At 42.5% G+C, this 72,089-nt stretch overlaps 1 protein-coding gene across 4 annotated transcripts; it reads right to left on the reverse strand.

The window, feature by feature from the left end:
• Nucleotides 1-19,795: 19,795 nt before the first annotated feature.
• On the reverse strand, nucleotides 19,796-49,344 carry LOC147447987 (pectin acetylesterase 8-like). 4 transcript variants are annotated; one of them, XM_086523882.1, is made up of 13 exons: nucleotides 48,867-49,344; nucleotides 48,706-48,762; nucleotides 48,144-48,226; nucleotides 47,726-47,828; nucleotides 47,463-47,566; nucleotides 47,304-47,390; nucleotides 22,322-22,446; nucleotides 21,036-21,096; nucleotides 20,899-20,949; nucleotides 20,730-20,807; nucleotides 20,538-20,643; nucleotides 20,312-20,453; nucleotides 19,796-20,165 (listed from the first exon to the last, which is right to left on the reverse strand). In XM_086523882.1, exons 1-13 carry the CDS (start codon nucleotides 48,940-48,942, stop codon nucleotides 19,997-19,999), a joined length of 1,242 nt encoding a protein of 413 aa, XP_086380008.1. In that variant the 5' UTR covers nucleotides 48,943-49,344; the 3' UTR covers nucleotides 19,796-19,996. The 4 variants fall into 4 exon arrangements, 3 of the variants coding, with proteins under 3 accessions (XP_086380008.1, XP_086380007.1, XP_086380009.1); XM_086523881.1 differs by having other exon boundaries at nucleotides 47,702-47,828; nucleotides 48,867-49,329; XM_086523883.1 differs by having other exon boundaries at nucleotides 20,317-20,453; nucleotides 47,702-47,828; nucleotides 48,867-49,327.
• Nucleotides 49,345-72,089: the final 22,745 nt, after the last annotated feature.

A 72,089-nucleotide genomic window follows, 5' to 3' on the forward strand; every position in this document is an offset into this window, starting at 1 on the left:
ACATTCCATTAACAGAAGTCCTTTTATGCTTTGTTCGACAAAGGGTGATTTTTTTTCCAATGCAATGAATGACAACAGTGATACTATTAACTTGTCCTTCACTTGTATGTGTAACAATTGACTGTGCATGATGCCCCATTTGCTACATCGATTGGCAGGTCGATGTTATATGTGATCATGCAACGGGCGCCTATGGAAATGGAGGAAATCTCGTTAAACCTGGGTTCATGGAGCCACTATTGGAGAACTTCAATAGCTCTTGCATTTGTCTTTAACTCGACCTGCGTGATTTGATTTTCACTATACAATTTGTTTAAGGCAATGTAATTTTGGACATCTGTCCTATGAGTGCAAATCACTGTAGTGGAACTGTTTATGTAGTCATGAACATCCTTCTCATGTAGTATGAATGCGCTTAGAGTGGTCTCAGTCTCTTGAACTGTGGGTTTCCTTTTGCAAATAATGGTCAGGATGTTAACCAACTCCGGATCGGTGGCATGCCTGACAGAGCATGACATACTGTAAAAAGTGGCATGCAACCAGTGCAGAGAGCTCGTGATGTGACACGCGTAACATAGTTCCGTTGCATGGCTACACACAAGGGGTTAGCTTGGCAAGGTCTCTAAGCAAAATAACACACTTTTCGCTGAAAGGATCGTCCAACCTCCCGCGTGTGACATTGACAATTTTCCTGACAACAAGATCAAAAGTTTTTTTTGTGAGAATGGATAGCTCATCGATGATTATCACGTCCGCCTCCTTTATATTGATATATCGGTCATCAATTTTGTGAATGGATAATGGATAGAGTTAATTTTTGGTTGGGGTATTTTAAACAGGTAATGAATTGTGGATGCCATGTTATTGAGCCTAGTTGATGCTGCTCCAGTCGATGCAGTAAGTACCACACTCTTATCTTGCTTAACATATTCGTACATCAAACATCTAGTCAAATGGGTTTTCCCACTGCCTGGGATTCCTGTGACAATGTGCAAACCTTTTGTGGCAATCACCAAGTGGTTGTATATATTTTGTTGTTCGTTTGTGAGTGTCAAACTAGCAACACTAGCAAATTTTATTAGTACAACCAATGACTTTAGGCGATGGTGTTTTGTGTCTAGGACATCGTCTAGTGAAGTTATCGTTGTTTCATTTCTTTGCACAACATAGTCTTTTTGGATGATCATTTGGACAAGCTGGTCTATGTGATCAGAGATTAGCATGTTTCATTGTATGTACTCTATAATGTACATCTTCAGGTCTTTGTTGCTCTGAATAAGATTCCTTATTTGGCACTCCGTGAAGTAGGACGATGATGTATTTTCAGGTGATATTAGTTTGGCCTCTGCACGAAAGGATGTACAACAAAGCAGTACATTATAAAAGAAAGCCTCTGTGTGGTTTCATGGGTGGTATTCTGTAAATCTGGTGAGCTTTTTCTGATGTGTGACGGTGTTCCCATAGTTGTCTAGTTGATTAACATGATTCTCGTGATATTCAAAGAATGTCAAATGTTCCAACATGACTGGTCTGGCACAGTACAAGTCAACGGGATGCATGACGACATTCTCTGATCTGGACAGAATATGCTGCTTGAGATCAGAAGGGGAGGAGTCTATGTAGTGAACAGCCTCACTTTTTGATATAATAGGAATTTGCAAGCAATTCAATGCAGCCTCTATCGCTGAAATTGGTTTGGTTAGTCATTGGCTAAGTCCGTCTAAATTGACGACAACGTTAGGTTCAACCACCCCCTAGCTTGACCTGAGGAGATGGTTGATATTACGGAGCTACAAAGCCAACCTATGGGTACGTCATGTTGTAACTACATAGCCCTTTAGAATCACTTTTGACAAGTCTATAGGGCAAAAGCTCCATCTTAAGGACACTGAAAATTCCGGGGAAAAATCTCAAGATATGATGCAAAATTTTGAGGTTGGAAGAATAGCGTGTAGCTCCAGAGGTCCCAAGCAGGGAAACAAATCTACAGGGGTTTTGTTCAACACGTAGTAATTGCGACAGCCTTTTGTGTCTCGCAATGTAAAAAATTCAGGTCCCATTTTAAGGACTCACCTTGCCCCAACAAAAGACCATGTCGGAGATGCCATTCGAACTCACTCCCTGCCCAACCGTTAGACGGCACATCAGCCGAGCTACTCCAAGAATACGCTCATGGGTGTACGCTTAATGAAGCATGAATGGCATGCTTTATTGGCAGCAGGACCGGCCGTCTCCAGGACCCATCCTTTTTTCGGGACACTTACCCTAGGGGAGCTTTGTTAAGGCTCAAGCTTTAATTCGAGAAAGCTTGAGGAGGCACCGAGGAAACTATCCACACCTTTAGTCATTGGCTAAGTCCATCTAAATTGACAAGAATGTTAGGTTTCTCCGTTAAATTTGAAACCCAACGTTAATTTTGAAATTTGAAAGTGACGATGACATTCGCTGCTATCCGCCTGAGCCCGCCATGCCACTTGCTGCTTTGCTGTGAGCTTGCCATGAACTAGGTGAAGGCAAGATCTTGAAGCCGTCCACTGCAACCACTAAACATCACATTAGCTGCCATGCCTCTCACTCGCTATCGTGCCATGTCAGCATGCCTCTCACTGCTCTGTTGTGACCTCGCCATGATCCTGAAGCACCATGAGCTCGTAGGCACCCTTGAGCCTGCCATCCACTGCTCGCATCATAGACCTCTCTGTCGCCCACCCAAGAAAACCTTTGTTGCAGCAATAGGATTAAGTGATCCGCGCAGGAGATAATCTGGTCACTTATGTCAGCACCATCCATAATCGAGCCATTGTTCATGACTCGCTCGCCATAGTACCTGCGTCAGCTGCTTTGCTTTCACGCCTTCCCCCTTCTTTAGTCCACCTCACATCAGCCGGCATGCCTCTCGCTCCGCTATTGTGCCATGTTAGCATGCCTCTCGCTGCTCTGTTGTGAGCTTGCCTTGAACTTGGCCAAGGCATGATCAGGAAGCACCATGAAGTGCCATGCCTTGGGCCCTCCATGAGCTATTGCATGAACTCAACATTGCATCAAGGAGGAGCCATCATGATTTGTTGCGTCTGCGCCATGAGAAAGATTTGCTTCATCTTGAGCTTGGTACCAAACCTGCAGTGCGTACTCAAAACTTCCGTTCTTGAGGGCCCTGTGTGTATATAAACAAGAAGATGAGTGTATATATCGAGTTCCAACCATGCACTATTTGCAATTGCTGCTCACCCTGCTCTTTCCCCTACTGCCACCCTCTACCTCTCACTCTGGCCCAAAAGGCCCTGATTGCCTGCAAGAAATTTCCATGGTCGCCTCAAAAAGCACCAATTGCCTCCATGCGCCTACTTCTGTAGCATGAAGCACGAGATGGCCAACACTTGCTCCCTATTCTACAACAATCGAGTTGCCGAACGTAGAAAGACTTGAGCTATAGATTAACTGGCTCGACGTAAAGACTTTCTTTTAATGTGTGTTGATGCAGTATAAGAAAATGCACGTGACATGCAGGTGCAGATATCATTGACTTGGGTGCACAGTCTACATGGCCATTTACCACCAAGTTTACGAGCGAGGAAGAGCTTGCTTGCCTGATACTTGTTGTGGAGGCAATCAAGAAGCTTCCATCCATGGGATCTGTATGGTATGCGCCTGAATGCAGGTACATCATATGGAAAAGAGGGCCTCCTGGGAAGTAGGTGGCGAGAATACTGCATGGAGAATAGGAGAAAAATATTGCACAAGAGCATGCATGAATTCCTGCAACTGTCATCCACACTTCAGTGACACTCGTGCCCTTAATTTGTTTGAGGCTATAAGTAGCTAAAGGTATGATATCTTCTCTCTCTCTCTCTCTCTCTCTCTCTCTCTCTCTCTCTCTCTCTCTCTCTCTCTCTCTCTCTCTCTCATGCGCAAGAGCATGCATGAATTCACATATTTAGGAATTTTGGGAAAAATGCGTATTTTTGGGACAAATGTTTATGAACCAAATTCTTGAGTGGTGGTTGCATTGTGTTAGGTTGTGGTATTGTCAACCATTATTGTCAAGTTCTAGAGTAGAGTTTGCATTATGCTAGGTTGCATCATGATCAACCATTGGTTTCAACTTTGCTAGGTTGCATCATCGTCAATTGCTGGGTGTCCAAATCTACTAACTCACAAAAGTTGCATTGTGCTAGGAATCATGAGTATATAGAGAACTTGGAGTTAATGTTTGAATGGGGATTAAGAGTATCCACAATGAAATGGAAAAGTTTTATTTTTGACTTGTAAAGTGAAGGTAGCTTTGCCTTGTTCTACAAGTAGAAGTCTAATTTGAAGAAACTTGGAGGGCCTTAGATGGTTAAGTGTGGGGGACGACCATATTCACTTCTTTGAAAGCATGGTCTAGTTGTCCTACAAAACTCAATCTTGGAATGTGTTAGTTTGTGATAGACAAAGAATTTCTATATTATGTTGCACAATGAAAGAATAGGGGCTTTTTCTTTATTTGTAGATCCCAATGAATAATTATTCTACAAGAGAAAATGCTAAACCTTGATTTGTAGTCAAGGTGAAACGTTGAAACTTGAGCTAGCTAGAACACTCACTACAAGAGCAACAACTTAAAACCCACAAGCAAGTTTCATTTACAAATTGGCAAGAGGTAGCAACAGACACTTGTAGGAAAGAAGGTATTTTTTGTCATGTTTTGCCATATGGTGCTCAACATTAGGAGATTCTTGAGAGAAACCATATGCTACATATGTGCATTGGAGGCCAAGGGGATACTGACCCCCCATCAGCTCCAAGGTTAATTGCCCCAATAGTACCTAGTTCGGTAAGTGGTTCCTCCCTCACAAAAGCTATAGCACTTCTCTTGTACACTCTATTGGCAAGGCTCAAGCTAGAGATTGAGGCTTCAAGTGCCACCCACAATTTAAAGATTCTAGCTGGTACTCAGAGTTTTAGCTAAAACATCCAAAATAGAAAACTATAAGAAAAATGAAATAAACTAGAAACAAGATGAAATTTGCGAGAGATTTTAAAGATTCTTAATGTAAGAAACTCAGACTCATGAGCTTCTGCTTGAGAGGCATTGCACATCATTTGAGGGAAAGGGACCACATGCCCTCCTATCAACATGGTGATCCTTTGCCTCAGAACACCTAGCTAGGTATGCCGCACACATTTCATAAAAGCTCATGCTATTTTTTTAAGGTCATAGTTTAGAATGTATGATGAGAAATTGTATAAACACACTTCTGATACATAACTAAGGTGCCGAGGCTAATATTATCGGAGTAGAATGGAGATTAAGCAATTTTTATATACAAAAGGTGTATTCCTATTTTGTCTAGTTTGTCTGCTTTGTGAATACTCCTTTGAGATGATCGTCATGAATGGAGTATTGCGTAGTAGTAATGCATAGACCACTCCACTAGTGTGTTGTTTGTAGGCCTGGAGAGTTGGTGCAATAATATATGTCTTTACTAACACTAGTAATGGGGGTCGTCACAATATTGGCCCCCTTACCTTAGGATTTGATACTTCTTTTACAATTGTTAGAACACCTCCCACAGAGCCAACTATGTGTAGGGCCTTCCTAGCTTTGGAAAGGCTTCTTAGCAGAGATATGCATGCCCATAATATCATTTTGTGTAGGATCTAAATGCTATAGTCCAACACAAAGCACCTAAATTACGAGCCTCGAGTTGGTTGAAGACTCCTTTTGAATAGCTATGATAAGTTTGGATGCGATGATCTATTGTGGAGGGTGGTTCAACCACCCCCTAGCTTGACTTGAGGAGATGGTTGATATTACGGAGCTACAAAGCCAACCTATGGGTACATCATGTTGTAACTACAGAGCCCTTTATAATCACTTTTGACGGGTCTATGGGGGAATTGTTAAGGCTCGAGCTTTAGTAGGGCCTTCCTAGCTTTGGAAAGGCCTCTTAGCCCATATATGCATGCCCATAATATCATTGTTGTGTATCATCTAAATGCTACAGTCCAACAACAAAGAGCACCTAAATTGGGAGCCTCAAGCCAGTTGAAGACTCCTTTTGACTAGTTGTGAGACAGGTTTGGATGCAATTATCTATTGTGGAGGGTGGTTCAACCACCCCCTAGCTTGACCTGAGGAGACGGGTTATTTCATTGAGCTACAAAGCCAACCTATGGGTACGTCATGATTAACTACATATCCCTTTAGAATCAAGGCTCAAGCTTTAGTTCGAGCAAGCTTGAGGAGGCACTAACAAAACTGTCATCCACACTTCAGTGACACTCGTGCCCTTAATTTGTTTGAGGCTATAAGTAGCTAAAGGTATGATCTCTCTCTCTCTCTCTCTCTCTCTCTCTCTCTCTCTCTCTCTCTCTCTCTCTCTCTCTCTCTCTCTCTCTCTCTCTCATGCTTCTTGACACAAAGACTCTTGCAAAACTCTTTCTAAGTAGTCGAGCAATTATTCTATAATTCCTCTTGGGCTCGAACTAAAGTTCGACCCTCATGACCTGGATAGTTTTCAAGCGTCTTGAGCACGATATACCTTATTTTAGTTGAGCATTTAGTCTCTAGCTTCAAGGCTCGAACTTAAGTTCGAGCCATATGACATGGATGCTTATTTTTCAAGCCTCTTGAGCACTCAAACATGACTTGTTTTAGTTGAACATTTAGTCTCTAGTTTCGGGGCTCGAACTTAAGTTCGAGCCTCATGACCCGGATGCTTAGTTTTCAAGCCTTATGAGTACTCAAATATAACTTGTTTTAGTTAAAAATCTAGTCTCAAGATTCAAGGCTCGAACTTAAGCTCGAGCCACATGACACGCAAACTCAATTTTCAAGCCTCATGAGCACTCTAGTAGAACTCATCAGGCTCAAACTTAAGTTCAAGCCTCATGACACGGACACTCACTTTTCAGGCCCCATGACCACTCTAGTAGAACAATTTCTATCTAGAAACTATCTTGGAAGGGTTTGTATCTCACAAGATTTGAATTGAGTCTTCATGCGGTCCAAACTTCCTATATCATGAGGTTTGACTCTCATGGGCTAGAGACACATGCAAAACTTTTTCAAGTTGAAATCCAGCTTTAAACATCTATGATGCATGAGGCCCTTGACCCTCATGCCCTTGAGACTCAATTATAAATCCTCATGATAACTCTAAGAGGAAGAGATTGCTTGCTTGATACCTGTTGCGGGCAATTCAGAAGCTTCTATCCATGCAATTTGTATGGTATGTGCCTGAATGCAGGTACATCATGGAAAGAGGGCCACCTTGGAAGTAGGTGGCGAGGATACTGCATGGACAACAGAAGATAAATATTGAGCAAGCGCATGCATGCATGCCTGCAAAACTGGCATCCATGCTTGCCACATCCTACAAAGGCAGTGACACTCATGCCCTTAATTTTTTTGAGGGCATAAGTAGCTCAAGGTATGATCTCTCTCTCTCTCTCTCTCTCTCTCTCTCTCTCTCTCTCATGCTTCTTGAAACAAAGACTCTTGCAAAACTCTTTCTAAGTAGTCAAGCATTTATTCTATTCCTCTTGGATTCGAACTAAAGTTTAACCCTCATGACCTGGATAGTTTTCAAGCATCTTGAGCATGATATACCTTATTTTAGCTGAGCATTTAGTCTCTAGCTTCGAGGCTCAAACTTAAGTTCGAGCCTCATGACATGGATGTTTATTTTTCAAGCCTCATGATCACTCAAAAATGACTTGTTTTAGTTGAGCATTTAGTCTCTAGTTTCAGGGCTTGAACTTAAGTTCGAGCCTCATGACGTGAATACTTTAGTTTTCAAGCCTCATGAGTACTCAAATATAGCTTGTTTTAGTTGAAAATATAGTCTCAAGATTCACGGCGGCTAGAATCTAAGTTCGAGCCTCATGACACAAAAACTCAATTTTCAAGCCTCATTAGCACTCTAGTAGAACTCATCACGCTCAAACTTAAGTTCAAGCCTCATGACATGGATACTCAATTTTCAAGCCCCATGACCACTCTAGTAGAACAATTTCTATTTAGAAACTATTCCAAAGGGTTTGTATCTCACTATATTTGAATTGAGTCTTCATGCAGTCCAAACTTGTTTTTCAGCCTCATCATCTAATTACTCAATTTGTCAGCATCATGAACACTCTAGTAGGACTCTTTCAAGCTAGAACCCATCTACAAGAGTCCTATCTCATGAGGTTTGAGTCTTATGGGCCACAAAGAAAAAACTTTTTCCATTTGAAATCCATCTTTAAACATCTCTGACTCATGAGGCTCTTGACCCTCACGCCCGTGAGACTCAATTATTAATTCTTATGATAACTCTAGGAGGAAGAGATTTCCTACTTGATACCTATTGTGGAGGCAATTTGGAAGCTTCCATCCATGGAATCTTTATGGTATGTGCATGAATGTAGGTACATCATATAGAAAAGAAGGCCACTTGGAAATTAAGTGGCAAGGATATTGTTGCATGGACAACAGAAGATAAATATTGAGCAAGCGCATACATGCATGCCTGCAACTGGCATCCATGCTTTCCACATCCTACAAATGCAGTGACACTGGTGCCCTTAATTTGTTTGAGGGCATAAGTAGCCCAAGGTATGATCTCTCGATCTCTCTCTCTCTCTCTCTCTCTCTCTCTCTCTCTCATGCTTCTTGAAACAAAGACTCTTGCAAAACTCTTTCTAAGTAGTCGAGCAATTATTCTATTCCTCTTGGGTTTGAACTAAAGTTTAACCCTCCTGACCTGGATAGTTTTCAAGCATCTTGAGCACGATATACCTTATTTTAGTTGAGCATTTAGTCTCTAGATTCGAGGCTCGAACTTAAGTTCAAGCCTCATGACATGGATGTTTATTTTTCAAGCCTCGTGATCACTTAAACATGACTTATTTTAGTTGAGCATGAATTATTTTAAGAAAAAGCTACCTATATTATACAAGAGGTAGCTTGAAGGAAAAACACCTTATTCAAAAGAATAAACTTTGGATTTAGAATCCATGTTTTGTCATCTTATCACTAAGTTATATGCCCAAGTATTCATGTCCTCAAGTACAAATGAAATTTGCACAACTAAGTTATGTGATCTTATCACTAAGGTATATGACCAAGGATTCATGACCTCAAGTATGAATGAAATTTGCACAATCATGTCTAGCACTAAAAAATGAGTCAAATATGAAAGGAGTATTAATGATGCTTTTAAAAGTTGCACTACTTGAATAAGTGCCAATATATCTATAGATATTATTTATGTATCTTCGAGTAAATTTTTTCATATTTTTATGAGTTTTCATCATAACAAAATCTGTTTTATTTTGATTTTTGAGTATATGTTGTGTTTGTAAAGACCACATTTGAAGTTTCATCAATTTCTCAAAAATTGCTCTTATGTTCTATTCAAGTGATCAATACAAACAAATAGAGGCCGGTCCATGCTCGGGGGATGTACTATGTAATCATGTTACCTTGTGAGTTCAATAGGAGGGATTTTTAAAGGCAAACACTTTAGGCAATTAAACAAAGATACATTAAAATAAGGAAGTTTTATATTCAAATTTGAAAAAAAAATCCTAAAATAAAGAGTCATTTTATTCATTCAAACATGTTAAAATATATAGGGGTTTTCTAAATTACCCCATGAATGCACACTATATGGGGGGTACTAAATAGTGCACCTCTTGAGGCTCCATGGAGCTATCTCATGAAATTAGATCCCATAGTACATACTACTCTCTCCCAAAAGAAAGCATGCTTATACTCATCATTAAGATACAAGTCCAGCATCCGTGCTCAAAGAGATGTCCTCCTCCAATCAAGCGTGTGATATAAGGTTGTGCATTTGAGTGGTGAACCACACTCCTCTCCTCTTTGATGCTAGTTGATAAGGATGCTTTTGGTTTGTTTAGCTACTCTTAACCTATTGAAGATAAGAAAAGGATACCATTCCCATGTAATTATCTCATGGACATATCCTTCATGTATGTGTTATTTAGTTGCAAAAGCAGGCATGCTTGTGCTCTTGATTAGAGAAAATTCCTCCCTTTGCTCTCAACGAGATGCCCTCCACAATCTAGCATGTGACAAGTAGTACTGGTTTATTTGGACTTGAGAACTCGGGGGGGTTTTTTTTATTATTACCTTAAGCATGTAAGTAAAGGGGTTTTTTTAATATCCTTTGAATGCACATTATATGAATAGTTTCTTAATTGTGCACCCCCCGAGCTCGGGAACTATACCCCTATCCTCTTTGATTTGCTAGATAGTGATGTGTTTATATTTATCTATTAATATTTAAGATATATAACGTAATGAAATGGTACCAAATCCATGAAAATAATCTCATGGAAGTAGCCTATATTTACATATTATCTAGTTGGAACAGTAAGCATGATCATGCTCTTCATAAGAGAGAGTCCCCACCTTTGTGATTAAAGAGACACCCTCCCCTCCTCATGTAAGTGGAATATGCACTAACATACTTCATTTTTGTAAAATTTTGGAGCCTATCAAGTGAAGAGATTTTTTTTTTTTAAGGGGAACAACAATTGCATGGCTACCTAGAATGATATATGCAAAGACAAGACGGGATATACTTGTAGCACTCTAGTAAATGACTTGGCTTGCAATAGAGAAACAATGTATGTACAAGAGGAAACAGAATTATTAAGGATATATATGTATTAGGTTAGCCGCTGTGCTTAGAAACTCATGTTTATCTTATTGTAAATATGATTTTTCTACATAGCTAAGAATACAAGTGTTAATATCTTTTTTTCCTTCATTTGTTATCTTGGTGTTTGTAAACACCATCCTCATTTGAGATCCCCTCAACATGAAAATTGTTTTAGTAAGGGCTTGTGAACAAGTCCAATTTTGTTGCTCATTTTTTATCCTAGTTTCTTAACATTGTGCTCTTGGATGATGCTTTTGATTTCATTGGCCTCCCTTTAAAGTGTCTTGAATTTGTATACAATATTTTTTTATTATTAGTGCATTTTGTTGCTCATTTTTTATCCTAGTTTCTTAACATTGTGCTCTTGGATGATGCTTTTGATTCCATTGGCCTCCCTTTAAAGTGTCTTGAATTTGTAGACAATATTTTTTTATTATTAGTGCAATGTTTGATGAAAGTGCTATTTATTAAAAAGTTACTCATCCTTTTTTTTGCCATAAAAGTTACCTTCCTTGTCAACAATGTTAAAATCATGCTTCCAAATGATTTGTCGCTGCATATACACAAACAAAAAAAATATATATGTGTGTTGAAGATATGGCTATGTGTTAAGGTTAAATTTATGATACCATCCTCTAGTCACATAGAGTTGTCTTGAACTAGGCTTGAACCTCATGTCCACTTGCTAGTTTAATTGAGGCATGTGATGCTCTAATGAGCTTCAAACCTCCTCTTAATATCCTATAGAGCAACAATAAGTGAGGATTGAGTTTAGGTTTGAGTCTCGCATCCATATGCTAGTGCCTTGAACGAAGTTTGAGTGTCTCCACCAGCTAGTTTAAGCGAGCTATATGAGGCTCGAACTCAAATTAAATACTCTTCTTAATATCCCACATAGTAGCAACAAGTGAGGCTTGAAATTTTTTAAACGTAAGTTTCAGCCCCGGTTCATGTGCTAGTGCTTCAATTTATATGGCCACAAAGGGTCCCCACAAACAACCATGAGGTCAAACTTAACAAAAAATACTACAATTTCAGATCTCATTTTAAACAATGGGACTGAATAATTCCCAAAATTCCTAAATATGTCTTATATGTTAAAATGTACCAATTGTCTCATTCTTCATTGTGTATTTGAGGAAATAATATGATATTGACGAGTTTGTGATGCGTTGGATATTCATATGAGCTCACAAAGGAGAAGTATGGTTGGGTGGTACGGCACAACATTTTGATGCTCGAAACTTGGTCGATAGTACATCCACTTCAAGTAATGAGGGTCTAGGACTGGGAGAGGGTTTTGTTGGATATCATATGGAAACCCATACTTGCACTTAACAGTGTTGTTATGTATACGACATGCATCACGACAGACATGCATTTGTTTCTGGAGGACAAGTTCGTGTAGTGTCCCTACATGTATATCACTGGCAGCTCCTATCGAGATATGAGCAGTAATCTCTGATGCAGTTTGATCAATGTCTTCATCGTCAATCCATAAGATAACATGGGCATGGACATATCCCTTGTTTTGAATCTCATATCATATAAGATGGTGGTGAACACACCCTAGAATTTGTTTTCCATGAAAGATATATCGTTGCATGAATTATCTCAATTGATTATGGAAGAGTAGTGCACATTCGACTAGGCAATCCTTCCAAGAAAATTTAGGGTTCATAGTTCGGGCTATATCTTCGATTGTGTGTATCTCCGTCCACTTGGTGGGGCACTTGGTGGAGGTGAATTCATCTATCATGAATGTAATGAAAATGTTTGGCAAACCCCATGCATCCATCATGCTGATCAAATCCATCGTCTATGCCATGATGGAGTGCCAGTAATTGTTGCAAGAAGGCTGAGGCGAAGTATGTTTTGGATAGCCTCCTCATCATTTGCATTGTTGTGTGCCCTTTTATATTTGTCAATATCTTGTTGTAAAACAGATGTTGTATTGTTTGCAATTAATATTGCCTGCTTCAACTGAAACATCAGGAGGACATATAGCTTGTGCAATGTAAACAATGAGAATAACGTATGATTCACATTCTGATATAATCATTGAATCAAATATGGCCATTGTAGTGGCCATGGCCAAATAAAAATAAAAAGGGAAAAACTACCGATTCTATTGTGATATCGTTGTAGACTGAGTCGGCAAGCCATTCTACATGAATGAAGCTGCACGGTTGACAAGCAAGTTATCATTGCAAAGTTGAATGGAGCTAAACTCGTGTGGGATTGTGTAGGATATTGAAATCAAGCATATATGAGATGTCCAAGTAGAAAGTTCTTGGGTCGTTGAGCATAGAGCGTGATTACTTGTCCAAAACAACAACAGATTATCAAGTAGCGACCTCTTCTCGAGTAATCTGCGTGCTATAGCATGAATAGTTTTCATCACATTGATGGAGATGTCCACAACACTGAGTAGTTTCACATGCATCTTCGTGCAAATAGAAGTTGTCGTATATAATCAAGGGTATAGACAGTGACATAGTTCACATTGGAGCTATCTTTTCTGTAAGCACTACAAGATGTCCATGTACATTTCACTTTTGCATCGTCCAAGGCATTAAGCAATAGCACTGAAGCAAAGGTGCCGTAAGTATCTAGTTCAGATTTTGAGTAATGGTATTATGTAAAACCTATCAATCCGCAATATTGACACATTTTTAGATTATGGGCAAGAACGTTGCACTGGTTGTCCAATTTCTACATAATGCAGCTACTTCAAACCATGATCTAGTGTATGGACGTAAGACTAGCTTCATGTTGGTTACAACTCATTGTCTAGCCCTTTGACGATTATTATATTAAGTACTACAATTCGAGTGCTCCTCATTTTCACACTAGCAAAAGATGAAGTATTGTTCACTAAAGGCACGTGTTGTGCAATATTCAACAGGGCATGCATTGTCAAACGTTGATAAAGTTTACTGCCTAATATCGTATTTGTACAAGATTGTGCAGTGGCTAAAGGAAGCTATTAGAAGAGACTTCAAAATGCAATATTCAGAATGAGCAATTAAATACCAACCTGCTTTTTCCGTATAGTTTCTTCAAAGCGTGCAGCGAAAAGAAAACCTGCTCTGCAAAGCACCAAAAAAGCATTTGGCAAATTAGAATTCTCATCTTTTTTTTAACAAACGAAGGAAAGCAAGAGCAAAAAGTGTGCGTCATGCAAACATGCCATATAGCAGTATGGTGGAAAGTCGACATTGTCTCCCCATAAATAATGAGAAACGAAGGGCATGCCCTGCCCTGTAGATTGTATGCGTCGTCCAAGCAAACATATAGACAAGGAGATTGGGAACTAGATGACAAACCTTTCTGAAAACGTCATCCAGTACTTTTTGGCACTATCTTGTTATTATTGACGACCTTATCAATGGTTGTAGATATACGCACTTTATATCGCCTACTGAAGCTGAAAGGTGATAAATTTCATTAATCTAAACCAATTAAACATCTCATCATTGCCATATCCTGCTATCGTATCATGGTTGCTAATCAATGTTGCATACACTAAGGTACTCAAAGAGAGTTAAATAGAAAAAGAACAAGGAAAATAGAATCTTAACGTCGTGTGAAACTATCTTAACAGCATGAAGAAGAAGAATTTTAACGTCGAACTATCCCAACAACCGGTCATTGTGCGTTGCATACTATCATATGACTGTATTCCATATCCTGCTATTGTATCGTAGTTGCTAATCAACATATACTAAGGTAGCCAGAGAGAGTGAGACTAAAAAAGAACAAGTTATAATTGAGCGGGGACAAATGAAATAGGCGTCGCCTCAACGGTACTTAAGAACTAGTCTTGCTTGGTGGGCCTTGCTATATAACATCTATAGAATATAACAAGACATATGCAAATTGACTTTTAGCAGCTAGCACTAAAGGGAACAAGAGCAAGACTAATTTAGGAAGGACGGCATTGAGTGAAAGGGATATACACTTGAAAAATGCCTCAATGTTCATGGGAGGAGACAAAGTGAAGTGCATCAATTATTAGAGATTATAGGGATGGTTACAATTGAGATTATATCCAAGCAAGGTTGTACTACTATGTCTACAAATGAATGTTTTTTTTCTAGTATACATGATACATATAAATTCTTGCAAACGGAAAGTACTTAAAAAAATATATTTTTCATTGAATGCTTGATAGCGCAACACGTCGACTCGCATTTTTGAAGGTGAATTTCGAGTGTGTTTTGCCTTTTCTTCTTTTATAGTTGTTTGTTTTGCCTTTCTTCTTTTGTAGTTATTCCCAATACAATGAATGAGGACAATGATACATGTAACTTCACCTTCTGTGTTCTGTGTTATGGCATCGACAATGCATGTTGCACCGTTTGCCGCGTCAATAATTATCAAGTCGATATTTTCAATGATCATGCAATGCACGCAAATTGCGATTAAATCCAGCTCATTGAACTTAGGATCTAGGAGCCACTATTGAAGGACATGTATGTTACCCGCCTTCGTCTCATTTCAAGTTTTGTAATGTCAATTTGATTGTACAATTTATTCAAGGCAAGGTTGTTATAGTGTTGGACGTCCGACATGTGAGGATTATCGTAGTAGAGTTGTTGATGTAGTCACACACATGCGCTTCATCTATAATACATGCATCCAAGGTACAATTGATCTCATCTACGACTTGTTTTCTTTCACAAAAAATGGTGAGGAACTGAAGCAAGTCAGGGTCCGTTGCATGTCTTATAGAGCATGACATCTTGTACAAAGTTGCATGCAGTCAGTAGACCGAGCTTGTGATATGACGTGTTACAAAGCTCTCGTGCATGACTACAAACTGGAGGTAGTTAAGCAAGATCATCAAGCAAGAGAATGCATTTTTTTATTGAAGGGACTATAGATACAATGATGTTAAGCCTTGTTGTTGTCGCTCATATGACAAAGCGGCCAACAATAATACAGAAGTGAGGGCAACATGAGTTTCTATTTCATTTATCTATCGACTGCGTTTATCACTATATATGTGAGGTATGTTGTCACGCACAGAGGCATATTTCTAGATTGTGAGTGAAGATGTCACATTGCATGCTCCAATGTTTATACAATGCAGTAATTTCAAACCATGACCTAGCATATGGACAGTAAGCTAGTTTCAAGTTGGCTGCAGTTTGCTCTTTAGCTTAATGACGCTTGGATTGTAATCTTCTAATGTATAATGACACCTAGTATAGGAGAAACGAAGACATATTAGTATGGCATCAATTATTTAGACACCTAGTATGGTATAAATTATTTAGAGCTAAAGTAAAGATGTGCAAGGTGAATTCACTACTGTGATACACCACATGCATTCACTACTTGTGTATTCACTACTGTAATGCATCACATACATTGTAACCGTATGCAAAAAGTTGCGTGTGTAACTTACGTACATATGTTGATCAACATTGAGTGTATAGTTCTAAAAACGAGATCCAAATAACCCAAAGCAAAGGAAGTAATGCGAAAAATTCTAAAACATGTAAGTAGATAAAGCATGAATGAATTGCAACAAAAAATGAGGTGCTTTATTGACCTGCAATGCTATACTCCTGCTTTTTGATTGTTCAATCTATACGCTGATATGTGAGTCAAGCTACAAAAAAGCAATGTGAATAGTTAAACATATCATCTTGCAATGAAATGACACTGAAAGTGCAAAGTATATTGTGCACGTCATACAGAGGTGCCATACAAAAGTATGGTGGAGAGCTGGCACTGTGGTCTCTCCAAAAAATTATAAGAAACGAAAGTCGTGCCTTGCCCCGTAGCGTTTATGTGTTGCGCCAAACAAACGCATGCGTATGGAAAATTGGATACAAATAACGGACCTTGCAATGTTGTCGAATTGAAGTCGCGCTTGTGCAATTGGAACGTGCAGTGTTGTGAATATATGTCCTCCCTACCATACACAAAACATGCAGATGTAACTTTATGATCTATGTCCTATGATCAATATTATCTTCTCTCTCTCTCTCTCTCTCTCTCTCTCTCTCACAATTGTAAGCTACTTCGGTCAGCAATTATGTCTTCTTGCCTCCTTGCTGACTAACCTGCATTATGTATTGATACCAAATTGATGTCTTCATTTGCAACCATCTGAACTTGATCCGATAGCTACTGACCTTTGCTCATAGAATCCGCTACCGAATCGTGGTTATTGGTAAGAAGGGAGCTCCGAAGCAATAATTGCTATGCATTCAAATCCACACCACCAGCATTCCCTACGTTGCAGTAAATTGTTGTTGCTAATCTCAACTGTGGCCGCATTGGCCGACGTCTCTGTGCGATTTAGAAAGAGAATCTCTTTACAGGTCACAATATTGACCATATACACGATTTAGAAAGAGAATCTCTTTACAGGCCACAATATTCCATATACACGATTTAGAAAGAGAATCTCTTTACAGGCCGCAATATTGACCTTATTGTTTGTAGAATTTTTGCTATCCCACCCAGATGTTGAATGGCCAGTAGTGGACTACTGCTGGAGGCTAATAGGTGCTGACATATTGGTATGCCTATCTCCAAAAATGCTATTACTCTGCAATCCTTGTTCTTCGGCTTCTACAGCATCAAAGCTCTTTGTGTAGAAAAAAGAATTAACTTCCGCTTCTGCTCTTTGACTATTTTTTTTATCTTGGCCGGCAACGTAGGTACCTGCATGATTGACTACTTGACTTCCACTGCAATGCTACTGCATCTCCTTGGAGCTACACATTAATCAACTCCCACAAACACCATATTCTGCGTCTAATTGATCATGAGAGATGTTTCTGTTTGTTTGCAGATCATTCTGAATCGCTTGCCTCATCAAATTTTCAGATAGGCTATCAACAGAGTTGGACAAGCAGTGTGACTAAAGTCAACAGCTCATCAGACCATGACTTGCACTAGTGGCAATATTCCCCAATGCCTTTCCCTCGACATTGAGGTGTCTGCCACTAATCCCCTTATACTCTCTGCGAAAAGCGCAAGCAGCTAGCACTGAAGCCGTTGGCTTCATTACTTAAGGATAACCATCATATGCTTCGGTATGATCGATCATGCTAAGCGTTTCTACCCTCATGTCCACATTGACGTTTATTCTTTCCATTTCTTTGACGTCTTCCGTCTGCATCACCAACACCCTGATAGCATCAACAGAAAAATGTGTTGAATGGGCCTTCGAAGGCAATGAGTTTTGGAGGTTCGACTCTAGACTAGGCCAATTGATCATCGATTGAAATCTGATTATCATCTGTTTCAGTAGCACAAGAACAAACCTCTATCATTGGTTGATCGCACGAAATATCTGATCCTTGAGAATGCTCATCACGTCGGCAAGCATCCGAAGTACCCTCCAGCTTGATGATCTACAAAATAGAACCAGGGTTTGAAAGGTCTTTGGTACTCCCTTCCGGTTCTGCGGGGCTTACTGGTGCACAGGCAAACTGCGCCGAAAAGAATTGGTGTGAATCTTGAGAATTAGGCATGGGGACCTGCTGCATATCTCTTGCAAACCTGCTGCTTCTGGGAAGCATGTCAACATGTCAGGAAGATCCCTTGATGACGAGACAGCTGTCAACCCGAGCTGTGCATCAAACTTGAATCAGAAAGCTTCACCTTGGTTGTGTGAAGCTTCTTGGAATTGTAGGTGTAATCCGTCTTGCCCTATAGTGGCTGTCTCGAGCACAAAAAAAAACTATGCACCACCCCCGCTCGACCTCCAACCCTCACACACTTCTTGGCGGCACACACAAGCACCCTCATCTCTTGCCCTACACATTGTCCCCTTCTCTCTGGCTGCACGCTCCGTGTGGCTGGCGGCCCCTGCCCTCACACTTCCTTACTAGCCAGCTCCTGGGGGCGGCACTCCTCTTCCACTACCGCTTTGCCTTCCTGCTCACACACCATATGTTTTGATAGCCCCGTCTGATCAAAGTTTCTTGGGCGTCATATTGATCGGCGGCAGGTCTGCCTGGCTTGTATTATCTGACAAGATCGTCTGCAGCGTTGAAAAGCTGAGTGAAATCCGGAGCTGCGTAAGCTGTTGATATTCGCTCTTGATAAAGATGTCGATCCTATGGTCAAGATTGAGCCAAGTGGCTCAATACCTTGGCGTTAGCTGAAAAAAGGAGCTTTGGCTCACCGAGTAAAGATGGTAGGCAATGCTAATTACATAACGAAGAGAGTGTCATTATTGAGGATTGAGTTGATTTCCCAGTAGCTTATAATTACAAATATAGGTTATACCCCCGAGAACAGAAAAAGAAAATGATCGTTCTTCATTATATGCGGGTTAGAGAGAGAGAGAGAGAGAGAGAGAGAGAGAGAGCAATATTAGCATCTACCTGTTGAATGTTTTCTGCTGCTCATTGCTCGTTGCTTGCGACGTTGTCCACTGCAATGTAGACAATGTAGCAAGCAAATAAACCTGTGCTGAAAAAGCACTGCTCCACTTGAAAATCGTTCAGCTATGAAAAGCATGATACATATGTCGCGCTGCTGTAGGATGATTGCAACATCGGACATCAGATAATTGGACGACGGTAGCAGCTTATTTGAAAATTTTGGCCTATGCCAACCAAGTAAAGAGGACCTCAATACCATCACAAATCTTTTGTTGAAGGTCTTCAGATTTCCTCAGGTGCTATATCACACGAGAGAGGAGGAGAGCTGATACTCCTAGCCTACCGACACTCCAATGCAACCCCCCTAAAACACGCTGTGTGTGTGCGTGCGCGAGAGAGAGAGAGACTTAAAACACGGTGGGTGTGGGTGTGTGGGTGTGGGTGTGGGTGTGTGTGTGTGTGTGTGTGAGAGAGGGAGACAGAGAAGGGGGGGGGGGGGGGGGGTTCACTAGTACTGCACTGTCAAATAGACTCAACTTTACACCCCTGATGATGTGATACATGGGACTCAAGACATCTAACCATGTTCACTGACTGCGTCGGGACTCACAAAAGTGTGAGAATTTTGACATTGTATGACCATGATTGTACTCACTTGCACTGATTGAAGGATATCTATCACAACACATGGACTGGGTGAGCACTGCCACTATAGACAATCACACACTCGAGTACAATTCTAAACTTTGATAGAATACAGGTAGCAGAATCCAATTGATGCCAAAACATGGGCTTCCGCTTTATTCAATTAACAAAAACAATATGTATCAATTGTGTTGCATTATGATGGAAATGTTGAGCTTGAAAAATGATTCCAATTCATGTATTGGAACGAGCAGATAAGCAGTGTAAAGAAACAAAGTAGTTTCGTAGTTTCTTCTAAAGAAACTCCTTGTAAAGAATGTTTTCTTATTTCTAAGTTGAGTCCCACACAATCAAGCAAAAGCCCACACCAAGCAGCAGCCGGTGTACAGTTCCGAATTGTTTGCCATTATCTACACGTTGGGTTACATGGATAGGGACAATCCACATATTTGGCACCAACTCCTTTGTAAACCCAATGCCCCACAGCATCAACAACAGACTGCCACATGGAAATAACATGACAAGTCTAAATCAGACGCCAGTATATCATATACCATAAGGCAAACATTCCTGAATCTCATGCAAAAAAACTATCATATCATGTACCATATTGATAGAGTAATTGAGCGTAAATATGTCACCAACCTTACCGTCCTTGCAATCTGGGTCACACTATTCCAGTAGTTCTCTTGTGACTGTGTATGGCAGAAACATGACGTAAGATAAACACCCCAGTTCGAGAAAGTTTGGATGGGGTTAAGAGCGAGTATCATTTCCTTGCGAAACCCTGCACTAAACAATTTTCAGTGAAACCAGCAACTTTCCTCCTTTTTAATGCTTCTTAACCTGCTATGATGAAACTCCTACTGACCTTGAAGAACATCAATCTCCTCTGTAGAGCACATTTTTGGCTTCGCTTTGCATGGAGCCCAATTACCAGACGTGTCATCCATACGTGGAACAAGAAAGTTTTGAACCTGACAATCAGCATCACTCCCAAGTGTGGGCGAGAACAATGAAGCTGGAGTCCGCAGCAGAAAATTGCCAAGGAATTGGTTGTTACCTGATACGTATCATATGCTGACTGTAAGATGAACGTGGGTGTGTAAATCTCCTCTAGAAAGTGTTGTGCTAGAAAACACTGTTTCATAAAGGAATTCAATAAAAAAAACTTGAATCACCAATCATGACGGTTATAACAAGGAAAGTCTTTGGCCAATGCAGTCAAAAACCTGTCCTGGGTCTCGTTCTGAAGTGCATCCCTTGGGAAGATTACCTATGTTCTGCACAAGCATAACAGCAAACTGAATGTCATGGTTGAATTGCAAAGACATTAGAAAACCTGAAAGAGCTGCTCTAAAAGAACTACCTGTAAAGTCACAACCTTCCGGAAATAAGATTGCACAAACTGATTGCCATTGATGTCTGGTCTGTATGTACAAAAGATCACATTAGCAATGACAAGCGGCCACCTCAATCTGATCATTCTGTACTTGCAAGCAAAAGTGCCACCAAACATGAATAAAAAAATATCAATAGAGAAGGTCTCCACTCAGCAACTACAGACCAATTACTTTGTCTATCGAAGAACCCTTGACATGGTCACATAGGCAAAAAAACTGGCTGGAAAGAAATTAAAGGAGATGATCGGATCATTCTGTACTTACAAGCAAAAACGCCACCAAACATGAATAAACAAATATCAATGGAGAAAGTCTCGAGTCAGAAACTACAGACGAATTACTTTGTCTATTGAAGAACCCTTGACATGGTTACATAGGTGTAAAAACTGGCTGGAAAGAAATTAGAGGAGATGATCGGATCATTCTGTACTTAAAAGTAAAAGCGCCACCAAACATGAATAAACAAATATCAATAGAGAAGGTCTCCACTCAGAAACTACAGACCAATTACTTTGTCTATCGAAAAACCCTTGACATGGTTAAATAGGCATAATAACTGGCTGGAAAGAAATTAGAGGAGATGATCAGATTTCCACAAGAAATTTACTTGGTGACAAATTGCACTCCTGCCCTTACCTGGCTAAAAGAATCTCTGAACATTTCATATTACAGAGAGCAGGTTACCGCTTGAGTTTCAACAATGTGGCAGACCTGAAATTGCTGAATGTTTAGACCATGACCTCTAGGGATACTAATTACCAGCCAAGACCGCAGAGACTGGAATATCTTCAAGACCCTAAATGGTCGTGCCCTCTCCTACTTTCTTTTGTATTGTCTGATTGCCATCTACTTATTTTCTTCTTATTTTCAAAAAAAACTACACGAGCTCTTTAATAATCATTTGTCCATTACCACCAAGGTCCCCACACTGATCCTATTGAAAACAGTATGCATATGAGTGTGGTCCAGGTAGCATCATCATATTTACACAAGCACTGGATGTCCCCTTTATGAACATGAATTTAGAAACTAAGTCATTTTACAATCTTCAGTAACCAGTCATGCAGCTGAAAGCATTTGCATGACAACTATGTAATAGAAACTGCACATGCAACGCAATGAATTGGATTAACCTCCATGAGTATGATTAAAGTTGCACTCTAATAGAGGCCCCACATAGCATCATACACAGAAGCATCAGTGCAAAAGTACACATTATGAGCTCGCTTGAAAAGTAGAGGTTTAATAATACATGTCAAGGAAGATGCCAGCATCGCTCAAGCATTTGACATCGACGTCCTCGAGAAAAAGACCTCTGAAGGCATTGCAATGAATCAAAGAGGCAAGACCACCAGCTGACTCCCCTGAAAGCAAAGCCTAAACAAAACATCAGTATATATATAATCTTTACACGAAAACTAAAAAGTGATCGATTTTGCACAATGGATGTGCACACAGCCACATTGCCTTCCCAAGAGTTCTGAAAGGGCCGTGACACAGTTCAAACTTACCCAAAATCTGCTATCAGCACACGGCAGTAAGCCTTTATGTCAAAGTATTGGCAATATAACAGCCGAAAAATGAATATTGATTTGTAGATGAGTATATTACTATGCATGACGTAGCATAACATTTGCAAAGATATGCACGATTTCATCAAAATTCAATCACGCGTGCACACATGAACTGAAACACAATGAGAGAAAAAATTTTGACACCAGTTGAGGGCCGAACTTTTTAGAGCCGATCCCCCCTCTGAAAGGACTTTTGTATCAAATGTTTTCTTCAATCCAAAGAGCATCTGATTACTTACAATGCTAATCGAATTAGATACATTGAGACTCTAAAAATCGACACCATCTTGTGAATAGACTTGATCTGCAATTAAGTCATAGGACTCAATCTCAAGGTCATAAAACACCTCGCGGATGATAAGATCTACATAGATTTAACTAAGAACTTAGGTTGGAAAAGAGGAATACATAAGCATTAAGAAGTAATAGCCTCTTCCATTGTTAATTAGAACAAGCAATATGATTAGCCATGGAGACGAGAGAGAGAGAGAGAGAGAGAGAGAGAGAGAGAGAGAGAGAGAAATGAAATGAAATGAAATGTTATATTAACGTCTTCAAAAGGCCAGAATGACCTATGAGACCAAACTGATACAAAGTGGTGAATCTGTTACAATGTCTGGGTACCTTAGTACTAAAGTACTAGGTGTGAAAAGTGTGAAAGTGAATGTGAAAAACTAAATACAAAGTATTAAATAAACTTCTTAGGAGCATTCTGGGTGTCTGGCTAGAATGCTTTTAATCCTTTGTTGTAGTCTCCTCCGGTGAAGTGTGCTTCTGCCTCTTGGTCTTGGTCGTCTCGATTTCCTAAGCTCAATCGCTCTGTCAATTAGGGTGTCTTTGGTATGAATGTGGGTACTCCTTTGTGTTGGCTGCTGGCCTCCTGCTTCCCCTTCCACTCCTGCTTCACTCGATCCGAAGAAATCTGTGATCTGCCTCTGAGGCTGTAGTGCTCTTTGTCTTCTCATTAGATTATCCCTGTGCCGATGTAGTTCCAGTAGGTACAAGCTAAGCATCTTTGATCTTGGTATTGCATGATTCTATCTAGAGGTCCAAAGCCTTCTTTAAAGAGGCAGTGAAAACGCCCACGTATCTCGTAGTATACTGTGCAGTGGCATATGTAGTGTAATTCTGTCTCCGGCTCCATTCCGCATAACTTGCAAATTCTGCTTTCAGGTGGGATTCCCCTAAATCTGCCAAATTCAATTTCCAATTGGTGTGAGGATGTACGAATCTGACCAATAGCACATCTCAAACCATGAGACAGGTGGGTATCCATGTAACTCGGTCGAATCACAAATCCATCTTCAGATAGTTGTAGGAAGTTTTCTTTGTAGTCAGCCATCTTCGTGCCCAGTTCTTGTGTAGGGTCTACCCATGTCCTCTTAGTATCCAACTGTATAAGATCCTGTCGAATGATTTTATTAATCTCCGGTCGTGTAATTGCTTGTGATGGAGCCTCAAGTGAGTATTGGAAAGGGGGTAATCTTTCCATACTGAACCCGTGTCTCTGAAACCACGATGACAGTTGCGCATACCAGCATGATGTATCCCCTTTCATTGCCAATTGTCGAGAGGATTCGAGGGCCAATCTAGTATATCGGCAGTTATTTGTATCCCACAAACCATGCATAAAGGACACTGATCTGGTAAGAGCTTCAATTTCTATCGGAGGGGCCGCTAGTTCCGCTCGGGTAATCGCGTGTGGTACGGAGGCCTTGGCTCTAATCAATCGGGAAATCATAGATACCAAAGGTGTCACAAAGTGATGACGTGGCGGACAGCAGAAACCCTAATTTCTGCCAGAAACCCTAAAATTCTTGCAAATCCTAATTTTTGCCAAAAACCCTAAATTCCGGAAATCGCGGAGGCGGATTATTAAATTAAAAAAAAAAAAAAAAAATTTGTTGAAAAACGATGAGCGACGCGAATTTTGCTTTTGCTTTTTTTTATTAAAAAAAGAGAAAAGACTCTCTAAGAGAGAGAGAGAACTGATGCTTTTGATTTTAAAAGCTTTTGGGGCTCTGCTTTTGGGCATCCCTTGTAACCTTTAAATTGGTGGTGAGGGCCTCACTTCTCAGAGCATCTGGACGCAGAGTCTGAGAGTGAAACCCTAACCGCTCTCTTGTACTTTGATGATTGATTAATACAAAAAGAAATACCGAAAGGGGCGCCAGTCTTTGGGGCCAATATCTCTAGGCACGGAACTCCGCCGGGCCAGTGCAAATCTATTGTGATCTGTGAATTGTTTTGAAGTGGTTATTTGGTGCTGTCGCGGTTGATTCTTGACTTGGAGTGTCCAAGTTTGTTACAGTGGTATCAGAGCACGGCCGATGTCTCTTCTACGGGAAATCCGATCCCCGAATTTTTTTCCGCGGCACCTATGGCTTCAGACAATGATCAGTCGACTCCCTCTGCATCTGGAGATGCGGGCTGGGATCACAACGAAGATTCAGACAGAGAGTATGGCCCGCCTCGGCCTACTCAGGCGGAGCAAACAGAGATGGAGCGTCGTCAATTGATTGGCGATGCAACAAAGATGATGCTCAATTTTGCCAAGGACCCGAAGATGGTAAAATATATGAACCAGACCTCTTTGAAAGAGGTACATATGGAGTGGCAGAGAACCACAACACCACTCCCGAAACCCGCTCTCAAGAAACCTTCTACCTCCAAGAAATATACGGAGAAGGAACTGGAGAACGTGGTTGATGCACGGATTGCTCAGCTTTTCGACGTGCAAAAGAAAGGCAAAAAGCACGGCAAAAAGCAGAACAAAGGTACTGACTTCCCGGGATATTTGGGTCGTCAGTCGACATTCGACAAAGCAAAGAAACGGAAGAAGCGTGTTCGATTTGAAGGAGTACCCAGTTCTTCTTCTTCTTCTTCTGACAGTTCTTCTAGCTCCTCGGATTAGAGCGAAGAAGACAGAAAAAAAAGCAAAAAGCGAAGCAAGACACAAAGCTTCGGAACGGGCAAGAAAAAGGCAAAGAAGGCTACATCTCGCCCAGAGACTGACAGTTCTACTGAGGACTCGTCTACAGACAGCTCAGATTCCGATGACGAAAAGTTTTATGCGAACAAGAAGAATTTTTACAAAGCCAACCAGTATGACTTTCTCGAAGATAACAGCAAGAAAGTCCGAGAGTTTAAGGAAGGTGGCCACTCGATCAAGTTTGATACTTTTCAGGATACTCAGATGCTTCGAAGGCTTTGTCTCTTATACAGCAGTTTGACATCGCTTTCGCGGGAGGACGCTATTCAGAGCACTCCAAGATTCGGAGAGCTGCCTCTTACTCTGAGGGGAATGCTCGTACTTGGTGGTCCACGCTTCTATTAAGCAAGACTGTGCTAGTTACACGGCTGAAATTCAAGAGGCTTTTTATTTCTTCTTGGTTGACTCAAGAGTTTGAGCGAGATATACGAGCTGCTTGGAACCATCTCCGGATGACCAAGAGCGATACAGTGAATTCTTATTGTGAAAGATTCTGGAGCTTTTTTCTACCCGCCTCTTCATTCAAGAAGATCTCGTTCAGAGAACAGATTGAGCGGTTTACCTTGGGTCTACCTACAGAGATCCGAGATCACTGCTTGGAACAGAAGTCAGCTTCTATTCAGGAGTTGATGAGTCATGCGAAGCGGGGCTTTGCCATTCACTCTGGCAGTCTGACCTACCCCACAGATGAGGCCATGACACAACGAGCCGAACAGACTTCTGAGAATGAAAGTAGAATGAAAAAGAGCAAGCTAGAGAAAAAGGATGCACGACCCAAGCTTACTCCTGAGGAGAGAGCTCGCTTCATCAGAGAGGGGAAGTGCTTTGGATGCGGGAAACATGGACATATTTCCGCAAAGTGCCCTGATAAGGCACAGAAAGAACAGAATGATAAAGACGACGACAGGTCTGAGAGTTCGAGAGCAGCTGAGGAATGTGGCAGAAAAGGCAGATAGAAACGCAGAACTGGTACCACATGGCGTGGGACTTGCACCGAATCAAATGAATGAAAGTACAAACTTTGCCGTTTTTTTTTGGGGCAAAGTGAAGGATCAAGAAGCTCTTTTGAAGGAGCCAAGGCCAACTTCTTTTCACTTGGAATTGGCGGCTCGATTTGGAACTACGCCCGACAGACTGACGCCACAGACGGAGGTAGTTCGACTGGCACCCGGATGGGATGTTGCCATTACACCGAGCATTGGCAAACTTCGTTTGCAATGATAGGGGTGTTCAGGGCACGTGAGTGACGTTCTACTCGGGATCCTTTGGTACCACAAGAACTACGCCGTGGTTGACTACCGGGCCGAGAAAGCGACTTTGATAAATGAAGGGTTTAGAGATTGTACTTGATGAACTTCAGTTTTCTTACTCATTCTTTTGGGAGAACTGAACGATGGATAAAGGTTGAATATGTTTTGACCTGAAGAAAAGAACGCCAAGATTTTTTTTCTCCACGCTCATGCCGATTGCTTTTGAGAGGGCCTGAAGATCATACCATTGATCTGATATCTGGAAGCACGCCACCGAATCGGCCACCTTATCGTGTGAGCCGAGTACAAAATGAAAAGATTATGAACTCAGTGAAAGACCTCTTGGAAAAGGGTCTTGTCCAGCCTAGTACTTCACCGTATTGCTCTCCAGTGTTGTTGGTTTGAAGAAAGACGGATCTTGGAGAATGTGCATCGATTATAGCACTCTCAACGAAATCACCATCAAGAACAGATTTCCGATTCCTAGGATCGATGATATACTCGACAGGTTACAGGGATCCTCGTGCTTTAGCAGGATTGACTTGAAGAGTGGATATCATCAGATCAGGATAGCGCCAGGAGATGTCTACAAGACAGCTTTTCGGACGACTTTTGGGTTATTTGAGTTTTTGGTGATGCCTTTTGGCTTAACCAATGCTCCTGCGACATTTAACCGGATGATGGACAGGATTTTTCGAGAGTACAGGCTATTTGTTGGCACTTTCTTTGACGACATCATTGTTTTCTAGAAGAATGAGGCAGAACACAGAGATCATCTGCTTCAAGTCTTTTAGGCATTACGAGATCACACGCTAGTGATTAATGCAAAGAAAAGTGAATTTTTTCCTACCATGGATACACTTTTTGGGACACATTGTGTCAGCAACACAACAGGAGTGCAAATGGACCCGGCCAAGATAGAGACTATCCGTGATTGGCCCGATTTGAGGAATGTCCATGAAGTTAGAAGCTTCTTGGGACTATGTTCATACTACAGGCGGTTCATACGAAAGTTTGCAGAGGTTGCTTCCCCTTTGCATATCTTGACACAAAAAGGAGTACCTTTTTCGTGGGGATCCACAGAGGTGACTGCCTTTCAGACATTGAAAGAGAAATTGACTACGGGACCTATTTTGACTTTGCCGGACTTGCAGAAGTCATTCGAAGCATATTGTGATGCTTGTGGTCGTAGTCTGGGTGCGGTCTTGATGCAAGAAGGCCATGTCATAGCTTACGAGAGCCGTTTGTTCTCTAGGCCGGAGATGACAGCACAGATTTATGAGAAAGAGCTTTTGGCGGTTATCCATGCTCTTACTCAGTGGCGGCATTACCTACTCGGAGCGGATTTTATTGTCTTTACAGACCATCAGAGTTTGCGCTACTTCTTGTCACAGAAGCAGCTTATCGGAAAAGCAGATGCGGTGGGCGAACATCTTGTCACAGTTTCACTTCCAGATTGTCCATGTGCAGGGACAGAAGAATGTGGTGGCAGATGCTTTGTCTCGGAAACCGTTGGTTCTGGCTATTTCCGCGATACATCATAGGAGCTTCGAGGATATGGTCGATCAGTGTGCCACAGATACAGATTTTGCAGATATTTTCACACGGATACGGGATGGGGAGACAGTAGCTGGATACTCCCTTCGGGAAGGCTACTTGATGAAAAAGACTATGTTGTGCGTTACACAGCCGTTGAGGGAAAAGGTTATGACTGATTGCCACTGTCCACCTTTTACGGGTCACCGCAGCATCGCTACCACCATGAAAGGGGTAGAGAGAGATTTCTTTTGGCGGAGACTGAAGAAGGATGTGGAAGAGTTTGTGCGCAGTTGCTTGGTATGCTAGAAGGTCAAGTTTGACAGGCATAAGGCACAGGGATTGTTACAGCCTTTACCCATACCCACCCACCCGCCCCTGGGAAAATATTGAAATGGATTTCATTTTTTTTTATCTCCCGAGAATACAGAATGATCACGATGATTTTCCGATTACATGGCACGCCTGAGACGATTGTCTCCGACAGAGACCCCAGATTTATGAGTTTGTTTTGGAAGGCAATTTGGGAGAACATTGGGACGCGGTTGCAGTTCTCGTCATCGTTCCACTTGCAGACTGACGGGCAATTTGAGATTGCCAATTCAGTGATTTTAGATTTATTGAAGTCTTGTATCTCGCATCAGAAGACTCAATGGGAGAAGAACTTACCTTTGGTGGAATTTGCCTACAATAACACGATACACTCTTCGACGGGGAAGACGCCATGAGAGATTGTTGAAACTGCTGCGAAGGTTCCATCCTTCCTGAGCACGAAAGATTAGAAATTTGAAGCGGATGAATATTCGCGAGATTTGGATACGGCTTTTGCCAAGGTTCACGAGACTTTACAGAAGTCTCAAGAACGACAGAAAAAGGCAGCGGATCGCCATCGTCGCGACTGGAAACTGAAGGAGGATGATTGGGTGCTCTTACTTTTGAGAAGGCACGCCTAAGAAAAAAAAAAGGGAAAGGAGAGGCTTTTTCCAAAGCTTAGTATGTGATACTACGGACCTTTCCAGATTACTGACAAGATAAATGATGTCTCCTTCCGATTGGACCTGCCAGATACTTGGAGGATTCATAATGCATTGCATGTGAGTCTCTTGAACCCTGTTAAGGGTGATGTGCCTGATGATGGGGAGCCTGATGAGCAACCCGAAGTGGAAGAAAACGAGGAGATCCTTGTTCCTGAACAGATTTTGGCACATAATGATACGAAGAAAGGTAAAGTCCGAAGGCGGTTCTTGGTTAAGTTCAAGAACTTTCCTGCATTTGATGCGAAGTGGATGGAGGAGGAGGACCTAGCAGATACTCCTCGGATTGTGAAACTTTACCTCGATGTTTTGGTTTAGCATAGTCTACTCCAAACGGAACCCAGAAACTCAGCTTGGCCGAAGATCTGGTGCAGTGGGATGCACAAGAGGGGAGTCGCTCCACTCCTTTGTCAACAGATGCCTCGATTTTGATACTAAAGTCACTGATGTCTCTTTGAGCTTCAGGGATACTGAGAGCTGACAGTATTCTGCTGGATGACTTTATGAAATGGAATTCCTGATTATGATACTGATTTGTTCTTGACTTCTTGTGAGTGCAGGAACTGATAGCCGAAATGACTGCAGCATTTTGGTCTGATTGATCTCGAATAGACATGGTTGCAATTGGGGTTAGTCAATCGGACATCGATGAGGTCCCGATTGGACCTAGATGTGATTGCTAGCTACATTGCCGATAAATCATGGTCTAAGATCCGAATGAATGTTGAATGTCATGTGATGTCCTGTGATGTCTGGTGATGTCCTGTGATGTCATGTGATGTGACTGTCGATTTTGTACATGTGCTAGATGTGTGTTCCTAGTACGTAGGTACTAACAGTCAGTGTCTGCTAAGACGGTTTATGGCTTTTGTCGGTTTTGCAGGCGTAATCGCGGTCGATTACAATGCTTTCAAGAGGGGGGTATGTCACAAAGTGATGACGTGGCGGACAACAAAAACCCTAATTTCTGCCAGAAACCCTAAAATTCTTGCAAACCCTAATTTTTGCCAAAAACCCTAAATTCCGGAAATCGCGGAGGCGGATTATTAAATTAAAAAAAAAAAAAAAAATTTTTTTTTTTTTGGAAAACGATGAGCGACGCGAATTTTGCTTTTGCTTTTTTTTATTAAAAAAAGAGAAAAGACTCTCTAAGAGAGAGAGAACTGATGCTTTTGATTTTAAAAGCTTTTGGGGCTCTGCTTTTGGGCATCCCTTGTAACCTTTAAATTGGTGGTGAGGGCCTCACTTCTCAGAGCATCTGGACGCAGAGTCTGAGAGTGAAACCCTAACCGCTCTCTTGTACTTTGATGATTGATTAATACAAAAAGAAATACCGAAAGGGACGCCAGTCTTTGGGGCCAATATCTCTAGGCACGGAACTCCGCCGGGCCAGTGCAAATCTATTGTGATCTGTGAATTGTTTTGAAGTGGTTATTTGGTGCTGTCGCGGTTGATTCTTGACTTGGAGTGTCCAAGTTTGTTACAAAAGGTCTCTCCATTGACTTCCAATTATCCTGATCCACAGATGGTCCCCAAATCTGGACCCCATAAAGCATAGCCGAAGCCACCATAGTATCAAAGAGCCACACTTTTGTTCGTGGTTCCTGAAACTGCACTTGTGAACACATCCTCTCCAACCCTCCCAAGGCCGCAGAGGCTCTAGATAATCTAGCATCCGCTGCTTTCTTAAGAGTAAACTTCGGTCCTGCAAATACCACCCCAAGGTATGTGTATGCATCTGTGTACTCTACTGTATCCTGGCCATATGCAAATGTAGGTGCCGATCTCCTAACCCACTGCGGTGTGGTGTTGAACACCATAACTTTGGTTTTACCCAAGTTTACCGACAGTCCACTGTCCTCCGCGAATTTATGTAAAGCATCTAGCTGCCTCTGCATTCCATCTGGTGATTCTGCTATCAATACAATATCATCCGCATACAACAGCAAAGGGATCCATGACCCTGCAAGTTGAGCACCTCTGTCACCTTCTCTCTCAATGTAATCTGATACCTCATCGATGTACATACCAAATAAAGTAGGGGACAGTGGGCATCCCTGCTTTACTCCAACGGTGGAATGAACAACGTCGGAATCCCCTTCTGGAGTACGTACATAACCAGTTACTGATCCGTATAAGGCCATGATCCCCCAAATAATCTCTTTGGGGACCCCTAACTCTTGCATCCTACGCATCAGTCTGGCCCTTGGTACTGTATCAAAAGCTTTCCGAAAATCCACAAAGCAACAATACATCCTTCTCCCGTTTGCTCTTCCTTCCTCAATAATGGCTCTGAGCGTAAGAATATGATCTAAAGTGGAATAACCCCTTCTGAATCCAGCTTGTCCTGTTGCCCTTATGCCCTCATTCTCTCCCCATCTACTCAATTTTTGTTCAAGAATGGATGCGTACAGTCGGGACAAAGTGTGACCTACCATAATGGTACGGTGGTTCCCGGGTATCATAGGATCCCCTGAATTGAAAATAGGTACGATAGTAGATAATTTCCAAGATTCAGGGAATCCTTCACACATGACCCGATTAAACAGACGAGCAAGGACTTCTGAAAGTAGATCCCTGGCATGGATCAGATGTTTTGCTACTAAACCCTCATGATCATATGCTCTTCTTGTCTTCATCTTATCAATGGCTTTTTCCACCATTTCCGTAGTAAAGAAAGTACTAGTAGCAGGGCATGGCTCTAGCGGATCTGGTAATGGAGGCTGTCCAGATACCATATATAATGATGTTACATATTGACCCTAGATCTCAGGAGAAGTGATCGTCGGATGTGGTGAGTGCTCAGGAGAAGTGATCGTCGGATGCGGTGAGTGCTTATTTCGTGAGTGCTCACGAAATAAGCGCCAAGCCTCATGTGAGTCCTGACTCAAGAAGAGCTAATATAAATCCTTCTCCAGTTTGGCTAAAAATGCCCTTTTCTTGCGACGTACTATACGCCGAAGAGCAATCCGAGACTGCTTATATGTGATGATCCCAAGTGTAAGCTCTTTCTGGACTTGGGTTCTCGTCTCTCTGCATTCCTCATCATACCAACTGTTTTGAGGCGTGTTCCCAGATCCTCTCTTCTGATCAGGTTGAGTATGTGGGTATGCCTCTTGTGCTGCTCCATGTAGTATCTCTGTTAATTGAGAAGTAATCTCCTCTACAGTATATACTGGCTCGGCTGCCCACATCCTATTATAGATCTTTTCCACATAGACTGAATCAGTTTCAGGCGTGAAAGTATATCTTGTGTGTGTCTTCTTCCTTTGTACTTGAGAGGCATTGTATTGAAAAGAGATTGATAAGGTCAATAGAGCATGATCCACTGCAATCCCAACCGGCCTGGGTCCCACCATAAAGTCCTTGATACTAGAAATAAAGCTTGGTGAAGTCATGACATAATCCATTGTACTGGCCCCATTCCTGTGCGAGAAGCATGTGAATCCCCCAGATAACGGGAAATTCTCTAGACCATTAAGTATGGCCAAACCATGTATAGTTGCCATCTCCATGAGATGTCTCCCATATTCAGTGTGTTCTTTATCTTGTGAGTTTCTAGTAAGCCCTCTCTGTGATAAATCCACTTCTCTGAGCATTTCCTCAGAAGTATCATAGAATACTGCTTGAGAGTTGGCCGTTCTGGCATTAAAGTCTCCTAAGAGAACGATGTCTCCATCTCTAGAGAACTCCCATATGTCATTATTCAATATGGAGAAAGGGGATTGTCCTTTAGGTGAGGAGTAGACTGAGGTACTCGGAGGGAAGTAGCATATAGCGATATATAGAAATCTACCTGTCTCGGCTCTCATTCTCACCCACATATACCTTGCTTGCTCATCTTTCCTGATAATCTGTAGTAGTGGTTTCAACTCCTCTTTAAATAAGACTGCTACTCCTCCTGAACCCCGGCTACCCTGTAGAGATCTCTTGTCTGGTCGACCAACTGTTTCCCATAGATAACCCTTCACATGTGGCATATGCTGTCCCGGTATCTGGTGTGTCTCTGAGTAGAAAACTATGTCTCTGTCCCTAAAGCTGTCTTCAAAGGCACCTACATCAAGCCTATATGATCCATTACAATTCCACGCCGCTATTCGGAGCGTCGCCCCATACATCTCGCACCGTTATGATGAGCGCTTTTCCAGAACCACTACCTTCCCACCTCTATAAAAGGCGATTTTCCCCTTTTCTCTTGCTGCCCTAATCTCTGGCATCAACTCTTGCATGTGTGCCACTTGTGCCAATGTAAGGTCATCTCCCAGGAAAATACCGGTTTTCTTAAGAGTTGGCCTCTTCTTTAGAAATTCTTTCCTTATTTCTATATTCGGGAAGCGGAGAATAAGTGCCCTATCCTTTACGTTTCCCTTCTCATCGGTTCCTTTCTTGCCCACTCTCCATGCACTTGTGTGAGTGGGTTCTATGATGCCCATGCGTTGTATCAGTTCCTTCACTTCTTCATCTACATTCTCTTTGTCTTTGACTCCTGTGACCCGCACATGCAGAGCCCGAGTCTTCCTTTTCTGCTCTTCCTCAATGGTCATATTAATGATGGTGGAGGTAGGTGTGGTCTCGCGCATCTGGGCCTTCCCTTTCTTCGCATCCTCAATCCATTTCTCTGCTTCATCAACCTTTTCTTGTGTCTTAAAAAGACGTTCCGCCCATGAGGATGCCGTTTTCGATTTCTGTTCATCTCCTTCCCGTAGAGCTTTCATCCGATCCTTCATGTCCTCGAGCTCCTTCAGCACCGAAGGTTGGTCGTCTCCCTTCTCCTTAGTTGCAGATTTGCAAGCCGCCAGTTCTCCTTTTAGCTCCTCGATTATTGCATCTTTTTCACCCATTTGCTTTTCCATATTTGTTCTCCATGCTTCAAAACTTGCTAATGCCTCATCGATTTTCTTTTGCATAACGCATTCTGTTACATTTACTTCGGCCTTGATTAGGTTTCGTAATTCCATTTTATAGATCTGACTCTCCTCATTCTGTATCCCCCGGATCTCTCTCCTTAGTTCTCTCATCATGTCTCCATACATGGAGTTCCTGTAGCTCTTAGCGCTCGCGTGCATTTCCTTCCTGACGAGAGAGAGAATATGATGAGCCTTGAGAAGAGCATGGAGACATTTCTTTAGACTGAGATTGAATGGAGCTTTAAGAGTCAGGAAGACAAAAGTACCCCTGCTCTCTCCAATGCAATCCCGCTAAAAAAACGAAAGACTCTCCCTTTTGCGGTCCTCAAACCGAAAAACTCTGAACATGAAAGTTGTTCATCTCAACGTTTCCAATACCATATGCCGCCCGTTTTTTAAGAATGTATTCTCTTTTCGAGTTTTATTTCCCCCAAGAAAGAGATCCTTCCATTAGTTGATAAAACTGCCCATAGGGCTACAAACCACCTCTACTAGAAAGGGCTACATCAAAGGCATGGGGAGACTCTCCATTGAGTAAACAAAATATGTACAATGGGGCTAAATCACAAAATGGGAGGGGTAGTGCCATCTAGGTGCACCTTGAACCATGGAGAAGAAAGGCCCTGGGTGCCAGAGTCACAGGAAAGCCTCTCTACGCTCCCGCATGCGGTCGGAGCTGTCACAAACTGGTACATGGCTGCTGTACACACATGGCTGCCCACTGTATACACACACACTCGCCCTGGCTGCCTGACGCAGTGACGTGACAGGCAGCGTACGGAAGAGCTGGCAGGCAACATACGGACACCTCCGCTTTTTACGCGCAGGCAGTACGGAATTTCAGCCTTCTGCGATGAGCTATGCTATGCTTGATGGGAAATCCTACGCAATTTGGAGTTGCTTTTATTTTTACGCAAGGCATTAGAAGAGAGAGAGAGAGAGAGAGAGAGAGAGAGAGCTTTGCTTTAGTTTTAAGCCTATTTTAAAAGGGCTTTTGATTTCCAGCTTTTGGGGCTCTGCTCTTGACATCCCTTGTAAAACCTTTGTAAGTGTGGGCAAGCCTCCCGCTTCTCAGAGCATCTGGACGCAGAGTCTGAGAGTGAGAGCCTCCCACTCCCTTGTACTTTGAGTTGCAGATTAATACACAAAGAAATATCGAAAGGGGCGCCAGTCTTTCAGGCCAATATCTCTAGGCATGGAATTTCGCCGTGTCGAATCAATTGTGAACTGTGAAATGTTTTGAAGTGAATTCCTATCGTGTCGCAGTAGAATCTTGACTTGGAGTGTCCAAGTCTGTTACAGGAGTTTCCCTGAAGTCTCTCGAGCCGACCCCTGAGAGTATGAATCAACTCCAACCAAACATCGCGAACAGTCTCCGCCAGTGGGACAAGGCAAGCCTCGAAGATGCGGAAGCAACAGGCCCGCCAAATGAACCAGAGTGCCAGGCCACAGATGAGCTCCTAGCACACCTCTCTCTCATTGCACCACTCCTAGGGGGGGAAGCTCTGTGGCAGGCTGAAGTGTAGGTTGGCCCCCCTTGCATCACTATCATCTTGCTAGTGGAGGCTAACTCAAAATGGAGCGCAGGGCCCGTGAGGATGAACCAGGCTACAACACCCCAAGTGAACTATCGAGCTGTGGATAGAGCTGGCATCAGCCAAAGTATCTAAAGCCAAACCTGATGTGCCATGGGACAATCCCACAGACAATGACGGTGACTCTCCAAAGGATGGTCACAAGTTGCACACGCTGCCGACAAGCCACTATGTACTAGCCAACTCCCCACTCCTGTAGCTCTGTGTGCAACTAGCCACTGGAACAAAGTTACTACCCTCGGCTATCTGAAGTCCCACAACTGCTCCCAAAAACCTGACAAGAACTCAGTTGTGAGACCCTCCTCCTGCCAATGAAGTGCTACAACAGGACGAGCCTCTCTCCGTGCTTCCACTATGTGTCGCCCCAGTCAAACAGTGTACTAAAAGAAGGGGATCCCAGGGTGATCAGTTGAAGAGAAGGGGTCTCTCCAAAACCACTCTCCAAGGTCCCACAGCACTCGTGCTAGGGGGCAGCTTTCCCAAGCCCAAAGACGCCAATGGCTTGTCTTAAGATCTGTTGGGTTAGGATCTATGACACCAATCCTCCCACAGATGCCCACTACACGTATCCTCTGAAAACAGCACTCTGCTACTTGAGGAGCCTCTACTGAGCTGTGTAGACGACCCTCTCCCTAGATCTCAAAGAACATGGGGGGAACGGTCTCTGAGCAAGCACCAATTGCGATGAGGACCTCCAGTCGCGTGAAGGCTCCCATCCATCTGGGAGCTGCTGTCTCTAGAGGGGTGAGCCACTCTGCTGGTAAAGCCTTTGTAATGTCCTGCAGGGCACATGCTCTGCACCCCTCTCATGCCTCATAGCTGGATGCTCTGCGTCTCCTCAGGCAACCCTCAAAACTGAAGCCAGTCGCCAAGAGTGCGGGCTGGGCCCTCTACCATGGGACCCAAAGAAACATGAGACCTACTACCAACCAGGTGGCCTCTCTGAGTACGAACCATGGGGTTCCAAACAAGGGGCTTTCTCAAGCGCTCCTCCGTGCAGGTGGGTTGGTGTTGCTCCAGGCCCCTCCTCAACTGCTCCCAAGACCGAAGCAGGCTCGCAACAAATCGATCCTCCAACCTCCTGCTCAAACCATGTTGCTAAATTGGCTTTATTTGATAGAAAAATAATTATAAATAAATTATTGGATTTTTAAGTGAGAGGGTTTTCTCGCTTGGAACACCAAGAAAAATAATTCTAAATGAATTATTTGAATTTTAAGTGAGGGTTTTTCTCACTGGAGACATCTGAGGACAAATATTTCTAGTACGTCATTCAGAGTAATGACGGGAGCACAAAAGGAATATCTATAAGGCCACCAGGAACGGGTACTTCTGATGCGTCACATCGGATGGGTGACACGGAGCATCGGAAAGAAGTATCCAACCATCCGGGAACGGACACCTCTGATGCGTCATAGGATGGGTGACATAGAGCATCGCGAAGGAGTTTGTACCATAAGTTCGGTAGGAAAGGACTAGGTGATGGGTATCCTGAAGCATCACAGGGTGGGTGACGGGTGCATCGGAAAGGGAATATCCATAGTCAGGAGGAAATTCCGAACTGTGTTAGAATTGTGCAAAGGGCAAATACCTTTTTTCATTGAGTCTTCTGATCCAAGATGTAAGACTTCAATAAATCTAGTACGACTGAATTTGCAATTTTCAATTGCCCATCTGTCTGCGGGTGGAAAGATGACGAGAATTGCAACCGCGTGCCAATGATCTCCCAAATAGCCTTCCAAAACAAACTCGTGAATCTAAGGTCTCTGTCGGAGACAATTGTCTCAGGCATGCCATGTAATCTGAAGATCTGGGCCACAAACAGTCTCACTAAGTGATCTTGCTTGATTGTCTTCTTCACTGGAATGAAATGAGCTTGCTTGCTAAATCTGTCAATAACAGTCCAGATACCATCGTGCCCACTCTGTGTTCTCGGGAGATCAAAAATGAAATCCATTGCAATACTTTCCAAGGGACGGGTGGGTATGGGTAAAGGCTGTAACAATCCCTGTGCTTTATGCCTGTCAAACTTGACCTTCTGGCATACCAAGCAACTATGTACAAAATCATCCACGTCCTTCTTGAGTCTCGGCCAAAAGAAGTATCTCTCCACACCTTTCAAGGTGGTAGCAATGCCGCGGTGACCCGTAAATGGTGGACAGTGGCATTCAGTTAAAACCTTTTCCCTCAACGGCTGTATAACGCACAACATCATTTTCTTCATCAAGTAGCCATCCCGAATGGAATATCCCACTACTACCTCCCCATTCCGTATCCGAGTGAAAATATCTGCAAAATCTGTATCGGTGACATACTGATCAACCATATCCTCGAAGCTCCTATGATGTATCGCGGAAATAGCCAAAACCAATGGCTTCCGAGACAAAGCATCTGCCACACGATTCTTCACTCCTTGCAAATGGACAATCTGGAAGGGAAACTGTGACAAGATGTTCCTCACCGCATCTGCTTTTCCGATAGCTGCTTCTATGACAAGAAGTAGCATAAACTCTAGTAATCTGTGAAGACCGTAAAATCGGCTCCAAGTAGGTAATGTCGCCACTGAGAAAGAGCATGAATAATCGCCAAAAGCTCTTTCTCATATATCTGTGCTGTCAATTCCGGCCTTGAGAACAATCGGCTCTCGTAGGTAATGACATGGCCTTCTTGCATTAAGACCGCACCCAGACTACAACCACAAGCGTCACAATATACTTCAAATTACTTCTGCAAATCCGACAAAGTCAAAACTAGTTGCGTAGTCAATTTCTCTTTCAATGTTTGAAAGGCAGTCACCTAGGTGGGTCCTCACGAGAAAGGGACTCCTTTCTGTGTCAAAATATGTAAAGGGGAAGCAACCTCTGCAAACTTTCTGTTGATGAACCGCCGGTAATAAGAACATATGCCCAAGAAGCTTCTAACTTCATGGACATTCTTCAATCGGACCAATCACGGATAGTCTCTATCTTGGCCGGGTCCATCTGCACTCCTGCTATTGAGACGATGTGTCCTAAAAAGTGTATATCGAGTAGGAAAAATTCACTTTTCTTTGCATTTATCACTAACTTGTGATCCCGCAATGCCTGAAAGACTCGTAGCAGATGTGCTCTATGATCTGCCTCATCCTTGGAAAAGACAATAATGTCATCAAAGAAAGTGCCCACAAAAGATCTATACTCTCTGAAAATCTTGTCCATCATTCGGTTAGAGGTCGCTAGAGCATTGGTAAGCCCAAAAGGCATCACCAAAAACTCGAATAAACCGAAGGTCGTCCGAAAAGCTATCTTGTAGACCATAGTTACCCAGAACGCGGAACAGGGGAATGGCTAGGGGTCCGGAACAGGAACGGCGCGGAACGGGAGGTTAAAAAACACCCAAATAGTGCATTTTTTGGCTCCTTGTGTTTAAATACAAGGAGTATTAGAGTGCTTTGACTCTAATACTCACAAAAAACTCGTTTTGAAGACCATTTAACCTTGCTATGACTAGATGAAGATGAGAGAGAGAGAGAGAGAGAGAGAGAGAGCTTGAGAGACTGAGAGGGAGAGACTCGAGAGAGTGAGAGGGAGAGGGAGAGATTTGAGAGAGTGGGAGGGAGAGGAAGAGAGCTTGAAGGCTTGAAGCCTTGAGTCTTGAGAGGGAGAGATCTTGAGAGTGTGAGAGGGAGAGAGCTTGACCCTTGAGGATTAGCTTGTGGAGAGAAAGGGGGAGGGGGGTGCATTTTATGAGTCCTTGAGGCCTTGCACACTTCAAAAAGAATCCCAAACATTTACTTCAATTTTTCCAATTTTTGCCAAATTTGTTTGTAGCCGTTGGCCGTTCCAGGGGCATTCCGGAACATTCCGGGGGCGTTCCGGAACGGCCATTCCGGTTTGCACTGGCCACCTGGAACGTTAGACGTTCCAGGACGTTTCGGAACGTTCCGGAAGGGAACTGCCCCCCGGAACGCCGGAACGGGGGCTAGGGGGCGTTCCCCGGTAACTCTGTTGTAGACATCTCCCGGCGCGATTCGGATCTGATAATATCCGCTCTTCAAATCGATCCTGTTGAAACAAGAGGATCCCTGTAGTTGGTCTAGAATATCATCGATCCTAGGAATCGGAAATCTGTTCTTGATGGTGATTTTGTTGAGAGCTCTATAATCAATACACATTTTCCAAGCTCCGTCTTAATTCAACACCAACAACATCGGAGAGCAGTAAGGTGAAGTACTCGACTGGATAAGACCCTTTTCCAAGAGGTCTTTCACTTGGTTCATAATCTCTTCATTCTGGGCTCGGCTCACGTGGTAAGGTGGCCGGTTCGGTGGTGTGCTTCCAAGTATCAGATCAATGGTATGATCCTCAAGACGACGAGCTGGTGGCAACTCGCCTGGTATGATCCTCAGGAAAGCAATCGGCATGAGTGTGGAGAAAATCTTGACATTCTTTTTCTAGATCAGACATATTTGTCCTATGATCATCATTCTACTCTTTCAAAAAGATCGAGTAAACAAACAGACTGGATTTCATTAATTTTGAAACGGCCAAAACCGATACAATAGGGACAGACTCGCCCTTAAGTTTCACATCAAGTACAATAGTTCGACCCTTTTCTATTGTCAAAGTCGCTTTTCTTGCCCGATAGTCAACCACGGCGTTATTCTTATGGTACCAGGAAATTCCCACGAGGACATCACAACCTTCGAAGGGCATTATGTAGAAGTCCTCATGCCCCAAATACCCCTAACAATGCAACCGAAGTTTGCTAATGACAGGTGTAATGGCTACATCCCTACCGGGTGCCGCTAGAACTGCCTCTGCTTGTGGCCCCATCCGATCGGGTGTAATCTTGAGCCGCGCTGCCAATTCAGGTGGAAATGACGTTGGCCTTGCCTCTTCCATCAATCAGGGCTTCTTAATCTTTCACTTTGCCCCAAGCTCAGCAAAGTTCTGTACTCTCATCAATCGTGCTTGGATCAATACCCATGTAATTTGGAACCAGTCTTGCTTTCATCTTGCCTTTCCGTCCACGTTCCTCAAATGCTTTTGAACTCTTTGGCATGTCTTCATCTTGTTCTTTCTATGCCTTTTTAGGACACTTCGCGAAGATGTGTCCTTGTTCCCCACATCCAAAACACTTCCCCTCTTTAATGTAGTTGGCTCTTTCCCGAGGAGTGAGCCGGGGTCGTGCATCCTTTTCTTTCTAATCTTGGGGACTCTTCTTCTTTCTACTTTCATTTTTAGAAGTCTGTCGGGTTTTCTGCGTCATGATCTCATCTGTGGGGTAAGTCAATTGCCTGAGTGAATGGCAAAGCCTCGTTTTGCACGACTCTTCAGTTCTTGAATAGAATCTGACTTTTGCTCTAAGCAGTGATCTCGGATCTCCGTAGGAAGTCCAAAGGTAAATCGCTCAATCTGTTCTTAAACGAGATCTTCTTAAATAAAGAAGCAAGTAGAAAAAAACTCCAAAATCTCTCGCAATATGCGTTCAAGGTATCTTTCTTTTTCATCCGGAGATGGTTCCAAGCAGTTCGTATGTCGCGTTCGTACTCCCGAGTCAACCAAGAAGAAATAAAAAGCCTTTTAAATTTCAGCCATTTAACTCGCACTTTCTTGTTCAATAGAAGAGTGGACCACCATGTTCGAGCATTTCCCTTGAAGTAAGAGGTAGCCCTCCGAATCTTGGAGTGCTCTAAGTAATGCCCTCTAGAGAAAGCTATATCAAACTGCTGTATGAAGGCCAAAGCCCTCTAGGCATCTCGGAATCCAAAAAAAGTGTTTAATTGACTGTCCACCTTCTTTAAATTCTCGAACTTTCTTGCTTTTATCCTCCAGAAAATCATACTGATTGGCTTTATAGAAATTCTTCTTCTTTGCATAAAATTTGTGATCATCAGAGTCCAAACTATCTGAAGACGAGTCCTCTGTAGAACTATCAGAAACTGAGTGAAACTTAGCTTCTTTGCCTTTTTCTTGCCCTTTCGGAAGCTTTGCTTTTTGCTTCGCTTTTTCCCTTTCTTGTCTTCTTCGCTCGAGTCAGAAGAGCTAGAAGAACTGTCAGAAGAAGAAGAATTGGATACTCCTTCAAATCTGACATGCTTCTTATGTTTTCTTGCCGAGGCAAAAGCAGATTGACGACCCAAATAACCTGGGAAGTCAATTCCTTTCTTCTGCTTTTTGTCGTGCTTTTTGGCTTTGTTGGTTGCGTCAATAAGCTCGATAATCCGTGTATCAACCACCTCTTCTAATTCTTGCTCTGTAAACATCCTCGGAGTAGAAGACTTCTTGAGTGCCGGTTTGAGGGGTGGTTCTATGGCCTTACGCCATTGTAAGTGCACTTCGTCGAAGGATGTCTGTGTCAAATTTTGCAAATTTGGGATCCTTCGCAAGATTGATCATCATCTTTGTCGCATTGTCAACTAATTGTCGACGCTCCATCTCTTCAATCTCCGCCTGAGTAGGCCGAGGCAGGCAGTACTCCTCGTGAGAATCTTCTTCGTGATCTCTTCTCGCATCCCCAGATGCGGAGGAAGTCGACTGATCTCAGTTTGAATCCATAAGTGTCGCGAGAAAAGGATCGGATTTCCCGGTAGAAGAGAAATTGGCCGCGCTCTGATACCACTGTAACAAACTTGGACACTCCAAGTCAAGATTCTACCGCGACACAGCAGAGATTCACTTCAAAACAGTTCACAGTTCACAATTGATTCGACACGGCCCGGCGGAGTTCCATGCCAAGAGATATTGGCCCCAAAGACTGGCACCCCTTTCGGTATTTCTTTTTGTATTAATCTGCAACTCAAAGTACAAGGAGTAGGAGGGGTCTCACTCTCAGACTCTGCATCCAGATGCTCTGCAGAGTGGGAGCCCAACCACGTATTTAAAGGTTTACAAGGGATGCCAAAAGCAGGGCCCCAAAAGCTTCCATATTTTAAAAGCATTCAAAAATAAAGCAAATAGCCCCAAAAGCTTCAAAACTGGCAAAATCAGCATTGCGTAGAATTCTAGCCAGCTTTTGAGTAGAGAAAAGCAGTCCGTACAACTGCCGCAATTTTGCGCGGCAAAACGCTACAGCATGCCACATCAGCACTGCAACGCAACTCTCTGAATTCTGCAACCAACCGGGGTGTAAGTGTGTGTATCCGGACTGCCACGTCACTGGTTTGTGACAATCATTCGAAGATGGTTCCAAGCGGTTCTTACATCTCGTTCGTACTCCTGAGTCAACCAAGAAGAAATAAAGAGCCATTTGAACTTCAACCACTTGATCGGGGCTTCTTTCCTCAGAAGAAGAGTGGACCACCATTTCCCTTTAAAAACGATGCAACCCTCCTGATCTTGGAATGCTCTGAGTAATGCCCTCCGGAGAAGGCTATGTCAAAATACTGAATAAAAGCCAAAGCCCTCAGAGCATCTCAGAATCCAGAAAAGGATTCAAATTGTATTGATTGTCCACCATCTTTAAATTCCTTTTGTCTTCTTGCTCTCATCTTCGAGGAAATCGTATTGGTTGGCTCTGTAAAAGTGCTTCTTCGAATAAAACATGTGATCGTCAGAGTCCGAACTATCAGAGGATGACTCCTCCATAGAACTGGTCGGAATCTGATCTTCTTTGCCTTTTTCTTGTTTTTTCCAAAGCTTTGCTTTTTGCTTTGCTTCTTGCCCTTTCTGCCCTCCTCACTCGAGTCGGAAGAGGAAGGAAGTCCCCTTCTTGCGCTTCTTCAATTGCTTCTTCGATGGCTTCTTCGTGTCCAAAAGTTAACTGATCTGGGTCTTGACCACCTCTTGAAGTTCTTCTTCAGTAAACATCCTCGGAGTAGGAGGTTTCTTGATTGCCGGTTTGATTGGTGGTTCGGTGGCTTTCTTCCATTGAGTATGCACTTCAACCATTGACTGCTGGGTCAAAAAAATTGCAAATTGGGGATCTTTAGAGAATTGAAGCATCTGCTTTGTTCATTCGTCAACCTGTTGTTGACATTGCATCTTCAAAAGTTCATATTGTGTAGCCTGAGGTGGCCCGTACTCATCTTCTGCTAAGTCGCTTGAATTTGTCGTAGGGTAGAGGAGCCAGTAAAAAGACGGGTCCATTTTTAGGGACTCGTCGACCCCCAGATAATAAGGCAAATGTGTGTTATATTAGGGGCATGGAAAGTTGAATGCCTACGTGGTTAGCTTGGCTACGGGAAGATCATCGCCGTCAGATCATGTGCTCGAGCCTTGTTGGCATTGCCGACTCTAATTACCCCCCTACTCTAATTACCCCCCTCATTCGTATTTCCAATGGTGTCCCTTTTTTTTACACAGGTTTCCGTAATCTGCACCAAACTTTGTCTGTGGAGCTTTGTTCCGGTTGCCGTTTTGTTGGAGACTCCTGCTACGCATCACGTTCATTTGCACCCATCCACGCTCGAAATGCTGCAACAGAACGCTCGCAATTGATGGCGCAACTTCAGCGCCTCTAAACCAGCTCCTCTACCCTATTGTCTTTGCAAGCGCCCCATGGGCTATCCGTACACGCTACTGCCACATCAACACATTTCCACATATCACGCCGCAAATTGCGGGCGTCCATACAGTCTGCCACATCATCATCGCGATGCAGTTTTGGGCCTTAGCTTTATTTTAGTTAAATTTCAGGCCCCTCGGCCAACTTCCATAAGTTGCGCAAGTTATGATTAGAAGGTTTTCAATCATAACCCCCTTTGGCCAAACGGCAGGAACCTCAAGGTTGGTACAACTTTATCTGCTTCTTTCACTAGGGTTTAAACCCCCCTTTTGTCCGGGCTCTATCTTTTATGCCACATCATCACTTTACGACAAAAAAAGGCTTATTCCCGTTGGAATCTCCATTGTTTTCTCTAGTCCCCCGCTAGGATTTTGCGTTTCTTCATCTCCTCGCAAACTACCGATGGAAGGGGTGTCGTCTCGATCAAATTCTCCGCGAGAATCCATATGTGCTACAAAAAGGATAGGATCCTCCGTAGAAGAAGAATCGTTATGAGCTCTGATACCATTGTTACATGCTTGGACACTCCAAGCAAGAAATCAAAAGCAACACACGAACAAAATCTGCAAAATCTTGAACTTGAAGAGAGAGGGAGAGAGAGAGAGAGAGAGAGAGAGAGAGAGAGAGAGGAGGAGTCAACACAGCACAACGAAGTTCTGAGGCAAGATGCACTAGCCGCAAAGACCGGCGTCCCTTTCGATATTTCTTTATTATTGCTTCACGATGGTACGACTCCCCGAGGTTCCAATTCACTTCGAGACTCTCCGTCCAAATGCTCTTTGAGAGTGGTCCTTTGGACACTTATAGCAATGATGTCCAAAAACAGAGCATCAAAAGCATCTACACACTCAAAAGCATGTGAAAATTTGCCCTTCCCTGTTGTCAACGCAAAACGTAGAAATCCTTTCAGCCTGCGACGTCATCATGTCAACACAATTCACAAAACTCAGCAGCAAGCTTTGCAGTTTTTAATTTTCAAGATTAGGGCCCATTGGCTAGTGCTCTTTAAGTTGGCAAGGTTAGGTTTTTTAGAACCCTAACCCCCTTTAGGCCTGTCGCCATATCTTCAAGGTCTTTTGGGTTAGAGTTAAAAACTCTTAACCCAAGGTCTTTTGGGTTATAGAGTTAAAAACTCTTAACCCCTTATTCTCTCAGCCACTCCTTCCAATTGGACATGCCAAACTTGTGAGACACTCTCACAAAAACAACTTTCTTAAAAAGCGACTTCTATAAAAAGCTTCTTCAAAAAGCACTTTTCGTAAAAAGCTTCTTCTTCAAAAGTCGATTGCGGAAATTTTGGAAAAGATTGCTTTGAGAAGAACAATCGTCTAAACTCTAAGTGCTTCATCTCGCAAAAATGTAGGTGGCATGACTTCCTCTTCCAGAATCTCACTCTACAAATGTGCAACCATACATTAATCGGCTGAGAGTGACCCCCTGGGCATTCTCATAAAGAACTAGCAACTGGTTACAAAAGTTGGCGTTGCTTAAAAGCAATCTACTAAAAACACTAGCACCTAAAAAAGCCAATGCTCCTAAAGTCAACGCTAGTCCGTGATTTCCGCCAAGTTTTGCGTGGCCACGTTAATAGTACAAAAATGCCACATCATCACTTGTAAACTCTCTCGCTTCTATCTTGAGTCGATAGGTCAAGCTGCCACATCATCGCTTTTGTGACACATTGACCAACTTGAAGAATTCTTTATGGCGTTCAATGCAGAGAGGCTGAAGGGAGCACATTTGATTCAGTTGTTCAATTTGCGCTCTGCTTCTTCAGCATATTGAGAGGCATCTAAGAGAACCTATGAAAGGCCAGACAAATCCAAAGGCCATTTGTGTCTTTGATTTGGATGCACAAACCCTAACCCTAAAACCTGTCACGATTGTCTAAAGCAAAAGAGAGATCGCAAGCAAACAGAGAGCGCAAGATAGAAAAAAAGAAGGCCATATGATCGTCTCAAAGAGACCAATGTGGCCTTTGAAGTTTGACAATGTATCTTAGATCGAAGGGAAATAGAAGGTCAGCCACACAATCATACAGAAAAGAGAGAAGTATAAGGAGGAAGATAAAAGTATTGGGTACCGCACTGCTTTATTCCCCATGCTATCTCTTCAACAAATCCCACGTCTTTCGTTTTTTGGCTTTCAGCCTGCCTTTTTCTCAAAATCCTACATGTGCAGTGTTTTAGCCAGGACCGTCTAAAAGGGCACATAAAGCTTGATCTGTAAAGTTTATAATGCACTCATAGATTGGGTGAAACCTTGTGCAAGTCTGTAGTAAACTTGGAATCAATAAAAAAAAACCAAAAGGGATGCCAATTTCCAGCCAAACCCTCTTACTGAATGTCACTCTAGCCCTTCCGCATTGAATACTCTTTTCTGTTTTCAGGCTGTGGACTTGCAGATTATTGTGTCCACCTCGCTTTTGTCTGTGTGCACGCATGTGCATGTGTGTGCACAAGGGCACATGTGTGCCCCCATAGGGGTCTCATCTGAATCAGGCTTAGATCATGTGACCTCGACTCTACAACACTGTTCAAGCACGAATGCCAGAGCTTAAAAGAATGCTAGAAGCATTAGCAGCAACAAATGGGCACATTGGCAGGACTGTTCCACGGGATTTTAGAAACATGCCACCACTCCCTTGAGCATTGATACAATTCTAAATGTACGTATGGTCGCTTCAGCCAAGCCTGACGTAAGCAGTAGCCTCCACCTTCTCATTCACTAGTTATCAAAGTTGAATCAAGAAACTACACCACAACTTGAAAAGGGTTTCATCCACTGGAGTATTTGTCCCTCTAGAAGAATAACCAGTTTCTTCTAGCTATGAATAGAAGTGAGACTTGAATGCAATACCTGAGAACCACGGTTCATGCCTCTAGCAAGCAGGTCTTCCATAACTGCTTTCCAGATTCGGTTTCCCCGATAGTAGAGAAGTTGCAACTGCAGGAGAGACAAGTATCAAAGCTCTGTCGCCTATACAAATATGGGCCAATCATCTCCTATACGATATACCTGACTTGTTCCAGGGATCCGAGCTAGCATAGGAAGTTCTGCATCTCCACTGAAAGACCCACCATCACAATATCTTACCTTGACTCTGTTCCAGTTATAAAAATCTGCAAAAAGAAGGTCCACAGTGTAAAAGCAGGCCTTTACCCCCCAAAAACTAAAACGACACTGAGGGACACACAAATGAACTTGGGCAGTACACAGCCTCTCTTTAAGCTAGTATTAGAATCATAAGAGCATACATGGATTTACGCTAGGGGAGTTACTTAGAATCCCTTGAAAAATAGAGGCATTCATAAAACGTGATGACCCAAGAGATGTTTGGGCTCGTAAGGCACATGAGTTTGCATCCGAACACCATGCTCCACCCTGCATTCATATCCAATTTGGACAATGAGTGCAAACATTCATGCACATGCTTGTGCCACACTGCCATGTGTATAAAAATGTGACACCGCACCCTCCAGTTTTGTAGCATGAGGAGAAGTCTTTTAAACATTCATGCACATGCATGCATACAAAAATGTGAAAACCTCTGTGGGTGCGTGTGTGGGCGTGTTTGTTTAAGAGAGAGAGAGAGAGAGAGAGAGAGAGAGAGAGAGTTATTGTTTCCAATGCAACTGAGTATGCGCATGTATATGCACCATTCCTTAAACAGAAGAATTACAATAATAGTTGTCTTACTTGCAAATGGACAATCCAGCTGTTCGAGCCGGAGCCGCTACCTACATCATGATGATAACCAGGCAAGCTCCCATCCAAGCAAACTAGCAAAGCATTTTCAAAATCTTAAAAGAGTTAACCTTGTTTGGCATGTAGACGAAGTCACACAAAAACGATAAACAATGTTAACTAGCACAGCAAGATGACAACTCATAGTGTTGTAAGAAAATATTGGCTTGGCTTTGCACATTCTCTTGATTGTATATAGAGGTTTGCAAACAAGTTAACTTCTGCAAAGTCTCTAATTGTGAATGCAAAGTCTCTCATTTCACAATTACTGTTTGCCGTTGAAGGTCTTTCAGTTTTCTTTTGTTACTATCTCATGTGAACAAATTAAGTAGGGTTTAATCCACAAGGGGACCTCATCCATAACCACAACAATAGAACCAAAGACCTCCTGACCGAAAGCGTGCTACATGTTTGTCCATGTGCACACACATGCAATCAGGAAATTCCCATAACATGTCTGCACACATTCTTCCACTGAAAAAATCGTCATTCTTGAAAATATTGAGATGGTTACCTGCACCCCTTGCATCAGCACCATGGACCAGTGTCAGCTCGATGCCAATGGGAGCCCCTGCATGAACTTATAAGAGTGAGGATCAAAACAAAAGAAAACAACAGTACATTGCGTAAAACAAGCAAAGATCATGTCAACATGCAGAGATACAAAACCCATACCTTGTGCAGGACAGCTGAAGGTGACGATGAGGAAGTACAGGGAAACCACAAATAGCCTCGCAAGAAGGCATGGCATGACTGGGTTTGAGCTTTAGGAGGGAGAAAAAGAGGAGGCACAGAGCTAACAAAAGACGCATGCCATGAGAGCATGCAAGCATTAATCTCCTTTTGAAGAGCAAAGGGTTCATCATGAACGCTCCAAAGTTTTTGAAGAGAGTTCTTCAGCTCTGTGAACGGGATCATGCGTCGTGTGTGTGTCCGTGTGTGTGTGGAGAGAGCGCGTTAGCTTTCAACGTCAAGGTGCGTTATGCCCTCAAGCTAGCCATGTTACTGATCAGGCAAAGTGATGGTACAAAATTCATTTTCTTGATCAGCTGGCAAAGAGCCCGCGTTCTAGACTAACCACCATGTCTCATACTACACGCAACAAACTTACGTACCACTGTCTACCGCATTGTGCTTCTGCGCAACAAAAGAGTAGCAAAACTGCATGCAGCTTTGCTCTTTTTGCAGAGGCAGGACAGTTGGCAAGTTAAAGAACGAGAGACTCTCAATCCTCTACACTAAAGACCATTGGGTCTTAAATGAACCCCGGGAGGTCAATCTCACGGTGCAAATTTGCATGTGGGAATCGCGATCCGCTAATGGACGATAGAAAAAAAACTGCAACGTCACTTCTTCCTTTAGGGAAGGGTTGGAGCGAGCTTCGCCTCTTTCTCTGCAGCCTGCGAGGCCAAGGAACCGAGAGTGCTCAGGTTGGTGTTGCGGCAGGGCGGAGCAGCGGTGTCGCTTGCTGGAGGTGGTCGGCCGGTGGATCTTGGAGGGCGCGGCTCACCCTGGGGATGGGTGGCCGGGCGCCTACACCCCATCTGTCTACGATCTCCTTATGCCGGTCCTCCTTTTTTTTGGCTCCTTACCCATCTCAGGGTTAAAATGGCGGCTGAGGTTTCGACTTTGGGAATGATGCGCCTATGGGTGATGGGGAGGTGGTGGCAGCCTTTCTCTGTTTGTGGCATCCTCAAGCCTGTTGTTCCACTCTCTGAAGGTGCTTGGCCCACCTCAACGGCCTGGTCTCGGGGCATGGCTCCCTTTTTAGTTTGCGGTCTACTCTCTTTGGTAGTGCTTTGTTCGGCAGTGCGATGGATTGTTTGCTCTTTTTGGTGGAGGCTCCTAAGTGGCCGGTGATGGAGCGGGTGGGCTCCTCCCCTTGTGACATGCTTTGTGGTTTTTGTTGTGTTCTGCTACTACCCCTGCGTGGGTGGAGCTGTCCCCGGTGGCAGAGGGCAGATCTCCTGTGGCAACCTGCAGTGTGGTGGTTTCGAGGGTGGCTCCCTGATCAGCTAGACTTCGGGTTTATCTCATTATGGTGGTTATTTTTCTGCTACGGGATGGCTCCCCTTGCTAGCCAATGTATCTGATCTCTTTATGTCTCCTTTTTGAGCTCCTTATGTCTCTATGATGCCCTGGCTCAGATGATGAGCAGGGCTGGATATCATGTAATTTTTTTGATTGATAATATAATCTCACTCACTTCTGTGAGTTCTGCTTTTAAAAATAAAAAAAACCATCCTCCCACCTTGGAAGGTCTATTAGGAAGAAAAAGAGGAGGCACAAAGCTAACAAAAGATCGCTTAAGCCATGATTCTCATGCACTTGATCCCAAGTGCCGAGGCTTCATGCAAGACTCGGTGGGAGTTAGTCTTTAGGTCTCTCAATCACCCAAGTGTGGTAGACTCGATTATCCCATTTCCCTCTTCGTAGAACAAAACTCGTCTCTTAGATTTTTCATGTCTCTTAGTCATAACAGAAGAAGCAAAGGAGGAGGATATATCATGATATCACATAAACAATTCCAAGTTTGGGGGGCAAGGGTGATGTACAACACATGAGTGGCGAGTCATTCAATGTGTCAAGTCACTAAGCTAAGACGCCCTCCATATCCTAGTTTAGTTTAAATAATTAACACCCCTTTATGGCGTGCCCAAAGGGCAAAGGCTATAGAGATGCCTTCTCTTTTTGCTGACTAAAATAGAAAAGAGGTTGAGTTGTATTTTCAAACATTTTTTGATAGGCCAAAAATGTCGATTGGTTGAAGTAAGATAGTGGGCACTCATTTAAATGAAAAGTGTGTAAATCTAATGATGGACATGTGATGATATTTTTTAATTAAATGTTCAAATTATTCGATTGCTTGTAATAGATAGTGAAGCATTTACTTAAGATATGTGATGATGGGAATGAAAGGGGTGAATAATACATTATTGATATTCGTTCAACTTGAGCCATGCATTAAGCAAGTGGCCTCAAATTTTGGAAAGTGGGCTTATTAATAAGAATCTCAGGAGATTTGTCTTTGGTTTTTAGGGGAAAAGGGGGGTGAGGCCAAAGAGAGAGAGATTTTTGGGATTCTTTATAGGGTAGGGTATCTTACAGAATACCCTCTCTAATTCCAAGAGGGAAAGTCCAATGAGGTCTTCACGTCAGGACTCCAGCTCTGTGAGGGGCCTATTGAGGCGGCAGGTGGAGCAGGTTGAAACATGAGGTTCAATGTTGAACCGCAATAGTTACTGGGTGGCTACAGAGGACACTACACATAGGTGCAACTGGAGGGAAATGCGATGTGGTGAAAAGAGCATGATATGATGAATGTGAAGCAAAGATGGAGATGGCATCTGCGAGCAGGAGGACCATGAGAGAGAGAGACATCCCAGGTGTAGATCGGGATACAGAGGCAAGGAAGCTAAAACAGGCAACAATCGTGGGGGGTTGGCGGAACTTCACAGAGTCCATGACGCTCACAAGTCCATAATGTTTGCCTCTAGATATCAAAAAAACAACCTTGACTTTGACAGAGAAACAGTTTGAGTTCAGGGTTTTCTCTCTCGTTCTTAACAGCCCACGGGTGTGTGTGTGTGTGTGTGAGAGAGAGAGAGAGAGAGAGACCTATCGACAGAGTTCTAGCTATCTCGTCCCCCTTCACTCCCACTGAATCCTTGCAATTCTAAAGCAAAGTATCCTCTCTGCAAGCCCCCCCACCCCCAAATCGGTGCCTATGTGTGCTCAACCCCTTGATGGCGATAGCTCTCTCTCTCTCTCTCTCTCTCTCTCTCTCTCTCTCTCTCTCTCTCTCTCTCTCTCTCTCTCTCAATTGAGGGCATGTAGCCTATGCAGCAGTGATGCCTTTTTTTTTTTTCTTTGTGTGTGTTGACAGACTAGTCGAAGATATGACTCTCTCTCCCTGCAAGCCTAGCAAAATGTTTGTCTTTGCAGGTTTTGTACCTTTCACATAATGGCTTTCTAGGTGATCTGCCCAGCGAACTTGGTTCACTTTTAGGGCTTCTCATACTCAATATTAGCAACAATAGCATCTCTAGCAGCCTTCCAAAAGAGTATGGTAATCTTCAGTTCCTCGAGACCATAAATCTGAGCAGAAATTTTCTCACAGGAAGTATACCACTAGAATATGGTAACCTTGAATCTCTTATGTATATGTTGTTTCCCACAAACCGGCTTACAAGTGCTCTCCCTGCATCTCTTGGCAACTAAAGCAACCTTGTTGAGTTTTGAGCTGGCAACAATGCTTTGACGGGGACTATCCCACCTGAATTGAGCGAGTACAACAGCTTGGAAGTTCACACACACACACACACACACACACACACAGTGCAAACGATAGGTCATACTTTGGCTACATCCATAGGGACAAACGATCTGTCTGAGGGTGAGCAATGGCTAGGGGGTTTCCCAAAGGCGGGCATGACAAGGGGTGGGGCGGTGCCACACAGACAAATGATGGCGACAGGTCCCTATTTTTTATTTAAAAAATTGACTATTGATCCAAAACTAGCTTGACTTGCAATGAAAACATTGAGGATAGACAGTCATGTTTCTTTGCTATTTGAATGTCCCAAGATACATGTGCTTAGTCCTTGATTGCAGATTTAACATTGTGAACTTCATTGAATACCCTCCAAGGTTTAGTCCCCCTCTCTTTGCATTTATATTATGGTAAGAGCTAGCCAATTTCTTTTGCTTGAACCGTTGGAAAAAAGGGCACATTTAAAGCTTTCCTAAATTTTAGGTTAATATGTTGATGGAAATGACTTTTAGGTTAATAATATTTGAAGCATTTGCATGTATTTACACTAAAACTTTTACAACTTTACAAGTTTTCTTCAAGGCAATCTTTAAATCTAGCCACATTTCCGTAAATGATTTAGCTAGTTAAAAGTAAGATTTTTATTTGAAGCATAAATTTTATCATATGACCAATCTATCAATTCTAGGAAGGCCTTGTGATTTTATCACTTGTTTTCCTTCACTAATATAGCATGTGTGTTCAAGTGAAGTGGTTAGCTCACAACTTTCTCTAGTGCAAATTTGTCGTTAGCTCAAGTGAAGTGGCTAGCTCACATATCTCTCTAGTGCAAGGTTTTGGGTTCAAAGCTGAGTGCATGTGGGTCCAAATCTGCTTATGACCAGGAATGGTTCGCAATAAGATATGTACAAGTGTCCAGTACCATTCTACCCCACCTCGGTCCCTCATGAATGTTGTGTTGGTTAGTCTCCAGTCCAAACAGATCCAAATGACAAGGGGTCCTATTTATACGGAGCAAGGTTGACCTACATAAGGAATTTTTTTGGGTGGACCTTCGATGTGTTTTTCAAATGTCTTCTCAGTGCTTGGGGGGTTCACTTACAAAAAATGTGCCTATCATGTGAGGTCAATATCAGGGTATCAAGATCCCTTTGAACTTAGAGAAATAGAATTACATAAGGGCTAGTTGTTATAATTTTTTTTTTAAATTGCAAATTTAAAAAAAAAAGGTTCATTATATCCCTTGAAAAGTTCACAGATGTCATGAACACACGTGATATAGGAGGTTTACATATAGTGACCTCCTTGGGTCTCATCAGTATTAGAGCAGGTTGAGATGCTTCATATATGGGCACGCCATTGCACTTTCTTGAGTGATTTTTTGTAAAATGGGTCGTAGAAATATCATTAGCGTTTCAAGGGTATTTTTACCAGGCGATGAATGGTTCCCTTTCAAAGTTTCTTGAGGCCCAATATCTTATTATGAGCAGCATAGAGTAAGGTACACTACAAAGAACTGGGGATTGATACGGAGCGCGAGCTTTTGGAGTGAGCTTTTTTCCTCTTTTTGCTTAAGTTTCATAGCTCGCTCCAAAAGATTATAGGATTTGATACAAAGCGAGCTTCTGGAGCGAGCTTTTTTTCTTCATTTTCTCCCTCTCCTCTCTCTCTCTCTCTCTCTCTCTCTCTCTCTCTCTCTCTCTCCCCCCCAAAATTAAAAAAAATAAAAAAATCTATATGTTTAAAGTGAAAATGCAAAAGATAAGTACATTTTTTTTAAAATAGCACTCAAAGTTGGTACCCCCTATTGGCTCGTTCCGTAATTTGTTCATTTTTTAAGGAGATTCCTCCCAACCATCCTTGCGTCCCATTGCTTGCTTTGAATTCATATCTCACTCTCTAAAAGGGGATGTCAAAGTCGAACTTGCACGGTTTCATGAAGCTATGCTTTAAGATGGCTATCATAGCCAACACACCATCCACATGATCCCACTGCAAAAAGGCAACCTATATATTTTAAAAAATCATGAACGTGATTTGGGTCCCCAACTGCCAGCTCTAACGCAATCGTCGTGGCCCCTCCTCATCTGTCCCCCACATTGACTGACGCTTCGTAGCCCTGCCTCCTCTATTTCGGACTATCCCCTGTTAAATGGACATCGCCTCGCATCAACTTAGATTCTCCTTTTTTATTGAATTCACTATAGTTGGTACCCCCTACTATGCCAATAGCAAAAGTACGGCATTATTTGCCATTATTTAAAGCAGCAATACAACCAATGTTTGAAACAAACCGGGGTTTAGTGTATTTTAACCGGCTAAAATTGCAAAATCCTGGCCAGATTTGAGCTTGTCTTCAAGAAAACCAAGAAAAATTTACAAGTTTTATTGTATATACCTGCAAATGCTTCAAATTTTGATCTTAGAACCCTTATTTTCTTCGATTAGGAAAAATGTTTATGGAAAGTCGTGAGTACAACTCAAAGTGCCTTAGCCTACTACAAAAGAGGAACAAGTTGTCCTTGAACCTTACATTTTGCTACAGTGTTGTCGTACCTGCCAATATGTTGGCCCTCGATGAATACATTTGGGATTGTTCATTGACCAGTCCATTTTCCCAAAGCTGCTTGCGACTCAACTCCATCTGACTCTTGGTCGAATTTCGCAGCAGCTCGACTTGTTTGCAGTAAGGGCAATAGCTCATGCTAAACATACCGATGGGATTGTTGGCAATCGGATCTTTGGCTTGGGCATGTGCAAACTTAGGAAACAAAATTAGGAAATATCTCTCTCTCTCTCTCTCTCTCTCTCTCTCTCTCTCTCTCTCTCTCTCTCTCTCTCTCTCTCTCTCTCTCTCTGTGTGTGTGCGGGTCGCCGCGATCGGACGTCTTCAACATAATGACTCGGATGGGGCACGGAGACTCTTTGAGGTTGTCAAACCTCAAGAAGTGAACCTAACAATCAAACACAACAACTCAATAAGCAAACCAAAACTCAATGATTGAAAAATCTACCTATGTTCTTTCTCACCGCCCTAGGTCATCACACCATTTCAACACTCGAACTCGAAATACAACGAAACTTTAGGAGGAGGTCTAAGACAGTTAGGGGCACTACCCTACCAAGTCAGGTTGCAATTTGATAAGGTACCAAAATCACGATCCATCATGAAAAAGGTTCTAAAAACTGCAACAGAACTATCCAAAAAGGTCGTTCTATGGTTTAGGAACACTCTCCTTTGGTCAAAACATCAAAATTTAGTGATTTAAGTACTCAAATATGAAGATTAGGCTTACTGATGTGCAGTCGCAAACCTCAAAAAATTTGACAATGCTCACACTTGAATGAAAGAGCAAAGAGAGAGGAACACAATGCAAGTTTTAGAATCAAAATCGGATTAACTAGTCATTAGTTGTGATGATTATAAGTTGAAGCTTAGGAGTTGCTGGAGCGTACATACAAGAAAGCTCTTTCTCTACAAAAGATAAACCGTTTTTTTCACATTTAAATTATTGATCTTTATACCTAGGGCTTTCTAAATGGCTAGTGGCCGGCTCACATGGACCTTTACAAATATCATGACAGAATTACAACTCATGGAATTGACCTACTACTATGGAATTAGGATTTACATAGAGTATCACTACACTAGCTCAAAAAAATAACAGAGTACAAACATGGTGTCCGCCGGCTACGCGTCTGACTAGGTGGACACATGTTCCGTCAATCTGCTAACATTCCCCCCTTCCTAGCTCATATCGTCCCTTGACACGACCACGTGCAATCTTGTCATAAGGGTTGTCGTCAGCTTTTTCTTCAAGGTTAGTCTTCAGCTTGGGAAGTGTTATGTCGTTTATGATGCTCCCCCTTCCTTGAGTGATTCATATCTCCTGTGTTCTGGCTGATGTTTGTTTTGGACTTTGATTGTTGAGGCAATTTAACAATTGTTTGTGTATTCTCCTTTTGATGCCACTTTTGGCCTTGAAGATAGCTTATGGTGTTGCTTTCCTTTGTTAGAATTGAGCTTCTTTTGTTGTTGAGTTGATGATGGAACTTTTCTCTTTGGTTCCACTGCAACACGAGTCATCTGCAATATTTTGCCAATTTTGAAGCACTATGTGAGCTACTTCTGATGGTTGTGGATAACTCTCTTGCTGAATTTGTCATTGCTTGTTGTTGTAGTCCATTCTCCAACTTGACAATGTTTTAAGGAGCTTTGTTTGTCTCCCTTGAAGGGAAGAGATGCACTTGATAAGTATGTTGGGATCTGCAGTTGTAGCTCCAAGTTATTATCGATTGATTTGGGTAGCCACTTTCTATTTGCTCATGTAGAAGAAATATATACAAGAGAATGGTGATGAGCATCTTTAGATTAGGGTCTTAAAACTTAGATGAACAAAGGGAACAAACGGTGGGAAAAAAGTGCCTTTGGTTTACGCTCTTATTGGAGTTGAGAAGTGGGACTTTAAGTACCTGTCATGCAAGGTGAGTGCTTGGGAGAAACAAAGAAAGAGTGCCTAATGCAAGTGCCAATTATGGGACACTCTATATGCATATGAGAAATTTGTCGAACAAAAGCATACAGTGTGAAAGATGGAGTTGATGGGTGCTTCAAGGAACAAGTGTAGCACATGTGACATCAAATGACGTCTCAATAGCTTCCATGTTTTCAAGAAGGGTTTTCCATGTAGAAGATTCTCCACTCATACCTCACTCTGCTCAGTGTGTGAGTATTTTTTGGATTTCCTCCTTCACTTTGCCAGACGTAAAATACATAGACTTTGACTCTTATGCTCACCTATACCAACATGAGTGACACAACATAGATATAGGTTGGGGTGTAGGCCATGTGGGAATGGAAAACCACCCTTACTCACTTTTTACCTAATGAATATAGGGAGAGAAAGTGAGAGTTTTGAACACTCTCTCACTTTCCTCTCCACTAACCCACCTCTCTATGTAGCTTCTCCTTCAGCCCCTTCTCCCTTCTCCTTCCCTCTCTTGCACACATTTCGTACACACACAAACCGACTCAACATTAGAGCACAGATGGGAACAACAAGGGTTTGCATTGAGGTGAAGAACCGGTAGTTTGAGCTTGAGAATTGAGCAAATCGGCAAAGCTTTGCAGAGAATGGTTGAGAACTACACATGCAGTCGAGATTAAGAGAGTCAAGATTAAGAGAGCTTGTGTGTGCACACAGCAAGCCTTTGGCTTGAGTCGGGAAGGAATTGAAGCAATTGAAGCACAACCAAGCCTTGCAATTGCAGCTCATGAGCAAGCAGGGCCGAATCGGGCAGTGATGCAAGCATGACACACAAAAGGGGCAACAACTCGACATCTGCAGAATCGGGTTGAGCAGGTCGGAAGCTTGTCAGTGAATCCAAAGCAGAGCATGTGTATCCTTTGTACGCTCATGTGTGCACCACCGATGTGTGCAGGTGCAAGTGAGTAAGACCAACGTCATCCGGCATCGACCCGAGTTCAATCATACGACCCCGATCTGACTCGGCATCTACGACTCGACACCAACTTCAAGCATAGTTGTCTACGGCTATTCGGCTAGCCACTCCAGTGACCCATCCGACGGTGGGAGACGGCATCGACACTTTTTGGCACCGGCTTGATATTCTTACTCATTATGGCGGATTTCTCGATGTCCGACCCGACACCGGTTTCATGTGGACGACCTTTTCCTACAATCGACAACTATACTTGCCACACGTACGGGTGAGGTACCTCTACCATAGAGGAATGACACCCGACATCGGCAATGAGCGCACCAATCTCGCTGTACGGCAAATTTTTTTTCTACGACACCTTTGGTGGCTATTCGACTAGCGCATTTCTGTCTGACGGTAAAAATCGGTACATAGCGACACCAACATGTAGGTTACAGGTTACAGGGGTTTTTTTTCAGCCTATTCACACATTGATTCTGCAGATTACCAGACATAGCGCTTTCATAGGCAATTTGGCAGTCATTTCAACAACAGATTCTCTACAGACAGATGCGTTGACAGATGTATTTTGCTGTGAGCACACCTACTGCTACTGAGCTCTTTTGAGAGCAAATATCCCCGCGAGGATCACTTTTACTGCATGAAGCAGTTCTTGGCGCTTGTTTGAGTGTGGTTTTACTCATGTACGTTGAGTTGCGGACACTGTCAACTGTACTACGTGTGGAGTCATTTTTTGCTATTTTCGCAGTTTTCCAAGGCCATTTTTGAGACTCGGATCGAAAGAGCCCTTTCTGAGACTGTGGCTAGTCCATTTGTGTCTGCATTAGCTTTTGGAGGGTTGATAGCGTGACGTTTTCTTTGAGTTGGGGTGTGCTCAAATGTTGAGACACCTTTGATGATACAGGTAGCTGGAGTTTTCCATTTACAGTACCCTCGCCATAGGATATGTATCTGGATCGTTTTTTGTGCTCTTTACGTCGAGTTGGCAGTCACACAATAGTGGTTTTGTGCAGTAGATTCCCAGTTAGTGTAGTTGGTATATTTATGCGTATTTTGAGTTGAGTTTTGACTCCTCATACAAAGGAAACTCTGCCGGATTTACTTTCCGTGAGTCGTGACTTTCATTGCTGGCACTTTTGAGCCTATTTCGGTTGAGATTTTACTCCCGATACAAAGGTTACTCTACCCAAATTTCTGCAGCTTCTTACCATAGTTTGGCACCTCTCAAACCCTCTTGTCAGCTTCTGCAGAAAAGGAAGAATATTTCATTCGCAAGCTCGATGCAAGCAGCTTCACCATGTGGAAAGAGCGCATGAAAGATGTTTTGACAAACAAAGGCCTAGCAGAACCGTTGAAAGAGCGTGCAGAGGATGATGACTATACGCAAGCTCAATGGGAGCTTTTGGATGCGAGAGCCATGGCTACCATACGTCTACATCTAGCCGAGTCAGTGTTCTTCACTGTCATAGGGAAGACAACAACCAAGGAACTTTGGGATAGCTTATGTTCAGCATTGGAGCGCAAACGTACATCCAACAAAGTTTTTCTCATGAAAAAGCTTATGAAGCTCAACATGAAAGAATGTAGCACAGTTTCTGGTCACTTAAATGAGTTCAACTCCTTGTTCAGTCAGCTGACATCTCAGGGCTTTAAGAAGTTTAATGACGAACTCAAGTCTATATTCTTGTTATGCTCTCTACCCAACACGGGACATCTTTTGCACAGCTGTTAGTAATTCGGCTCCAAATGGCAAGTTAACGTTCAATGCTGTCAAAGATGTGTTTCTCATTGAAGAGATTCAACATAAATCTCTCAATGGTGCTAGTCATGAAGATGCATATATGGCTGACAGTTCAACAAAGGCAAGAGACCGTGATAGAAAAAAATACAAAAGCAAAAGTAGAGAGCAAAATCCTCGTAGTCCCAGCAGACACAGGAACTCAAGTAGAGACCGCAGTGCCAAAAATGTCGAGTGTTACTATTACCACAAGAAGGGCCATTAGATTGTCGCAGTTTCCTAAGAGATTAAAAAAAATCCAAAAGGATAATTCTGTCAAAGGAAAAAGTACAGTAAAGATTGAGGAGCTCAATGTGGTTGAGTCTCCCATACCTACCACTGCAGTAGAGGATGCTCCTCCTCCATTGATGAACATTATGCCAACAGAGATTCATGTAGAGGTGACAGCAAATCCCTCAAGTGTTCTCATTTTCATTTTAGATCTCACTCCAGATGCTTTGGTTGCACAGGATGAGGGTTATGCACAAAATAGGATTCTTGATTCCGGTGCAAGTTTTCATGTCACACCGCACAGAGAGTGGTTTTCCTCTTATGTATCCATGCATGGCATAGTCAAGCTTGGTGATTCCTATGAGCTTGACATAATTGGCATTGGCAATGTGAAACTTTAGATGCATAATGGCACTACTTTTGTGTTGCAGAATGTCAGACATGTGCCCAAGCTTACAAAGATCTTTCTTTCTATTGAGCAATTGGATGATCTTGGCTACACTACAATTTTTGGTAATTGTTCTTGGATGATCCACAAGAACAACCTTATCATGATGAAAGGTCACAAAAATGGATCCTTGTACTCTATGTTTGTTTGAGTGTCGACGAACACTCTATCTATGTTGCTGAGCTGCCGTCTACTGAGTTGTGGCATAGTAGGCTAGGGCATATTAGCCATAAGGGAATGAAAACACTTCAGTGTTTTGGATACTTACCTGTGTTAGATTACACGGACTTTCAATTGGGTGAGCATTGTCTATACGGCAAACATACTGGATTGACATCTTCGCCATTGAGAACAAGAAACTAGGCGAACCCCTAGACTTAGTGCACAGTAATTTGTGCGGTCCAATTCCACATAAAACTCTAAGGGGGAAAAACTACTTTCTCACGTTCATAGATGATTCTACCAAAAAGGTGTGGGTGTATCTCCTTAAGCGCAAGGAAGAGGTCTTTTCTACATTCCAAAAATTCCTTGTCATGGTTGAGAACCAATTAGGAAAAAATTTCAAAGCTTTTCACACGAACAATGGTGGAGAATACGTCTCCAGAGAGTTCAAGGATTTTTGCAATCGAAGAGGCATTCATCGACAGTTTACTGCTCCATACACACCTGCACAAAATGGGATAGCTGAAAGAATGAATTACACAATTCAAGAGCGAGTTATCTCCATGATGTCTATGGTGAAGCTTACTCCAGAGTTTTGGATGGAAGTTGTTCTAACAACAATGCACATCATCAACAAGTACCTAGTTCTCCTTTGAAATTCAAAATTCCAGAGGAATTATGGACTGGGAAAACGCCAAGCTATGAGCATTTACATGTATTTGGATGTGAAACATATACACATGTGCCCAAAGAACTTCATCGCAAGTTAGATCCCAAGTCACACAAACGCATTTTTATCTGCTATGGTGCAAATGGAGAGATGAGCTATCGTCTCTGGCACCCAAAATCCAACAAAGTCATTCGTAGCTCACACGTGATTTCTAATGAATAAAAAATGCACAAGAAGCCCATCAAAGAATTTGAGTACAGACGTGTTCGTTTTGAGGATGTAGCCTCTGAACCAACTCAGTTCAGTAGTGTTGCACCTAATACACAAGTGCAAGATACTACTATTGCTCCAGAGAGAGCAAGCCAGCAGTCAGGAACTGAGATGCTCTATAAGAGTATCACATGCACCCGAGCGATTGAGTCGGGTATACACCACATTTTGGTCACTAACAGTGGAGAGTCAACCTGCTACAAAGAAGCTATACAAATGGACGATAGCGTTAAGTGGGAGCAGGCTATGCAATCAGAATACAATTTGATTGTGGCTAATGAGACATGGGATTTGATTGAATTACCAAAAGGCAAAAATGCTTTACCTTGTAAATGGGTATACAAGAAGAAGTATATAGTGTAAGATCTCGAGCCTAGGTACAAGGCTCGTCTAGTTGCCAAGGGTTTCAAGCAGCAAAAAGGTATGGATTTCGATGAGATTTTCTCTCCAGAAGTCAAGATGACTACACTTCGCATTGTGCTTGGCTTGGTTGCTATCCAGGACATGGAACTTGTCCAAATGGACGTGAACACAACATTTATTCACAGGGATCTAGATGAAGACGTCTACATGAAACAACCAGAGGGCTTTGTATGTGAAACCCAAAAGCCAACGAAGGGAGAATTGATTTTGTAGACTTAAAAAGGCACTCTATGGCCTCAAGCAAGGTTCAAGGCAGTGGTATCAAAAATTCGACAAATTCATGCAGCCTCAGAGTTACATAAGGATCAAGAGGATCACTGCTTATACACAAAAAGGTTGAATGCTGGTTCTTTAATCATCTTGATCTTGTATGTAGATGATATGCTTATTGCAAACAAATCAATTGATGCGATCAATCAATTGAAAAAGATGCTAACTACTCAGTTTTCCATGAAAGATTTGGGAAATGCCAATCACTTTCTTGGTATGCAAATCAAGAGAGATAGGCAACGTGGAATTCTTGAATTAGCTCAAGAAAATTACATCCACAAACTCTTGCAACATATTAGTATGCGGGGGGGGGGGGGGAGTCAGTGAGTACCCCAATGCAAGCATACTCCAAACTTATCAAGGAAGATTCTCCCAAAACAATTGTTGAGAAAGAGGAAATGGCAAAAGTTCCATATTCTTCAGCAATTGGCAGTTTGATGTACGCTATGGTAGCCACAAGACCAGACATTGCACATGCAGTGGGAGTGGTTAGTAGGTACATGGCAAACCCTGGCAAGAATCATTGGGAAGCAATGAAGAAAATCCTCAAATATTTGAAGGGTATAGCTAGTAAGTGTTTATGCTTCGGAAACAGTGATGCATCTATTGTAGGTTACACAGATGTGCATTATGCGGGTTATGTGGATCGTAGACGATCCACATCTGGCTATGTGTTCATGCTTGTTGGAGCAGCTATCTCTTGGAGATCGTGTCTCCAAGATTGCATGTCTTCATCTACCACTGAGGCATAATATGCTGCTACGTCTAACGCAATCAAGGAAGCCATATGGTTAGCTCGTCTAGTGGGAGATTTGGACATTCACGAGGTTCCAATACTGCATTGTGATAGTCGTAGTGCCATTTCTTTGGCAAAGAATCCGATGTTTCTCTCAAAGTCAAAACACATAGAGGTCAGGTACCATGCCATACGAGATGCATTGGCTGACAAGCACATCAAGCTTGTCAAGGTTCCACTGATGACAACCTCACAAATGCTCTCACAAAGAGCCTAGCTTCGGAGCGATTTACACATTGCATAGAACTTATGGGTGTAGGATGAAGTGTGGGAAATTCTTCATCAACTTAGTATAGACTAACCATACTGATGCCACTATTGGCCACCATGAGCGTCAAGTGGGAGGTTGTTGGGGTGTAGGCCAAGTGGTTGTGGAAAACCACCCTTACTCACTTTCTACCTAATGAATTTGGGGAGAGAAAGTGAGAGAGTTGAACACTCTCTCACTTTCCTCTCCACTAACCCAACTCTCTATGTAGCTTCTCTTTCATCCCCTTCCCCCTTTGCCTTCCCTCTCTTGCACACACTCTGTACACGCGCAAACTGACTCAACAATATGCTCAACTCTTCCAGCTTGAGAAGTACCTAGAATCGCTAAGACGCTTAGACCGCAGAGAATATTACTTAAAGCTTTGGGACTAACGCCTCGCTCATTTAGTGGATTTTTGTCAAGATCAAACTCTCTTGATATGATGGGACTAAATTATGTAAAATGTATCCTTTAATTGTACACTATTTCTTCTAACTCTTTGATTGGTAGCTTTTCCATCATTATCCACGTTCCATAGGACATTAGATTCTTTGTTACATAAGGATCTATCAGAGCTGGGCATGTGATTTTGAGTCTTATTTCCCCACAAATGTTGAATTTGATCACGATTGGAGACACTCGATCTTCTGCGTTATCCTTGTTCTTCTCTTGATCTTGAGTTTGTTGAACCTTTGATGTCAAACTTGAAAACTCTCTTTCTTCATCGCTTTTATTTTTGCTTTTTTTGGAGTCGACTTCTTTGAAATAGCTTTTGTCGATTTTTCGGGCATGTCAATGATGACATATTCTCATGGTTGCTTCTCTTCCTTAGTTTGTGAGTTTGCATCACGCTCCATGATGTAGGTATCTATCTCACCTTTTCTTCTTTCATACTCAAAATCTTGATTAGCCTCTTTCAAAACCTTTATCGTAAAACAGGTAGTTATGTCATAACCATTTTCATTGCAAAACTTTGTCAACATTATTTTGTTTACGCTTACATCTAGAGTCGCTAGTATCTGCTCCCATCCAAAAGGTTCAAACAACTCTTCAGAAAATGGCTCTTTAATATAGTATTCATCTTCCACTGATCTCTCTATGATACAATCCTCTTTTCTCAGGCTCCCCCATTTGGATGCTCCACAAATCCAAACATGTGCATCTTTCACTAACCAAGCAGGCAACTCGTGTTTCGTTGTCCATAGTGAGAAAAGTCTTCTATCGGAGTTTGATTTATGTCCATGTAACTATGATCCTTGGTGTTAACCTTGGTTGTGATTCCCTTGTGTCGTAAATAGAGATGGTCATAGCCTTAGTCTTGAACCATCTTGAGTTGACGCATAAATGGTCATCCCAAAATAATCGCAAAAATGTTGTCTTTTTCAAAGTCAACCACAACAAAAGTGTGTTCGTAATCTATTCTACAAGAGGATACAATAATTTGTTCTAGCATCCCTAAGGGTCTCTCTACATATCCATCTGCTAGTTGCAATTTCATGCACGTTTTCTTGAGAGCTGGTCTTCCCCATTTCTCCCAAATTCTTCATAGCAATGGCTATTCTAGTCCCACTATCAAGTATAGCTATCGTTTTTACTCCTTTGTACTCGACGGGTACCGGCTTTGAATTTGGTCTCTCGGATTGAGTTTTACCCATGTTGTCATCTGAGAGTTGGTCGTGTGAAGGGATTTTCAACCCCTTCTTTTCCAGGTGTTCGCCCATTTGGCCCCATAGATGCAGTCTAATTTTTAGCAACTCTGTAAGAGTAATGGTGCATTTTATAGGGGATGACATCACTTCGTGCAAGCTTTTGGTATCCATCATTTTTGGTGTGTCTTTCAATTGAGAAGGTACCACTCTAACCTGAGATTCTGTTTCGTGTTCTCCTATGAAAGACGGTAAAGTTTGTAGAGGGTGTGGTTTGCTCTCTTCATATGCTAAAGACCCGGCATCTTCGTATAGAGATTATGTCTCCTTGGAAAAATTCACGTTCCATGTTTATTTCAAGGATAAGTGTTGATTGTAAGGTAGCACTACCATCTTTTTGGTTTCTCATCGTCTCCCATAAGGATTGTGGCCACGGATTGTCCACCTCAGGAATTGGTGGCATTGCGTGAGATTTGGCCTCATCCCCATTGTATTCTCAATAACCCTCGTATCCAATGACTTTTCATTCCCTGGTTCTACTATTTTGTTTTCTTTTTCTTACACGTGTTCTCCTTTTTTGGCACATGCACACTACTTGCTCAAGGGTTTTCAATGTTCCAGCTCCATTAGAGCTCGGGTAGTCTCTGTGAGCTTTTTGCATATCTGCATTTGTTTGGTTTCTAATTCAAGGTGCAGATAGGTTAGCAAACTTTGTTCCAAAGTTTGGTTGTTCTTCAATCTCGCCTTGTAGGCTTGCAACATAGCATCTAAATGCTCGTTAACCTTTTCTACTAAGACTGATCCTCTCGATGAAACTTTGGATGATTTCTCTTTTTTTTGTTTATTCCCTGTTTTTCTTTTCTTGTTTCAGTTGCTCTTTGGTTTGTTGCAGCTCAATTTCTAAGGCGGTTTTCTCCTTCAACCTTTTCGCTTTCATTTTGTTTTCTTTGGATTTCCATGATTTTCTTCTAGTTCTCATTGATGTATTCTCAATTTTTGTTTGAAACGGCAATATGTTTTCCTCTTCAACGGGTGTGTTTTTGGCAGCTTCTTGAGATTGAGCTCAAGTCATTACCTTTATAAGAACTGTGGGTTCTATTTTGGATCCGCTTGAAGAAGGCATCACTTGTACAACGTTCATTATTGCTTTCCCCTTGTTGTTTGGACTCCTAGTGCAATGTTAGAGTAGATGGTCTCTTCCACAACCGCCACATAATCCAAAGATATTCATTGACCCTTGTTTAGACAACCTCGTGCCCAATGTTCACCTCCACACTCATAGCCTGGACCTTTTTGTTGCATAGTTGGTCGTCTAGACACTAGTTGTTCTTGTCTGGTGAGGATGGTCTTTGAACCATACTCTTGATTGGCTATGAGCATGATTGTATTCTCATCCATGGAGTACTGGTTTTCCCAGGCTGTGGCACATACGTTGGTTGAGTGTAGTTGACTACTACTCTACCATAATTTGGAAGAGGTGGTTTTTTTCCCTAATACACGTTGTGGCTTCGGCTGAGTGGCACATCATTGGGTGGGATGATCCCCTCCACATATGTCACACCTTCTTGTGGGTTGTCGTTCATTCAGGTTTTGTCTGAGGCCTTGGTTTATTCTTCTAATCACCTCTTTGACCACTTGATCAAAGCTTGAGCTTGTAGGAATTTGAACATCATGCCTTGTTGTGGATTCACTCCTTGGAGAAGAAGCACTACTAGTCATGTTATTTGCATTTTCAGCCACCTCTCCGTAAGCCTTACAATTGTCAATGAGATAAAGAGCTTCTAGAGTGACTTGTTCAAACGTCATGCATGCTTTCAAATGTATGTCCTTTTTTAGAGTCTCATTCCTCAAGCCCTCAATGAAGAGAACTGACAATCTCTCATCTTGTGATATCTCTCGCGCATGACATCTCTCTTTGTATCGTTTAAAGCGAAGCAAAGCTTCCTTCACTATCTCGTTCTTTTTCTATTTGAAAGCGTAGATTTGTGACATTGTGCTGTGTTTGATCCCCCTTTTTGAGAACTCCTCTACAAATTCATGTAAGAGTTACACTATGTTTGAAAAATCATCTCTGTTTAGTGGTTGGAACCACGTCAAATGCGTCCATTCTAAAAACAACCCAAATCCCTCATATTGAGTATGGAAAGCCACAATCTGTTCAACTCTCAAAACTTGTTTGAAGAGTGATACATGAGCATATGGATCCCTTGACCCATTATACTTTGTCTTGAAACATTGGGCCACTTGATATGGTCCAAGTTGCTGTGGTCCACTCACCAATCTAACCAATTTGTGGTCGCTGGCAAGGATGTCTCTCACTCTTTCTTCTCGTCTTGGAGAAAATCTCGACGGAATCCTCTCTGATATGTGCTCTGACATTGTTTTTGGCTAGAAGTAAGTAGAAATTGGAGTACCTTTGTATGAATATTATTCTATGTCAATTGGATCAACAAGTTTATACTCACATCCATACTTATCTACCATCAATATTTACACTCCATGGGAATTTCTATATGTGAAGGCATAGAGATTCTTATGGTCGGTCAGCTCTCTCGCATTGGGTTCGTGAACCTATACAAACCCTTATTAGCGTAATCTGTAAGCACTCTCATGGACTCGGTTTTTATTATTCTCATGTTTAATTTGTTGATCAGTGGATGCCTCTCCCCTAGGTATTCTCCCAATCCCACAGTTGAAGGCGTTTCTTGCGTTTTTCATGTCTCTAAGTGGAGTAGAAAACCCTGGTGGTGGATGATTTGTCATGGTTAAGGCTCACTCAAAACTCTCAAGAGAGTCTTTGACAAGCCCACTTTGGCTTAGTGCACTTATCCCTTTTTGCCCCCCTGGTCAGGTCTCTGAAAGTTAGGTCCTTTTGGATCTTTGGCTTCTAAAAACTAGTTTTGGGTACCCTAAAAGCTTTTAATTATAAGTCCTAAAAAAATTTAGCTCTCAAATAAAAACTAATTTGAGAAAAACAAGAACCACTAAACAAGCAAATCTTACCAATAAGTTCAAAACAAAGGAGAATGTTAATAGAATTCCCACAAGGTGAAAAAAGTGTAGGAGGGCGGGGGAAAGACAAAAGAGAAAAACACCAAACACGTTTCGCTATTGCATTAACTCATCAATGGTGTAATCTCTTACAAAAGGAGAGGGAAGCTATATAGGGATAAAAACAAGGAACATAGGTTTTGTTTGAGGCATTGTCATGCATTAAAGAGAGACAAATACAAAGAGATTAGGGGTTGAATTTAGAGGCAAGGATAGCCCCTAGATTTGGAGCATTTAGCCAACAAAGGATACGTTTAGGAAGATCGACAAGTTCAATATTGGAAGAGAGGAGTTTTGGAAGAGGCTCGTTGATGGAATTGGTTATTTTAAGCTTGCAGGTGAGGGGGGTGAAAGGTATTTTTACAATGATGGGAGAGGCTCTCAAAGGTGTACGCTTGCAAAGAAGAGAATTCTTGAAGCTATAGGAGACAAATTTGAAGCATGCGAAAAAGAGGGGTATGGGATAGCCTTTGGCCCTCAACCTAGAGTAAAATCTTCCACAAATGGTTAGAAATTCCGAAAGGGAGCTTTCTCTAATGATATAACACTTGAATTTTGAGATGATGAAGGCTATTTTCTAGTGTTAGGGAGCCAAGAGCACCAAGGAATGTAGTTGCAGGTAGTAAGAGGCTTTTGATGGCAATGTGAGTCAAGGATATACCAATTAGAAGGAATCTCCATTAAAGAATTGTATATCAAGGATAAAAGCCTCTTTTGAGGAAATGGATGTGGTGATCTTAATGTGCTCTTGCAAATTATGCCCATAATGAGCAAGGAGGCTAACCAAGCTATGGTGAGAGCCTTGCCAGATACCAAAAGCATCATCTACGCATCGTTTGTGGTATAGAAGAGGTGGAGCATCAAGGAGTTTGATGCTATCTTCTAGGTGACACAAAAATAGATAAGCATACACTACCACAAAATTAGAACCCATTGCGGTGCCTTTCACTTGGTGCCAAATGTTACCATTGAAAGAAATATAGTGATGATTGAGGATACGTGATGCCAAGGCTAGAACAAGGTTGAGTTTGGGAGTGGAAAAATGATGTAGGATGACACATTTAAGAGCAAGAAGGCCTTCAGAGATGGGGATTTTTGGGTATAGAGACTCCACATCAAACGTAAAGAGGATGATATGCGGTGGAAGGGGGAGAGAGGATAGCTCCACAAAAAGGGAACGTGAATCCTTAAGGTGTTTCCTTTTGGAAATGAGGATAGGATAAAGTTGTGAATGAAGCCACTTGGAGGCATTCTCTAAAATATAGCCTTTATATGAATAAATAGGGCGACCCACAAGATTTGGTTTATGGATTTTGGGAAGGAGAAAGAAAGGACAAGGCTTTGGGTTGCCTTTGGGAGGTGCTAGAATAAAACGTTTTCATCAAGGGGGAGGATAGAGAACCAGACAAGGATAGAGGAAAGAAGGGATTGTACAACATTGAGGGGTATCGAAGATATAGGAGTATAGGTAAGGGGGTCGGAGAGGTGGCGAGAAGCTTCTTGAACGTACCACGATTTAGAGAGGATAACATGTTCAAGATTCTTATATGCAGGTTTAGTGATTATGCTCTTATCTCTCCTAAGTGAATGGAGAGCCCTTGCCAACAATGGCTGAGTGTGAAAAAAGCATGGGCTAGGAAAAGAATAGAGTAGGGATTCTAGGATAGAGGAAATGTATTTATTAGAAGTGCCAAGGGATGGGGATGGTGAGGGAGGAAACCAAGAGGGGTTAGGAATGTGGAAGGGGGAAAGAGGAGGTTGTGTGGAATTTTTGAAAAATAATTGAAGCTGATAACATCTCTCCAACTTAGATAGGCCTCTAGAATAGAAGTAGGGTGAGGAGAGGGAGGGGGAGGAATGTAGTTGAGTCCAAGACCTAAAATTTTCTTTTCCTAAAGAAAGAGACTACTATTAGAGAGGTTATGGAAGGAGAGAGTTGTGACCTTTTGTTTTAAAGAAAGTACGGATTGCTTACTCATTGCAAGAATCTTAAAGAGGAGTGGATTGGTGAGTGGAAGCCAAAATTGGAACCATGGGAGAAGGGGTGGGGAGGAAGAGAGGTGAAAGGAGGAAGAGTCCAAATATGAGGGATAAGATGTGGTGTAGGAAAGAGCAAGTGGACCCATGAAGAAGGGTGCTCCTTCCCTACTCTCTCCTCCATTGCAAGTTTTTGAGGTATCACGATACTTGGAGAGGGTAAATTTGGGATGGAGGAGTTTGGTTGGGAGCTTGGGTGATGGGGATGGATTAGGGGAGGGTTTAGGTAAGGGGAAAGAGGTGAGTAAAGGCTTATGCAAGGAGTGGTTAGGGTGAGGGGAGGGATTAGGAAGGGGAGTGCCAAGGGGATAATTATGGGCTCTCACCAAAGGTGGGATACTTTGGGAAGGAGAAGAGCCTTTGACATTGGTGCCAAAGGAAAAATTACAAGGTTTAGAAGGAGTGTTTGAGGTCGGAGGTAGAGAGGTTTTAGGATTTTTGAAAGGTTGACAATAACCCTTATCAAAGGAAGCCTTAGCCTTTATACCCAAGGGCGGTATTTTGGAAGCTCTCATAAAAGGGTGATGCTTTTTTACAAGAGGAGCTTTTGACGGGGTGGAAAGAAGCTTGCTCATTTGAATTGTGACCTCATGTTGAACAACCTCACCAACCATCTCTTCTTTGGGCAAGGCTTCTACTTCTTCCAAAAGAGCTTGTTGTGACCTTTTCCTAGCCTTGTGTGTTTCTTCTTCCAAGGAGGAGGCTAGGTGAGTTTGAAGGATCAAATTTTAAGTGTTGCATGAAATTTATGGAGAGAGGATTGTTTCCAAACAAGAAGTTGGTTATACCAAGTGGAAGGTAATACCCTTGGAAAGAAAATGGTTGCGAGCTTGCTTATGAGTACCGTGAGCCTTTGGTCCATGCTCTCATGATAAGAGTCAAGTTGGTTTTGGAGATTAGAGATTAAAAGGGTTTGGGATTGGATGTAAATTAAACATTGGTGTAATCCAATTGGTATTGGATATTAAGGGCAAAAGAATTTGATTTTAAAAGCGCTTGTGCATGGTTGTCTTCCAACACAAGTCAAGGTGGCTTCATACAAAGTCTCAAAGGAGCTTTTTGGTTAGCGCGAAGACTTTGCATGTGCAAAAGGAGGGAAGTTTCCTTGCCAAGTTTCAAGATAAAAGTTTTAAACTCTTCTAAGGAGAGGCGAATGATTTTTTCAAACTCTATTTTTTTCTCTATGGAGGGGAAAATAGAGGGAATGGAAGGAGGGGTAGAGTGGTTCAAGGTCAAAGAAGGATTGGAAAAGATAGCCGAGGGACAAGGGGAGGAGGAGTTTAAGGAAGAAGAGGAGAGGACCCAAAGGAGGAAGGAAAAGTGAGGGGTGGTTGCTCTAGAATGCCACTTTGAGTAACAAGTGTCACAAAGGGCACTTTGAAAGCTTTGGCAAGGTTACCAGGGAAATCAAGGTCCTCCAAGGGGAGATTCGTCATAAGCCCTCATAGCTCCTTGGGGTTGAAAGTAGCTTTCTTACACATTGCCATGGAGTAGGTGAGACTATGGTAAGGAGGAGCTACTTTCTTACAAACAAAAGGGTTAGAAGCTGCAATAGGCAAACTTACAAGGTGTGGGTGGAGGAGGATGCATTGAAATGAGTAGTTGTACAAGCAAAACCCGACAGGGCAATGGAAGTAGAGGAAGGTGTAGAGGATATGATGACAAGGGGAGAATTAGCAGAGGCTAGCGTTAGAGTGAGGGGCAAACTTGTGGAGGAAGGAAATCCAATGGTTGAGGAGGAGGGACTTATTCTAAGAAACGGTTCAGAGTTGGCTAAAGAAGGCCACACAACAATGCTTGAAGCTGCGGTCGGGAGGAATCCATAGGAAAAGGGGACGAATGCACCAAGGAGGTCAGCCATAATAGGTGGAAAATAATCGCAACCTGGTTGCATGGCTCAAAAATATTAAGCAATTACAGGTGCAAGAAACTAGTAGCACAGGTGGTGAGGCTTGAAGAGAAATCCGTTACAGGGGGCAAACCCGCCACCTAATCGATTAACACCTATAACACATAAGAAGACTCGCTTGTTGAGCTCTGGTAAAGCTATATGCAGGTGCAAGATACTCGCAACCAGGTGGTGAGGCTTGAAGAGTTACTTCCATTGTAGAAGGAAAACCAACCATAAATT

Source organism: Adiantum capillus-veneris, chromosome 11 (assembly GCF_014529385.1).
Source record: "Adiantum capillus-veneris isolate H3 chromosome 11, ASM1452938v2, whole genome shotgun sequence".
NCBI classification, from domain to species: domain Eukaryota; kingdom Viridiplantae; phylum Streptophyta; class Polypodiopsida; order Polypodiales; family Pteridaceae; genus Adiantum; species Adiantum capillus-veneris.

Coding starts and splice junctions, on each gene's coding strand:
- LOC147447987 (XM_086523881.1), bottom strand. CDS start 48,942: ATGCCATGCCTTCTTGCGAGGCTATTTGTGGTTTCCCTGTACTTCCTC. Junction 21,097..22,321: donor GCTGGCATCTTCCTTGACAT/GTATTATTAAAC, acceptor TTGTACATACAG/ACCAGACATCAATGGCAATC. Junction 20,454..20,537: donor GGAGATTGATGTTCTTCAAG/GTCAGTAGGAGT, acceptor TGTTTAGTGCAG/GGTTTCGCAAGGAAATGATA.